Below are 72089 nucleotides of genomic sequence, written 5' to 3'. Positions count from 1 at the left end.
TAACAAGTTTGTTTCACATATTTAATACGGTGACCTATTTTTTGACAATCTTCACACATATTTGAAATTGGCTTTAGTAAAATAGTAAAATAAACAGTATGAAAAACGACGCATGGCGCTGGACAAAGGATTATCAGTCTGGCTTACACAGAGTACTTCGTGCTTACGTGACCGGACATATAATAGACACTCTAGCTTACACAGTGCACTTTATGCTCAATTGAGATAAATACCGATCAAATTAAGCTTTAATAACCCGTGCATTACTAACAATATCTATTGAAACATGTTTATTATTTTAAGACTAATAAAACTTACACATATCTATATCAACAATTATAGCAAAAAAATGTCAATAGTGTATACCTTTCTGTAAAATAAAACAATAACATATTTTTCAAGATGTGTACAAAAATAATCGTTTAATGGTTTCTGATTTCTTGATGGGTATACAAACGTTTGTGAAATGGATATAAATATTAGAGTTATTTTCATAATTGTAGTAGCTACATATAACTGTTGATACTTATTTGAGCTGAAAACATTTCTTAACAATAAACATTGAGCAGAATATGCATAGGACAGACATGTACCGGTATACAAAACAGCATCACAAAACGTACAACACAGTTCCTCCTGTGAGACAAAAAGTTCAGTACAACTTAACCACCATGTTTATATTTCAAAATATACATACGCATTGCGTTTCTTCATATTGTATAACATTAAATACACGATACATAGCAAACTATCTGATCACAAAGCCCGTATCCTTAAAAGGAGTGTAAAGTTCATTTTGTCGTCTTTGCATACAAAAAAGTTTTTCTGTAGTATATTAAGCTACTTAACAATCCCCGAGCACGCCGAACATGCGGTTTGCGGCATTGTTTATACGGCGACAAATTAACGATACACGTAGAAATTTAACGCTGCTTCATAGTCTCCTTCCATTTCACAGCAGTGCTTTAGCAGGTTCAGTGCAGTCTCAGGGTGATACAGGTTGATTTGATTTCTTCTATCAAATACAAAAGACTCCTAAACTACTAAAGCATGAAGCTGTTCGTCACGTTGACCGAGTCCTCCATACGTAAGATACTGTAGATAGTGTAGAAATGGACGAGCATCCACCTCAGCGCAGGTCTTCCATAGTTTTTCATCGAAATCTCTCTGTGCCACTTCCTCTTCAGTGATACTGCGAATCATTTCAAACAATAATATGAAAGGGGCGATACACGATTCTTGCTTAAAAAAGCTGACACCACATGCAAATGGCGATTCACTGAATCCGTCATTACTTGTACCTGTTGTCATATAAGAAAACACCCGAAGATCACTTCCTTCGTTAGGTCTACATCCACAAACAGCCTTGACTTTGCTATGATACCTCCTCTCCACATCCTCCAACACTATTACTGCCGCGTGAAGATGACCACTACAGTACAATGTAGAAGCCAACTTTAGGTGACTAGAAGCTACATCCGTATTTAATGAATATTGGCAACGACTTACAAGTTCGCTATTAAGAAGGTTTCGTTGCCATAAAGAGTTCGATGATTGCAATGAATTTTGTAACGTGTACACGTAATTTATAAAGTCTAATTCATCGGTTTGCATTCTATTATTTTTAAACTATTCAAAACAATTGCGCAATTCATATTGTAAATTTCGATCGAATTCTGAATAAGAACTGTCCAGTTGTATTAATCCTGTTAACATATTATTATTTTTTCAAGTACTCAAACTTTAGCTGTAAGCTGATGATGTTAAATAAGCATACATCTCTTCATTCTCGAGTCTGTGTGATAAGCCGTATATAACACGTTTGTAAGCGATATCCTATGTTATCTATACCAATACAAAATACGCCTTGTAAGTTGTTCATTATCATATTATCGACATATACTAAAAGGCATCTCTGCAGCAACTTCGATAGTTTCCCATCAAACAAGTTCACTCCTTTTATGATATAATGCGGGAGTATTCCAAATCGCAGCAATGTCCTTAATACGTGTAAACAAAGCCGAATTAGAAACATAAGGTTGTGTTCGGACCAAAGCGAAGGGTGTGTTCTTTCAATGTGGTAAAATATGACAGTTTTACAATGAAAGCTTGTCACAGAATCTCCCACAATTTTAGAAAATATGGATTTTTTAATTAGTTTTAAAACAATATAACATTTTATTTGTGTCATATTTAAGCTAAACATCAACATTCGTTCTATCAGGTTCGGAGACAGACGCCATTCTTCGCGTTTGTCTTGTGCAGCCTCAAGTAGCTGAACAGGTAGCCAGGGTTTACCTCTACATCTGTCTATCCAGTGCTTTATTTCAGGAAGAGGTTTGCGGACGTGAACTGCCTGTACTACATCCCAATAAGGAATCGAGCTCACATATGGGCCATTTTTTGGTTACCTTTCCCAGACAATGTGAAGTGTCGTTCTCAATAACCTGGTTCGATCGTTCAGCACTGAACAGTACTTGCCCAGAGTCTTTTAAAACGAACCTGTCATCACACAGACTGGTCTCCGGTTCTGGTGTGGTTGTTACTGATGACTTGTAGCAGGTACTGTTGAGGTGGAGTGGAGTCGTCGTGGAGAATCAGAAGGTTCCTCATCCCTGACTTCCAGTCTTCCCAGACACTCATGATAGTCCTATCGCTTCTGCTAAATAGGAGATCAATATCAGACTGGAGACCGGGAGTGGTAGTCCCTTCCGATTGGCTCCCGAAATGAAAACATTCAGCATCGAATCCTCTTAGTTGCGATTGTATCGTCCACATTCGCTCCCTCCGCAAATATGTTCTTCTCCGCTCCAAAACAGTATCCTTCCCAGCACCAATGCCATCGAGTGCTTTAGACATCCGTATAGACAAATCTGCGAAGTGCTCTGCAATCTATTTATACATATGCTATTTCACTTTTTATCAGAGGTTAAAATGTTTGATATATCATTTTATTTTATGCTTTCCGATAGTTAATAGAAACATTTCGGTGAATTTAAACTGATATTTCACTGTTTCAAACAGAGCAAAATAACAGTGAAAATTAAGGATAATTTGCATTTTTTCACCGGAACTATTTTTTAGATAACTCAATCAGTGATATGTGTGCTGATTACTCTTTAATAGTAAATCTAATCTGCATCAAGCATGCTGGGGTTAAATATATTAAACAAAATGTATTCAAAGTGAAGCTTTTGAAATATTTGAAAGTCTTGTGTGAAAATATGTAAGGTCGTTAAATACTGATAAATACAAAAGGCGCAGGTACATAGATATCAGATATGATACAAATACAATCGGTTGAAGACTTTATATATATATATATATATATATATATATATATATATATATATATATATATATATATATATATATATATATATATATATATATATATATATATATATATATATATATTCTCTGTTTTAAGAAAACTCAAATTGTGTGTCAGATGTAGGTCATGTTTTGATTTTTGTTGATTTAACATAACTTGTGTCATTATGTAAATTTGATAGTCCGTCTTACTGTTTGTGATTTTGCACGCCTGCCTGTCGGTTTGTCCATTAGCCAGTCTGTCAGTCAGTTATTGTGTCTAATGTGTGTGTGTGTGTGCATATGTCAGTCTGTCTAGCTGTTCGATCGTCCTGATTATCCTTTCATATGTCTGACTTGTCAGTCATGTGAGTCTGGTCAAGAATTTATGTTGTCGGTTCTTCGGTCTGTTCCTCCCCCCGTCCGACTGTTAGTCCGTTCATCTGTCTGTATGCCTATCTTGTCTCTCTGCCAATCGACCAATATGTCTGAGAACTTTTTTGTATTTATTATGTTCATTATAAAATATCAAATATAAAACAAAGACATGTAAATGACTTACCTCCATGACTGTTTCAAGTCTTTGATATCGCTTCTTGTTCGACAGCTTTGATGTAGTGAACTCCGTGCACGCTCTTCTAACACAAATACATATACTGCGATCCTAATCGAAAACATGTATCATTATAGCACGCCAATCGCTTTCCCTGAATCAAGATAAAACCCATGTTGAATTATCAAAAGCATTTTACTATTGTATTGTAGTGACATTATTTTCCATTTAAATGCTCGAATGTCTTTTCTTAGAGGCGAGTGATATTTATATATTATGATAGCATATGCCATTAATAGAAATATCCAAGTCAACTACAATTACTCTGCTCAACATCTGTATTGAACAACTTAATTAACTGTCCTCTGCGGTCTTCAGCGACTAATTACTTATACGTAGTGGTATTTTAAAGAGACCGTTACAAGATTTTCATATAAAGTTTTTTGTTTTTTTATATTTAATAATGCTCAGGTCTAAAATTCCTACTGATGATCCAAATGATTATATGGGTGACGAAGATGATGACGATGATAACGGTGAAATGATGATTTGGATGATGATGATGATGATGATTTAGATGATGATTTGGATGATGATGATGATGATTTGGATGATGATGATGATGATTTGGATGATGATGATAATTTTGATGATGATGATTTGGATGATGATCATGATGATTTGGATGATGATGACGATGATTTGGATAATGGTTATGATGATTTGGATGATGATGATGATTTGGATGATGATGATTCGGATGATTTGGATAATGATGATGATTTAAATTATTTGGATGATTATGACTTGGATGATGATTATTTGGATGATACTCATTTGGAGGAGGAGGATTTGGATGATGATTATGATGTTGATCACGATGATGAGAATGATGATGATAATAATGAGAATGCTTAGGATGTAAACGATCATTTTGTAAACAATTATATAGAAAACGATGATGCTAAGGATGGTGATGACAAAGATGATGATAGCGATGAGTATTGTAGCGATGATGATGATTATAAATATGATAATAATAATGATGTTAATGTAAAAATAAGCAGCACTAAGCAATTACTACTCAAAGAAAATTATTTAAATAAAAAACATATTTTAAAGTTACTTTGATGTAATATTGCTTACAATATGAACCTCGTTCTCTGAAATCTGGGCGTAATACATGTGCATTGTTTCATCCCAGATTAGCCTGTGCAGTCCACACTGTATGACAGGTTGAAAGGATCGACACTTACAACCTAAACTGGATTTGTACTAAGAAAATACTTCCTTTAAACATAGAAAAACGCACATGCATTAAGTTCAGACTTAGGCTCATATGAAGTCAAGTGTTCCGAAATGGCAAGACTCTATTTAAGGTGTGTTTATAGCTGCTATTCTGACAACATTTATGAAATGTCAAGTATTCCGAAATGGCAAGACTCTATTTAAGTTGTGTTTATAGCTGCTATTCTGACAACATTTAGGAAATGTCAAGTATTCCGAAATGGCAAGACTCTATTTAAGTTGTGTTTATAGCTGCTATTCTGACAACATTTAGGAAATGTCAAGTGTTCCGAAATGGCAAGACTCTATTTAAGTTGTGTTTAAAGCTGCTATTCTGACAACATTTAGGAAATGTCAAGTATTCCGAAATGGCAAGACTCTATTTAAGTTGTGTTTATAGCTGCTATTCTGACAACATTTAGGAAATGTCAAGTGTTCCGAAATGGCAAGACTCTATTTAAGTTGTGTTTATAGCTGCTTTTCTGACAACATTTAGGAAATGTCAAGTATTCCGAAATGGCAAGACTCTATTTAAGTTGTGTTTATAGCTGCTATTCTGACAACATTTAGGAAATGAACAAAGCAAGATTTTAATGATTTATTTAGCAAATAAACAGAGACAGATCACTACAAAATATATCCGTTCTGGGACTTGGTTAATTAAACATCGGACGATTGTGCTCTTGTGATGAACATTTTTAAAAGAAAAAAATCAATAAATCAAACATACACGTTTACGAAGGTATTAGAGTAGTAATTGTAGCCGTTATTGTGATTTTGCAAGCGACAAGTCGTCTTAATTTGTTGATAATTTGTGTCAATTGTATTCTAAATCTTATAATGCACGACATATTATAGACACATACTTTAAAGTGAGATATATAAGAATATGTGAAAACTCCAAGTTTTCACTATTCACTTGATCTTCAAGTGACCGACAAGGTTGTTTCATGAGACACCTCATATTGCTTCTTTAATTGTAAGGGTCAATTTAACTTGAAATCACATGATGAACGACAAAGCAAAATAGCAAAGTCCCCTCTGACATTGACCCCAAATCAAGCGACATCGTTTCTGAATGCCGCACATCCTCTTGGTTTGACGATAATGTGCGATAGTATCGACCGTGACTTAGAGGCGAGCGACATAATTCTTGCACGTGACACGTTGTCTTGATATGCTGCTCTTTTGTGCCAAATTGTTTCGAAATCCCAAAATGCACAACACAAATGTTAGCCGGGCACGAAATGTCAACCCCCCACCTACACATACCAACATACACGTACACAGACACACATGGGCTAATGATATATGCCCTTCCGCAATTATCATGACGGGGTCACGGGGTGATAAAAGCATTATTTAGCGTTACAGTAAAAAAAAACGTCTTGCTAGGCAATGTTTTGTTTTACAATATATATTGATACCCGCTCTCCAATAACTCCTTGCAGGCAAAATGAACAGGCATGACATCAGATCTTAACTTCTACCATATTCGCAACAAAATTGACAACTATTTGCAGGATGATGTGGATTATGATTTTGATGATGATGGCGATGATGATGGTTGTGGTGATGATAGTGATGATGATGCTTAGGATGGTGATGATGATGATGATAGCGATGACTATTGTAGCGATGATGGGGATAATAATTATGATTTTAATAATGATGTTAATGTTATAATAAGTAATACTAAGCAATAAATACTCAAAGCAAATGATGAAAAACATTCATTTTTCAAAGTAACTCTGACGTTTTTATGCTTATAATAAGAGCATCGTTCTCGGAAATCCGGGCGTAATGCATGTGTATTGTGTCGTCCCAGGTTAACCTGTGCAGTCCACACTGTATGATAGGTGTATGATAGGGTGATAGGATCGACACTTTCGGCCTAAACTGGATTTGTACCAGAAACAATACTTGCTTTAATCCATTTATGCCTAGCGTCTACAAAAAGGCCTTGGCAAACAGCGTAGACCCAGATGAGACGCCGCATGGTGCGGCGTCTCATCTGGGTCTGCGCTGTTTGCTTAAAGGAATTTCAAGTGTTCCAAAAAGGCAAGACTCTATTTAAGTTGTGTGTACTGCTGCCATTCTGAATACATTTAGGAAATGAACAAAGCTATATTTTAATGATTTATTTAGCAAACAAACGGAGACAGATCATTTCAAAATATATCCGTATATGGACTTGGTTCATAAGACATCGGAAGATTGTGGTCTTGTGCTGAACATTATTAAAACAAAAAAAAAATCAATCAATCCAACATATACACGTTAACGTAGGTATTAGAGAGATAACTGTTGTCATTATTATGTTTTTTGCGACAAGTCGTCTTTTGATGATACTTTGTTCGAATTATATCATAAATCTTATAATGCACGATACAGTATGTAGACTGGAAGGGAACACATAATTTTAAGTTTAACATATTAGGAATATGGGAACACTCCAAGTGTTCATTGTGAACTTGATCTTGAAGTGACAGACTTGGTTGTTTCGCGAGACAACTATTATTGCTACTTTAGTTATACGTGCCAATTTAGCTTGAAATCCCATAATGCACGGAAAAGCAGCACAAAGTGGCTAACAATATATGCCCCTCCTCAATTATCATGTCGGTGTCATGGGGTGATAAAAACATTATTCATCACTGCAGCTCAAAATAAAACGTCTTATAAGGAAATGTTTTGTTGTACAGTTTCCATTTATACCCGCGATCCAATAACTCCCTCACATATACAACGTACAGTCATGATATCAGATCTTAACGTCTATCATATACGCAGCAAAATTGACAGCTATGTGTGCACATAACTATTTTCACAACCAATTGTATAAGATATATACATGTACAAATGGGAAAGTATGAACTCGCCCTAGCGCACGTGAATAACAAGAACTTCGATCTTGATACCATTAATTGTTCAGACTGATTATGACGACAAATGGTTAATGATACAATCGATGGCACAAAATCCGGTCATGGCTATTTCGATGAATGTGTACTAAGTTCAACATATTAAATGTGTTTCTATATTAGATCAAATAAATTATTTCAACGAAAACTTTATGTTCAGAAAGTTCTCTTTAAAGTTTCCTCACTACCTGGTTTTCATTGTAAGGTTATTATTACAGCAGCGGTCTGGGAAAAAAGGTCTTACGGGTCTTATACATCAGCGTAAAGTGTCATCCCAGGTTAGCTTGTGCAGTCCGCACAAACCAATCAGGGAGGACCCTTTCCGCCTGTAGTGGGTTTTCGTTTAGAAAATGTCAAGATACTTCCTTTAAAATAAAATACGATACAAGCGGAAAATGACGTCCTTGATTAGCCATTGCGGTCTGCACATGCTTATCTGGGACGACACCTACGCATATGCATTAAGCCCCGTTTTCCCAGAGCGAGGCTAATTAAATGGTATACGTTTTGAAAATTAACGTCTTTAAACACCTCCATTTCCTAATGGAATCTCTGTTCCGTTGAAAGTTCCGCGGATTAAGGTCCATAACAATTTCGTTGCACGTGCATCGTAAAATGTTTCACGCGCGTAAAGTACATGTGATATTAGTAAAGTTTGCTGTCCCTTTTCAAGCCGCGAATAACTGTCCCTCACAAACTAATGGCACCCGCAGGCCTTCACTTTCATGTTTTTGTACTTCTTCAACACGACGTTCGATTTTTCATCAAAGTAAAGAACTTGGATCGATGACAATTTCGTCGGTGCGCAGCATGGCTTGGGAATCTATGATAGAGAATAAGATACGTTTGTTTATTAACATAATTACGTATCTACAAATACGACAGACATTTCCCTGAATACAATTTCTTTAAATTAACAGGACTATACTTTTAATCTGTGGGATACTTATTCTAAACAGTATTTAAAATTACACATTTATATCAAACTTTGCTTTTGCGAACCACAGTTTCTATTGAGGGTGACTTTGGACATGTACTTGTAGTGACAATGTCATTGCTTAATGCCTCACAGTGTAAGGCGGCTAAGGGGGGAACGAAATCTTGACACCACAAAAAATAAACATTTTTACAGTATAGTACCTGGTAGGGCCGTGTGAGATGTACAAGCGTCTGGACGATGGCGTGATTAGTCGCGTTCATCTGGGAGCCTAGCGGAAAGGTGCACTCACCGCCACAGTAAAACGCCGCGTAACCATCAGGGGCAATAATCCAGTCCTACAATGAAATAATTTAATAACGTTAAATTATCGGTCAATAAAGTAAAATCATTGATCAATGACGCAAGATCATTGGCCAATATCGTATAATGATTTATCAATAACATATAATAACTGGTCGATAACGTATAATCATTGGCAAATAACATATAATCATTGGCCATTAACGTATAATCATTTGTCAATAATGTAAAATAATTGGTCATTTACGTACATTAATTGGTCAATAATGACAGATCATCGACCAATTACGTTTGATCGTGTGTCAATAACAAAAGATCATTGGTCAATAACGTAAGATCATTGGTCATTGACGTAAATTAATTGGTCAATAACGAAAGATCATTGGCCAATAACGTAAAATCATTGGTCAATAACTAGTTTGAACCATCAACTCACCTGCCATCCGAGGCTCCGGAAGCTCACGTACAGAGTGTGGCGCTGACAGGCGCTCTTCCGGTAGTTGTCCATCGCTGAAACGTAACAACAGATTAGTCAAAGTGACCCTTTTGCTTTTTGTAATGAATATAGTCAATATCTTCTATGACAATCTCAAGATCATGCTGCTATTTACATGCGTTCTATGGTATGCATTTGTATGACCCTCGCTCTGGGAAAACGGGGCTCGATGCATGTCCGTTAATTGTCGTCGCTGATTAGTCCGCACAGGTTTATCAGAGGCGATACTTTTCGCTTTCCAGGATTTTTTTTTCGTTAAAAGAAAGTTTCTTCGTAACGAAAATGCAGTGTAGAAAGAATGCAGTGTAGAAAGAATGCAGTGTAGAAGGAATGCAGTGTAGAAGGAATGCAGTGTAGAAGGAAAGTGTCATCCCTGATAAGCCTGTGCAGACTTCAAAGCTTTATCTGTGACGACACTTCACCCAAATGCATTAGGTCCAGTTTTCCCAGATCGAGGCTCATAATAATAGATTATCACCCCTTATGATACTGCGATATCATAGTGAAACCAGATGCACAATTGGCACCATTAGCAATTAGACAGGCGCGTGTTTACATTTCGAAATTCCGAGGCAATACAACATCCGAATATTTGCATGAGACGAAGTGTACCTACATCAATACACCCACGTAACTTGGATGTACAGCGGTTACTGCGTGCTTAAGTGATTGAAGTGCGAAAACATACAACAATACATTTTACCATCTTCAACCATCATAATTCTTCCTAATTCAATCTAAACAAAATTAAATGTGTTCACATAACAATTTAATAAGAAGAAAGTTAAGAGAAGAAGATTAAATAGAGGAGAGTTTGAGGGAGCATATTGAAGTTAGAAAAAACAAATAGCAAGGTATTTTTCTATAATTTTTCTCCACCTAAATTTTTAATTATTCCATCTTTGGTGATACAAAGAGTTTGTGAATATAGACCGCCAGTCGCCGTGGGGTAGTGGATATAGTGTCCGCCTAGCGACCGAAAGGTCAATGGTTTGATCCCCGACAAGGGAGCGATATTTAGATATCCCCCAAAGACACCACGTGGTGGTTCTACCAAGGAAAAAGAATTAAAAGCGTTTCAATAAGCCTTAGTCTTTCGAAGCAATCAGCTTAATTAAGTATGGTTAAATCTAGCATGGACCCAAACAACTTAACGCTTACAGTAGCTGTCCCCGCCCCAGTAATAGTAGTTCTCGGACTCGTTAGGTGTTTCGTTGTCCTTAGTCTCTGCCGACCGCCGGACGCGAACTTTGACCTCACGCGCCATTTTGAAGAAACCAACGAGGAAAGCTTGTTGGTCTTCCGGCCCTCGGCGCCCGACGATTCCAAATTTCGCAGGTTCGATTTGGCGGGGTTCTGAATCAACAAAAATCATAATATGCTATGCCTGAATATGAATTCTTACATGATAGGACTATGTCAACTTTATCTTTAAAATTGTTAAATAAAATTCGCTAGTGTCTTGCGACCCAGTTAGCTAAGTGGGGAGAACACTCGTCCTGACATCGAGGAGTCAAGGTATCGAGTTCCGAACTGACTGCAAGCAAAATTCGTTCGTCTTCCAACAAACGATTGCGACGTATTAACAGTTCAGAGGCCAAAAAGAATGAAAATATGGGATAGTTATCAAGATCTCCTCTTAAGACGCGAAGTTCTGGTTCTGCCCACTTAACGGACTCGAGATGTCTTCCATTCGTCTTTTTATGCTATCGAGGTTTTAGGTACACTCAAACGAATTCTAACACATACTGACTTACCACCCCCAAGTGAAGTGACCTTTATGTAGAGCCCCAGGTTGGTAGAGGGGATGTAAGACCACAGCGAGAGGGCCCGAGTCACGTTCATGTTTACCCAACCCTCGAAGTCCCAGGGGATCGTCACGTTCGCTTCCGGTTCCAGAATCTTGTCTCTGGAACGTTAAACAAAAAAAAAAACGTTTATCAAGGCCGTAAAGCGAGACCAATTATCTTTGTATGAATCAATCGTGATACATACCTTACAGTCACTCATCTTGTACTTATCCCAGGAATTGACATATGAGCCTCGTTCTGGGAAAAATGGATTTAATGCATAAGCGTTAGTGTCATCTCAAAATAATTAGCCTGAGCACAGGCAAATCTGGGACGACACTATCCACCTATACTGGATTTACGTTACAATATACCTCCTTTAAAATAATTAATGATACATGCATAACAGCGGAAAGCGTCGCCCATGATAATCACGAGCAGTCCTGGAAGACAGTTAACTTACAAGCATTAAGCCCAGTTAAGCAAAACATGTTCACATCTACATACGAAGGCTCATTACAATAGCTGAATCAGTTCTCAGCTATTTAGCGTTAAATTGTTTCCCCTTTTTTGACTACTTAGCCCAATCAAAGCTATATGAGATCTTTATTAAGAAATTGACATAGGATATTCATATAAATGATGTTTCACTGCAGTATAGCGATAAGTTATCGAGTTATTGCGCGAAAACGCTAGCATTTTAACAATTTTTCAAGACACCTAACGAAAAACGCCAACAAAAAGTCCACATACTCAAGATCATGTCCCTGTGCTATACGAAAGATCTCGATCCTACAGTCGGCATCTCGGGACTTCCGGCCCTCCTTATACAACCGGAACTCGGCCCCCATGACGAGCTCCGACATGGCGACGTCAGTCGTGTCAAAGTAGAAAGTGATGTCCCGGTCGTGACGCAAGTGGGGTATCTTGCTTGCTGCAAATATTTGAACCTCGTTCTTAGAAAACGGGCCTTAATGCGTTTGAGTAAAGTGTTTAGTATATATCACTGTTTACACAGCTAAGTCTGTGCAGTCCACATAGGCTTATCTAAGAAGACACGTCCACCTTGAATGGATTTTCGATCAGAAGAGACTTTCTTTAACCCTTTGCATGCTGGGTAATTTGTCGTCTTTAAATGAAAAATACCATAAAAGCGGAAAGTGTCGCCCCTGATTAACCCTTGCGGAATGCACAGGCTTATCTAGGACTACACTTTACGCACATGCATTTAACCCCGTTTTCCCAGATGTCTGTTTTTGTTTATTTGTTTAGCCTTTGCATGCTGGGAAATTTGTCGTCTGCTAAAATGCCGTCTGCTGAATTTCTAAAATTAGCATTTTCTTCGATTTTTTTCAAAGAATATTATCAGAATAGCAAACAGTTTGGATCCTGATGAGACGCCACGTTTTGTGGCGTCTCATCTGGATCCAAACTGTTTGCAAAGGCCTTCAAAATTCGGTTCCCGCACTGAAAGGGTTAGTTTCAGTTATACCACGGCAGTCACTTAAACCAACGCACACTTTTCCTGAGAGAGCTCGGCTTCTTAAAAACAAGCAAATAAGAGTATCTCTTCGGTTCTATGCTGCTCGATTATCCAATAAACACTCATTTATACGCAATTTAAAAATAAAACACATTTCGTTCGTAAAACAATTATGATATTGGCCAAAGCTAGATAGAGTTGAATAGGTAATATGTTTCGCAACATTTCATGACACTTTACATGGCGCAGTGTTAGCGCATGCACTTGCGGATTCTGGCGATACGGGTTCGAATATTGGCGACGTCAGTTTTTTTTTCTTACTATAAAAAGCAGTTACATGTAAGTGTATTAAAACATTAAATATTAGCAAGCCATCATATCTTATAAAATTGATACATTTCCAAAATATGTTAAATATTCCCCATAAAACGTGGATGGAAACGAGCTATTGATTAAATTTACGTTGTTCCTTAACTCGTTTAATATATGTCATCATTCCAATATATACAATAAATATGTTCCAAACATTTTTACTATCTTTTTGCATTCTCAGTTATGTGTTTTTAATAAAGTGAATCTCGTCGTATTTGATTTTGAGATGACATATTTTTCAATGTTCATGTATTTATTAATGGGATACGGCACTTTAAATAGTTTTAACGGATAATAATTGTCTTGTCGAAGACTGTCGAGATTTTTTAGGGCTGTAATTTCTTTGTGACGGCAAACATTAATTTTCGATTCGGGGCGGCAAGAGAGGGGTCAGTAATATCAGTATTTTGTTATTAATCTGCAAATTATTTGAATAATTTGAATAAGGATTACAAACTTCAGAACGTGTGATCCAAAATACAGTGTGCTTATAATACTTTGCATAAGTAACGAAGTCGGTAAATATAACAACAACTACTACAATAGCAACGTATTGTTACGTTCTGCTTAAATGAAGCGATCGCAACACTATAACAAGAGGACCATGAGGGCCTGAATCGCTCTACTGCTATAAACACTGTGCAAGTTTGGTAAGAATAAGATAGAAACTGTGTACTTAATTGCACAAACAAGGAGAATTTTCTCAAATTCAAGTGGAGATTATTTTGTACTTATTTCTCCGATACTGCTCATATTCATTAGGGTTCAAGTCCTCATTGATATAAAGATACTGTGCAAATTTGGAAATAATTGGATGAAAACTGTGGAATTAATTGCGTAAACAAGCGGGATTTCAAAATTTTCTTATATTCAAGGGGAAGTCATTCTGGACTTATTGCTTCGATATTGCTCTTTTTAAAAAAGGGGTTTCAATCCTCATTGATACAACGACACTGTGCAAGTTTGCCAAGAATTGGATGACAATTATGGACTTTATCACATAAAAAAACAGAATTTTCATTTTTTTTCTCAAATTCAAGGGGAGATAATTCTAGACGTATAACTCCGATATTGCTCATTTTAAATAGGGTTTGACTCATAATTCAGATAAAGACACTGTGCAAGTTGGGAAATAATTGTATGAAAACTGTGGACTTTATTGCGTAAACAAGCCTTATTTCACAATTTTCTCAAATTCAAGGGGAGGTAATTCTGGACTTTTTACTCGGATGTAATCCATTTTCAATAGGGTTCGAGTCCTTATTAATATAAAGACACTGAACAAGTTTGAAAAGAATCGGATGAAAACTGTAGACTTTATCGCGTAAACAAGAAAAAGTCCAACGCACGCACGCACGGACGGACGGACGACGGAAACCACGCCATGACATAAGCTCTTCAGGCCTTCGGCCATTAGAGCTAATGAATAATAACAAACAAAACAATAACAATATGGCATGAAAGGCCCAAAGTCGCTTACCTGAGATACAAAGGAGCTAACCTGCTCAGAGTAGCCCCATGGAGATTAACATATTAATGTGAATTTAACAAGGTTTTACAGTAACCATATGAGGCAAAACGCCTTGCCCCCTGGCGGCTTACTTTTCAACAGACCGAACCCATTTTTGGATCCAAGATATCATTTCGAAAAAATTTAGACCAAGCTTAATAATTACTGGACAATAAATGCGACTTTTAGAGTGTTTACAATGTTTTACTATAGCCATATAAGGATAAATGCCCCGCCCCCTGGCGGCCATGCTTTTCAACCAACCGGAACCATTTTTGATCTCGTCCAAGATATACATGTAATTGGAACAAATCTTATGACCAAGTTTCATGAAGATCGGAAATAAATGTGGCCTCTAAGAGTGTTAACAAGGCTTTATTATAAACATATAAAGAAAAATGCCCCGTCCCCTCGCGGTCATGTTTCTCAATCATCCACAACCATTTTCTAACTCGTCCAAGATATTTTTGGAATAAATTTCTCACCAAGTGTCATGAATATCGGAAAATAAATGTGGCCTCTATAGTGTTAACAAGGCAAATGTTGACGCCGCACGACTCACAACGCACGACGGACAAAGGGCGATTACGAAAGCTCATCGTGAGCACATGAGCTAAACACAAAGATATAACTTTGACCTTAGCTTACGATTTAAAAAATCGTATGATAACGTTACTTAAACAATTGAAACAATAGCATTATAAACGTTTAGCCAATCAGAAATAAAATTTTCATCCGGGCTTCACTTTGCTCGCAAAATACCAAGCACCCTTGATACATATTAATGATTTTCCGATTAAGATATATGGTTTGCAATATTTCACCACTTCTTGTTTCATTTATGTGTTCTTATTCTTAAAAAAACTTTTCTTTTGATAGCTTTTCAAATGTTCATTCAGTCAACTGTTACATTTACTTCGGCAGATACTTCCCTGCACTTTGCAAATAGACTTTCAAAGCCGTCGGCGCTCTCGTTTCGCATTGGCGAATAAATATTATATCACCAACCATTAAAATTCCCGACGATCAAAAGTAATGACAGCGTCTGTGCACGTTGGCATGAACCTTGGAATATGCCGATAAGGAGAGTGGGAATCGGAAGCCTAATGGATAATTAATGGATAGATGGTTAAGCGATGCGTCTGGTGAAATCCGAAACATATAAATGCTATTCCCGACGGCTTGTACATCAGGTGGTTTATATTTTCAATAAAAAAGCTACGATATTGCCAAAAAATAAGAAATCACAAAAACGAAAATCCAGTTCAGTGTCGTCCTTATTAGCCTAAGCAGAGCCGCAGACTGCACATGCTAATCTTGGACGGCACATGAAGCACATGCATTAAGCCCAGCTTTCCCAGAACGGGGCTCATATAATATCACAGGCATAAACAAACATAAACGACGTGGTACCAGTTTTAAGATAAAAGATTTATTTCTACCCACACCGTTTTAAGAGTTTGAGAATACAATCAATTTTTAAGGCATTCCTTATTTAAAGCTAATGTGATACAATATCGGACGATAAATGATAAATTAAATAACAAGATAGAAGCTTTTCAATTATTTCAATTCGTTCAATTCTAAGATGCACTATCCACAGTGAAACAAATCTTAAAAGGGACCTTTCCCGTCCATCTTAACTACACAATTACAACATTAATTAGATGTTCGTCAGGAATGTTTTGTCATACGTTGCTTATAAATGTCACGGTGGCGAGTAGTGTTAAATGTCAAAGAGTCAGGTTTCTATTACAGTCAACAGGTATTGATTGTCTCCGTTCTCTTTACATGCTTTTTAATTTGTGCAATATATTGTTGTTATTGTATTTGTGTATGAAATAAAATGAAAATAGTTTATTTGTGTATTGAAGATGGTATATACAATTGCGTTAATAATGTAATAACGGGTTCCTTTTTTAAGATTCCGCATTAATAAATGACAAATGTGCAGGTATTAACTATTGAAAAGTGCAATCGATAAATAGAAATAAGTAATGAAGCACACTTGTTTTCCTTCGTTCATACTTCTCAATATCGCTTGAATCGCAACCTTAGAAACCATAGTAAATACTGATATAATTTGTGAATACTGATATAATTTGTGACGAGTATGTTCGATAATTAACTCTCATTAATAACTAAATACGAACGCACTCGTACTGGATATTTCTTTAAAAACAAAACAAATTAACGAATCAAAACGTCAGATATTCCTCTTGTAACTTCCTCATAATTACGATACGTTTAATTAATAACATCCCGAAATTACGAGTTAAGTTCTGACGATTGCCTCACATCACACATAATTTCGACTCGCTCTGATCATTTACGCACTCATAATTAAGACTTTTTATGTATAAATCGACTGTCGGACTAGCTTGCAAGACACTTTAGCGTCTAGAAAAAAGGCCTTGGTAAACAGCGTAGACACAGATGAGACGCCGCGTGATGCGGCGTCTCATATTGGTCTGCAATGTTTGCTTAAAGGAATTTCTGTAAGAAATATTCTAAATATAGAAATAAATATACTAGACATCCCCAATTTTGGAAATAAATTGATCCAATTAAGATGAATGGGAGAGTCCACTCGGCATAAATGGGTTACGGAGACCGTGAGTTCGGGCCGGGCCCTGCAACGAACTTTTTTTCTCGCGGGCGAACTTTCACGCACTGTTGTTAGCATGTGAATGGCTAAAGAAAACATTTAAATGGGATCATAATAGTTGCATGGCTCTTTGTTAGCATGTGAATGGCTAAAGAAAACATTTAAATGGGATCATAATAGTTGCATGGCTCTAGTGCAAATCGTGCCGGAAGATATAGTAGCAAGGAAGGACGGACGGACGGACGGAAAGACGGCGGAGATAACATAATCCCCCCGCTCCAATTCGGAGCGAGGCGATAAAATAGCTTTCATTTCACGTTAGACTTGATTATTTTATATGTTCTGTGATTGTATTAATCGATTTAGTTTCGTTTTTTTTCGGGCTTCATTCCGAACCCAAACAGCAGAAAAAAGCTAAAAAGAGCACTAAACGTTAAACGACATGAAAATAAACAAAATGACATCACTTAAGTTAATTGTTCGTTTGCTAGATGGGGTGTTATCTCGATAATTATTGCATGCTGATGGGAAACAAGTATTTCTTCCTAACACACAAAATATTGTATTATACTTATGGCATTGACTGAGCGTTATAATAATGCACCATGGTAAATACAAATTAGGACGTCGCCTAATATTGATACGATGGATAATGCAAATACTATGACGTTAGGTAACGGCATCATATTACAAAACTTTGAAAGTAAAAATACTATCACGTCATGGAACGTTCATCACTATTATTTATGTAATTACAGTGTGTGTTTTTCTCGCCAGTTTAGGAATGGGGTCGGGTCCTTTTGGATTGGGAAAATCTTGTCATTTCCGCTTAAATTGAAAAAAGAGAATTGTTGTTTCTTTGGCTAAGAAATGCTTTAAAATTCAGAGTAAAAGTGATTTCAATATGACATTTTATAAGATTCAACTCAGATGGCTTTTTTCAATAGAAAATGGGTTCTACTGTAAGCCCAAAATTTTAACGAAAAGAAACTATTAGGTATCAACGTTTACAAAAAATACTCCGATGTCACTGAACGCACGGACTCTAGATGAGTCAATATACGCTCCGTGCTGAAGGTTAATCTTTATTGTTTAGTGAAGTATTTATAAACAATGACGTCACGTAACGACTTAATGTTACTCGTTATTACGTGCAGTGGTTTTTAAAATTGTGACGTCACGTAAACGTGTTTTGGTTAAAAATAAAATACTATCATATGACGTCATTTACCCTTATAGCTTTTACTATACGTAACATTGATGGTGAAACACTATGACGTCGCGTTATTTAACAGTTATTTAAACGTACCGTGGTTAATAAAACTACGTATGACGTCAGTTCCATTTATGTGTTCTATGGCTTTTCCCAATGTAAGGTTGACTCTACTGTGGAACTCTATGTCGTCTGTTACTGTTTCTCCGTCTTCGTTAAGCAGCGAATTATACAGGGTAATCATGAACTTTGGTGCCGAATTTTCGTATTCGTGTTTCACGATGTTCGGACGTTGGTGTAGGCCGAGTAACGTCAAAATTTCGTGCTGCATTTCTGCCTGTTTGCGTTTGTTGTGGTGGTCAACAATCATCGTCTGCTGTAAACGATTGTCCGCGAAAAACTCGGAGCAGAAGACCAGTTGATATGTTTCGAGGAAAAGACCCAAACAACACAGGAATTTTGGTAGATCCATGTTAAACACTCAAAATGTCGCGACTTTATTTGGGGTCTAATGTCTTATATATGAATCATGCTCATATATAGCACACTGTTTATCTCTGATTAAATAATCCAAAAAACGTCTAAAACTCGAAATCGTCACATAATCTTTGATTGATCACTGGGCTATAACGAGATAAATATCCCTAAATTTCGTTCACTTGCAAATCAATAAAACACCTGCTAAATGTTTTCAGCGTTTAAACTTTTATAATGAACCGTCTGACAAAGCGTTCGCTGTATAGAAGGAATGTTAAACATACACAAAGAAAACCTGAGCACTTAACTTGTCCGTGGGCTAAATAACGTATTTACCTGTGTGATCTATTTTTAGACGACGCAATAACTTCGGATGATCTTTATCGTGATTGGTATATTGCGATCTGTAATCGTGTGATATCGACATTCTCCGGAAAACTCCGTGAGATGAACTCGCACTCTGGATCAGCAGACGATTTATTTCATAAATCAATCTCTGGGTTAATGGTCGCCATCTTTCGAACTACTTTCAAAAGAACAACAACAACAATAACAGTAGAAGACAAGTTTAATTGCGAAAAGTTGAAAAATTTAGTACATGTGTCACGGTTGTTGAGTGAAATAGTGTTATTTTCAACTGTGTATGAAGCATGTGAACTGGTAGTGGAATAACCGAATTGTTGGTGGAAATGGAATTTAGAAATATATATCTAATAATTCATCATCGTGTAGAATTATCATCAGCATCATTTCTGTGGAACATTGCACTATTCAAAATACAAGTGTTTCATAGATATGGTGCTTTTGACATAGTTCACTAACCATCAAGACTGAAATGATTCATGCATACAGGTAAAGTACATAATTGAATTTGTGCAGAATGTTTATTTTTTACAAATTATTATTTAATTTGACCAATTTATTTAAGATTGATGGCACTGAAACTCAAAGTCTAAAGCTTAGTAAGACACTTAAGCCAGTTTTCTGAGAAGAAACAATACTTGTTCAGAGTATAGCAGGCTCATGCGGCCTCTGGTTTATTTATTTTGCCTCGGCCTTTAACCTGGGTCGCTTTGATTTCAGGTGTTTAGCCCCCATATCAACAAGGCTCTTGACCCTATATGTAGTTATTCATATTGTTTAAAGATTTTGAGAACCCTCACTCGGTGCCAGTGGGGATAAAACAGGGACCTTCTTATAGCTAGATGAATGCATCAAATATGCCAGCAACACTTTATAATCAATAACTTTATAATTGATGATTCTGCTCATTTAACTACATTACTAATTTACCAAAACAATGTGAAACACATGTTTATGCCCCCAAAGGAGGGCATATAGTGATCGCACTGTCCGTATGCATGTGTATATGGACAAGGCCTTCCCATACACACACAAATTTTGACCCCTTTGACCTTGAACTTAGGGTCGGCGTTTAGGTTTTAAAAAATGCTCATAACTTCTATTAAAGCGTTTATCGGGGGCGTATGTCATCCTACGGAGACAGCTCTTGTTTTTGCTAGTGTCCTCTGCACAAACCATGATATATCTGCATATATGCATCCAACCAAATCAGTAAAACTATTTGTCACTTAATTACAGTAAACTTATTGCATGTTAACTTTTCAACAATATATATATACATGTATATATTATTATATATAACAGATCTTGAAAAAAACACACATCAAACTTCAAATTGATTTAGTAAATTATAGGCTTTACTTGGTATTGTGACATTGACACCACTCATGCATGCGACTATACAATTATACAACTATGGAACACATTATTTATGAGAAATTCCAATACATCAACATATCGTCTCAGATTTAAGGCAGATAATCTAGTGCTTTTTTGCTGCCATTTTTACTATTACACATATTTTCATTTTATGTTATGATGCATTGATCTTGTTTCTAAATTGACCAAGCAATCATGTTAAACTTTTGAAGAAAGATGTTGTCTGATAAATATAGAAAATATAATCACTACAAAGTGAACAAAATTCAGTTGACTACTGTGACCAACAAAGATTTGCCAAAGAGCAATTCAGATCATGATTTAAATTAAATACAAGTAATATGAAAGTCTGCCTATTGGATCCCAGTTAAGACTTATTTGTCAAATCTGAACATTAATTTTCCCTTAGCCATGTAGAATTGGGGACTAAATACCATTAAGTCATGTAAAAAGGAGCAGGGTATAGCACGCTGCTATTAATCTCTTGAGCTTTCACATGAATTTTACGGGCAATTTTCATACAACAAATGATATTATATAGTGTAATGATAAAGCATTATGAGCACAAATTATATCTCTTACTAGTGGTGCAAAAATCTATTAAGTGTCATATTTCAAAAGAAAATTTATATAAAAAGGTATTATTAATTGTTAAAACGTTATAAAAGGTTATTTCAATTCACTAAAGCATTTAATTACAAGAACAAGTGCATTTTATGTCCATTACAATACATGTAACAGTATTGGCATTGTATTTATCTGCATTTGATGTATTTAATACACTTAAAAATGCAGACAAGACACACTTCTAACAGAAACAAATGTATTTTTTTCTGCATTTTTCCAGCATTAATACTCTTCAAGTGTATTTTTTATCATCCCAAATACACTTTACCAGGAAAAAGGTATGTTAAAATGCATTTTTAGTTTGTTTTAAGTATATTTTCAAATGCATTAAGACACTCTTTTCTTTTGCAAAAAATGTTGAACAAAAACTTGAAAATATTTAATATACTAAAGTGTTGTAATAATTAAAGTTTTGTATGAGCATCAAAAACAGTGTCAAATTCATACCAGTGCCTATTTAGTAGCAGTAGGCCTTATATGGTCTACTTGTGGTAGAAATAATGCATTTTGTATAATACAACATACATAAATTAAAAAATATAGCTGCCCATACAGTTCAATACAATGTTCAATTAACTACACTATGCAAAGTTGAAATATGACATCAAGCTTTGAATAATCTTTTCAATAATGAATAATATGCTGTTTTAATTTATAAGTGAAATAGACACTTGCATATAAAAACTGATTTTACATCAAAACTAAATGTTTAATTTGATTTTTAGCTCCACTGGCCAAAGGTCATGTGTCCATCGTGCATCCATGCATAAACTTTTCCTTTAAACATCTTCTCCTAAACTACTGGTCCAATTCTGATGAAATTTCTTAGGAATGTTCCTGGGGTGAACCTCTTTCAAATTTGTTCAAATTATGCCCCTGGGGTCAAATTTGACTCTGCCCTGGGGGTCACAAAATTGAAAATTTGCTTAAATAAGGCCTATTTTGTGAAAACTTTCAAAATCTCCCGTCCATAACCATTGGGCCTAGGGCTATCAAATTTGGTATGTAGAGACATCTAATAGTCCTCTACCAAATTTGTTCAAATTATACCTCTGGGGTCAAATTTGACCCTGCCCCGGGGGTCTCAAAATTGAACATATGCTTATATAGGGTATATTTTGTGAAAACTTTACAAATCTTCTCGTCCATAACCATTGGGCCTAGGGCTACCAAATTTGGTATGTAGTGGCATCTTATAATCCTCTACCAAGTTTGTTCAAATTATTCCCCTGGGGTCAAGTTTGACCCTGCCCCGAGGGTCACAAAATTGAACATATGCTTATATAAGGCCAATTTTGTGAAAACTTCAAAAAAATTCTTGTCCATAACAATCCGGCCTAGGGCTATCAAATTTGGTATATAGTGACATCTAATAGTCCTCTACCAAATTTGTTCAAAATTAATCCCTAGGGTCAAATTTTACCCTGCCCCGGGGGTCACAAAATTGAACATATGCTTATATAATACCTATTTTGTGATAACTTAAAAAAAATCTTGTCCATAACCATTAGGCCTAGGGCTACACAATTTGGTATGTAGAGACATTGTATAGTCCTCTACTTAGTTTGTTCAAATTATGCCCCAGGGGTCAAATTTGACCCTGCCCCGGGGGCCACAAAATCAATTATATGCTTATATAGTGCCTATTTTGTGAACATTTTAAAACTCTTCTTGTCCTTAACCATAAGGCATAGGGCTACCAAATTTGGTATGTAGTGACATGTTATAGTTCTCTACCAAGTTTGTTCAAATTATGCCCCTTGGGTCAAATTTGACCCTGCCCGGGGTCACAAAACTGAACATACACTTATATGGGGCCTATTTTGTGAAAACTTTTTAAATCTTGTTGTCCATAACCATTGGGCCTAGGGCTACCAAATTTTGTATGTAGTTACATCTAATAAACCTCTACCAAATTTGTTCAAATAATGCCTCTGGGGTCAACTTTGACCCTGCCCCGGGGGGGGGGGGGTCACAAAATTGAATAAACGCTTTTAAAGTGCCTATTTTGTGAAATCTTTAAAATCTTCTTGTCGAAAACCATTTGGACTATGGCTACCAAATTTGGTATGCAGTAACATCTTATAGTCCTCTACCAAGTTTGTTCAAATTATGCCTTTTGGGTCAAATTTGATCCTGAACCGCATGTCACAAAATTGAACATTATATACGCTTATATCTTGCTTATTTTGTGAAAACTTAAAAAATATTCTTGTCCTTAACTCTTGGACCTAGGGCTACCACATTTTGTATGTAGTGAGATATAGTAGTCCTCTACAAAGTTTTCTCAAATTATGCCCCTGGGGTTAAATTTGACCCAGCCCAGAAGGTCACAAAAGTGTACATGTGCTTAAATAGGGCCTATATTTAAGTATTTGCACATGCAGAGAAATTTGTTTCAACCTTTTTTCAGCAGTGGAGCAATACAGGGCCATCATGGCCCTCTTGTTTAAATACTCAAAAAATGAAACCAGTTTCATGCTTGCATGAACACAGTTTATAAATGCTGTGAGAATTATAAAATATGTAAGTACTATAAATACAAATGCCAGGGAAAAGTGCTTTTTGTACTAAAAAATTTGAATGAATATTACAATAATACATTCTGAATACTTTAGTATGTAATAAACAGTTTTGTCTGAGAAAATCACTAAATTTTATATATTTATTCAAATTCACATAAATCATATTTCAAAAAAACATAATTACATTGTACTTCAAATCCTTTCACACAATACTGAAAAAAATGCACAGTTTCTGATTGTTATTGATTCTTTATTAATTTATACATGTACCATTTTTTAATCTTGATGCATCCTCAATTGTATAATGCTCTGGGTCACTGGTGTGATCCCCAGTGTGGGAGCATTCTTAAGAAATCTCCAAGAGACACCTAAGTACTGGTTCTAGGCCCAGGAAACGAACTCAAGAGCATTTTACATACATGTACGTAGTTAGTACTTTAAATTTAATCGAACTAAAAATGGGTTAAAACTAACAACTGAAACCCTTATTAATACATTTTATTTTGAATCAAGCAAATGTGCAAATTCATTAAAAATAATGAGTAAAATTTAAAAATTCTACTTTAAAGTAATCATGATAATTTAGATCTTAAGAATATTTAATGATAGTTTAAACCTATTTATTTTAGCTCGATTGCATAGAAAGTAATTCCGACTTATTTGAAATGCTCTCGATTCCGTTTCCTGGGCCTAGAACCAGTACTTGGTGTCTATATGGGAGATCGAAAGAACGCTTCCACAGCGGGGATCGAACCCGTGACCTCCCAGTCGCTAGGCGGACACCATATCCATTACACCACGGCGACCTTTAAATATTTAATGATGATAATGATACAATTATATATTCCCTAAATGATAAAAATAAAACATGTAATGTTAATTTATGAAAAAAACGTTTTAATTTTATCAATATCATGGTAATTACAACTAGATACAGGCAATTAGATCAGAAACGTGCATTAATTATATTAATGAACAACCCAGACATTTGTAGTGATTTATGGTCACTATTTGATTAACGTTCTATACATGACCTGTCATAAAAGGTATTTTTTAGCCAGTATTACAATCGGCAATGATAGTCTGTATTGCATACATATTCCAACGTCTATTATCGATTCGCTTCCTCAAACTGAACAAATATTTAATGTTTACATCGCGAAACGTAATGCATCCAGTTTCACTTTCGGTTTGGTTGGTTTTGTAAACACCGTAATTTCATCTTAAAAATTGGATGATAGGGTGATTAAATAATAATGGAAAAGTAAATCGCTTGGATAATAGGTCAAAATGCAACACAAATGAACGTTAATAGTGCTATTAATATCAAAGTTTCGGTAAAAAGTTTGGCGCTAGTTCAACGCGCATCGTATATAGCCTCATAACAATAGACTGACAACCTTTTGGGTAGTAAAGTAGTAATACAATGCAATATGGCGACCGTTAGCCACGAGGCCTATCTTACGGAGGAATCCGAGATAGCCGATGTATCACGATTGATGAACTCGAGGAGTTTTCTCCGTTCTAAAACAGGTTAAAAAGCACTTAATCTTACAAGCAAGAAATGAACGAACAGATGAACAAATAAAGGAAAGGTTTGGTAAAATTAACAGATATATTTATAAATAAACACATCAAATTGATTTAAAAAACAGATGTTTTTTAATGAAATAAATAAAACATACATGTACAATAATAAATTGTAAGTTATTTCAGGGGCGTAGATAATGGGGGGGGCAGGGGGAGCGGCCGCCCCCCCAATATTTCGGCTAGTCATCGTTATATAAATAAATGTAAAATCCCAAAAAAATCGCCGCCCCAAAACCAGTATTTTTGTAATCACGCGCCGTCAGTGCAGAAGCCATGTGTCCCCTAGGTAAAATAATGGGATGGTTGGAACCTCTTAATGTTGATGGCAACATTATTCAGACACTATAATGTTTATTTAACTTGCCTGGCAAAACAACCCTTCTTCGAAACTGCTTGAATCATAAACACACTGTCAGTGCTAATGTCTTCACTGTTTATCTCAGACTGCAGAACATTCCAGGAATTAGACAGTAATGACCATTAGTATCATGTCAACAGTCTCTGCAATCAAATACGCGTGAAAAACATTCATTAGTTTGAAAATATTTTTGTTCTCTAAGTACATCAGTTATTATTTGATTAGAAATCATTGAAACAATATCATATATGTAATTGTTTAATGTTCAAAATGAGTATTCCTAATCAGCCTCGAAATTTTCCTAAGCGTACATTCGGGAAGAAAAAGCCAGAACAGCGTTCATTCCAATCTTGTTGGTTTGATTCCTTCACATGGCTCCACTACGATGAGGTATGTATATTAGTATTAAATTTTAATTTGCGATCGTTCTTATCTTTTCTGAACCTAACGTTGATCTAAATACAAACGAAATTTAGAAAAAAAGGCACAACATACAAAAAATACTCGTATTGTAAAAAAAATGTTGCTTAATAATGTTTCTTATTATTATCATTAATATTTAACACAAAATTTATTACAATGTTATTCTTTTCAGAGCCGGGACCTTGCGTTCTGCCACCTCTGCATGGCGGCCAAGAAGTTGGGCAAGATCGGCAACACGAAGGTGGACGGCAGCTTCATCAGTGATGGCTTCTCCAAATGGAAAGCGGGTACCGAGAAGTTCCGGAAGCACGAAAAAAGCGAGTGCCACAAGGAGGCGGTCGAGCGACTGGTGACGCTTCCCGCCACGACGCGTGACGTGGGGGAGATGCTGTCAGCGGGGCACGCTAAGGAGAAGGCCGACAACCGGAAGCAGCTGCTGCAAATCCTACGCAGCATACGGTTCCTCGCACGCCAGGGCATCGCGCTACGTGGGCACGACGACGATGAGGGGAACTTCATGCAGCTGCTACAACACCACGGGGAGACGGACAGCTCTATTCTCGCGTGGCTGGAACGGAAGCGGGACAAGTTCGTCGCCCCTGATATCCAGAATGAAATACTCCAGCTCATGGCACTGCGCATCCCCCGTAAAGTGGCCAGCGACATCAAGACAAACGAGTTCTACACAATCATGGCTGACGAGACAACAGACAAGTCCAACCGAGAACAAGTGGTGGTAGTCACGTGGACGAGGACTTAAATGTGCACGAGGACTTTGTTGGGTTTCACCAAGTAAATTCCATTGACGCCACTACACTGACGTCGGTCATAGAAGACACTCTTCTAAGAATGAACCTATCCTTGAGCCAGTGCAGAGGGCAGTGTTATGACGGGGCCAGCAACATGACCGGAGCGAAGCGTGGTGTGGCGACCAACATCTTAGCAAAGGAGGAGCGAGCTGTGTTCACGCACTGCTACGGACATGCACTCAATCTGGCCGTTGGGGACTGTGTACGTCAGTGCAAGCTCTTGCGCGACACCATGGATACAGTGCATGAAGTCTCCAAACTGATTAAGTATTCACCAAAGAGGGACAGTACCTTACAGACCCTGAAGGAGGAGATGAGCCCCGATACCCCTGGTTTCCGTGTACTGTGCCCCACGAGATGGACAGTGCGTGCAGCAAGCCTGTGTAATGTCTTAGACAACTACACTGTGTTACAGACCTTGTGGGACACCTGCTACGAGCAGACCAAAGACTCGGAGATCCGTTCCAGGATAGTAGGCGTGCGGTCCCAGATGGAGAGCTTCGACCTCTTCTTTGGTGTCCATCTGGGTTACATCATCCTGCGACATACAGACAACTTGAGCCGCACCCTACAACAGAAGGACATGTCCGCATCAGAGGGTCAGGCAGTTGCTTCAATGACGGTGGAAACATTGACCAGCAAGCGCTCCGACGATGCCTTCGACAAGTTTTGGGTTGACGTCAACAGCCAGCTCGATGACGTCGACGTAGGAGAGCCAGTGGTTCCCAGGCGACGCAAGATGCCGAAACGCTATGACGTTGGAACCGGGGCCCACGAGTATCCAGCCACAGCACGTGATCGGTACCGCCAGGTCTACTTTGAAGCATTCGATTTGGTGATCGCGTGTATCAAGGACAGATTCGATCAGCCAGGCTACAAAACCTACAGATCCCTCCAAGACCTTCTGGTGTGCTGCGCCTGTGGTGGTGACTACGCCACTCATCTGCGGAGCGTGATGGACTTCTACAGGGACGACTTCAACGAGCAGGCGCTCACCACTCAGCTGGAGACGTACCAGGTCGCCGTACGGGACAAGAAGGTCAAGACCATCACGGACATTGTCACGTTCTTCCGCGACTTGTCTCCTGAGTCTCGCCTCTTTTTCTCGGAGGTGATGCGCGTCCTCCGCCACATCCTGGTAATGCCCGCCACCAACGCCACCAGCGAGAGGTCCTTCTCCGGCCTAAGACGCCTGAAGACGTACCTCCGGACGTCTATGACACAGGAGAGACTCACCCACCTCATGACGCTCCACGTGCACAGGTGTGCTACCGACGCAATGGACTTGTTAGATGTTGCCAATGAGTTCGTCAGTGTGAATGAATCACGGTTAGCTATCTTCGGGAAGTTTTCATAGAATGTGACACTTGGCATTAACATTACGCAAACAGTGCATGATAAATTGTGGCTTAAAAATGAATTATCCGTAATTTTTGTTTATTTAACTTAATTTAATAATATTTATTCATCCTGGTTCAGTATTTTAATAGTGCTCGAAATGTGGATACATTATTTACTAATCATGTCATATTGTATTGGTTGTTGTGTATTTTCATGTGGTTATTTATAACACTCTCCCATTTTCAGGTGTTAAATATGTCCATCAGTAATAAAATATATCCATTGTGAATGTAATGTTAATGTTTTTATTTCTCATATCACTTGTAAAACTCCGTCATAAAAATACATAAACATTTACTTAATTTTATGTTGTAATTAGAGTTTTTGGAAAGAAAACAATAACATTTATATCAACATGAAAGTTCCCCAAAAACGCACCATTTTAATTGTAATTGTAATTTTTTTCGGAACCACGGGAGAGGACAACCCTCTCAAACGAACCTCTTTATGTTCCCAGTACAGAAACTGGACCGCCCCCCCAATGTTGGGAGGTTATCTACGCCCCTGTATTTCAATGAGCAAACAAATAATACCCGTACGTGTTGTTTTAATCTCCGAAAGTGTGCACTATTTTCCGTATAATCTTATGTAACCATTATCATAATATCAGTATTAATATCTGAATTTCAGAAGAAGAAAAAAAGGTAATCCCCCAGTGAAATTTCAGAGAAATATTACATGTAACCGATCATTTTCACAACTACAACGTCAGAACATTCCGCTACCTGATCGCTATTAATGAGACATTGTTCAACCAGATATTTTTGGTTCGTGTAGAAAACATAGACTAAACACTATTTCCAAAGAAAAGATATTACTCCTTCCCAGTTAAAGGACTACTTTCTATTCATTGTTAGTCATAAACATCACAAGTGCTGTTTTTTAAATCACAAACAACACACATCTCTTTGAATACAATATTTAAACGGCTGAACACATTAGCTATCCACTAGCGATGGTTTGTTAATATTTTAATTTAACTTTAAACATGTTTGAAATCTGTGAAAGCGTCAGTTACGACGTCCTCGTGGTCGTAGTAGAAAATTGATAACATTTTCCGAATTGCAGCTGCACGATTTTTTTTTTCATGCGATGGTCATTAACATTGCTAGTGTGGAGATCTCTGTGCGTTGTTCCGTACATACAAACCTCAATCATTTTTACCTGGTGGCATATTCCCAACAATCCTAAGGGACGACTTAAGGCAATATTTTAAATAAATTTTATTTTTACTTCGTTTACGTAAAAACTGGGCTAGATTAAACTTTACCGGTACGCAGTTGTTTACCACTATCAACAAAGCGGGGGTTTGGGGGCGGTAGCCCCCGATACTAAGGAAATATATAGGATAAAAAGGATTATAAAGTGTTGCGTTAGTTGTTATGTGTTAGGTGTAAAGGGTTAGGGTTAGGGTTAGGGTACGCTGTTTGATGTTAAGTGTTGCGTACCGGTAAAGTTCAATCGTCCCAAAAACTGTTTAAAACAAGTACATATTGCTTATAAGATTAATATTATCTCCATTTGTGATCAATATACTATCAATAGAATTTGGCCTAGAAAAGGGTGATATGGCTATTAATCTAAATTATAAATTTAGTTTCAGAATTTCCTTTGAAACTTTATGAATACCGACCTTTTCATACCCAAACGACGAATCTCGTATAATGATGGCGTTCCCGCAAATGCATCTGAACCTTGCTCCGGGAAAACGGGGCTTAAGGCATGACCGTTTATTGTCGTCCCAGATAAGCCTGTGCAGTTCGTGCATGCTAATCATAAGAGACATTTTCCGCTTTTACGGTATTGTTCGTGTAATAGGAGCGAAAATCCAGTTTAGGTGGCAAGTGTTGTCCCTGATTAACCTGTGCGGACTACACAGGCTAATCCGGGACGATACTTTACGCACATGCACTAAGCCCCGTTTTCCCAGAGCGAGGCTAATAACTTTAATGGTAGGTATCGTGCTGAGGTATGTGTACTTGTACATCGAATACACAATGTGGCCTTGACATAGTGTAAACTGGCGTTGGTAATATTTTAAACTCAGTCACTCAATGAAGCTTTCGAGATAACATTTATACGTGAGTATTAAACTTACTAAATTGTTATACCTATATTCATAAACATGTAGCTACTAGACTGAGTTCAATTGAAATTTCTACGTTATTCAGACAGTTTTAGCTGCTAGTGACGCAATAAAACCTAATTCCAGATTAGTACGAAAGTTTAAGATCTTTTAAATGATATTAATATCGATTGATGATAACCAAATACCCGGATGTTACTCCTTTCAGAATCATGAGTGGATACGCTGACCACAGTGACGCTCTGGACCCCAAATATGGAGACCCATTTCCGGTCCCGATCGTCATGGCAACGGAAGAAACTCTGAAAGGGTATGGCACAATCGTGACCAACTTTGACGAGACAAAAGTTGAGATAACACCGTGGCCAGTTAAGGGTAAGCCGTTTAGTCGTATTTTTATATTGCAAAACCCACTGTGTTGAAGTGTATTAAAAAATTCCGAATGTTTTGGTATGCACCGTTATATACGCACAAGAAAAATGCGAGTCATTTATTGGCATATAAACAAAAATAATTACTACGAACATTATTTGGATAATAATTACTCCTATATATATAAGGTCGATTTACATCTATAGATTACATCTTATTATTTGGACTAGATAATTATATAATCTGACATCGATGAGAGCTAAATTTAAATAAAAAAATCGGACTTGTTTGCTAGAGTTTTTGCGATGTTTATATGATATGTTAGAAATTATAATTTTATAGCATAATTCAGCAGAGGTGGCAAGCATGATAAGACGGAGTGTTACGCACACGACCAAAATTCCATTGTTCAATGTCAAGGTTACTTTTCAATGTCGAATATCAAGTATAATCAAGTAGCCTGTAACACTTTATCGCGTGTGTAATTTTGTCCAACATGGGTTGACTTTAAATACATTGACAAAAGTGAAGGAAATGTTTGACGGCAAGTTGCACACAAGACACAGGGCCCCATGTCCACAATTCCACCATTCAAGGTCAAGGTCGAAAGTCAAAACTAATTTGAGTGCATATCAAGGATTGTCACATACTAGTTAAAGAATAATAATAAAAGTTGCAAGTATTCTGAGGCGCTGTGTTCGAACGCCAAGGTCATATTTAAAGGTCAAAGGTAACACAGTTTGCAATCGTTTACCTCTATACCTTATAGATGGGAACATCTACAAGGCAGTGATACCTAGGTTCAAACCGTTTTGATCGAAGTTCGCGTGGAAAATGTATATTCATTTCTGATTATGTTAAAAGTTAACAAAACAACTTTTTTGTAATTTTGTGAACTCTTTAACTTACTGTTCAACTCACTACCAATGGTTCTTTCTTTTCAGAAAAAAACGGAAATCTCTATAAAACTTCGTTCTTTTAAAACGGGTCGTGTTATGTTGCTTTCAGGTTGGCGACCACTTTTTCCCGGTACCGGAGACAGGGGCGGCGAAATCAGCGGCGAGTTTCTCTACAAATGGACGGGCGAATACTGCACGGCTTTGAACAAGGCCGTTGACGGCGATTACGTCACGGGGCGGTTACCCGGCAACGTATCACCTAATAACCGATCGCATGTGCTTGTGAGAGAGGCTAACTACCATCCTGACGGTGGCCAGGTGTTCTTTCCCACAAAGAAAGAACCGTTCGTGGCATTGCTAGCACTTCCGGGCGATGACATCAAACTCGAGGACTTCGTTGCATTCTATTTCGACGGGAGTTTTGGTTTTCAGATTCACGCAGATATCTGGCACCAGCCCCTGTATCCGGTCAGCGACGAGGCGGTGTTTCTCGGGAAACAGGGCGCCGTGCACGCATGCGTGGTGGTTGACACGGCAAAGGAGTTCGGGAAGTACCTGCTGGTTCCCTTGACCCCGCCAGAGAAATAGAGGTTGATGCCCGGCAACTTGGACGGACTGATTAGACTAATGCAGTCGTTTTTGTCGGACATTCAATTCATATTAATTATATTACTAAAATAGAATCCGAGGACTTTCACTCCCACTTTGGACATCGTCCTCTGAACGGAAGTAGACTGATGCAGTCTGTCACCTTTTAATGCATTATAATTGTATGATCCTCGTTCTTAGAAAATTGTGTTTGATGCTTGTGTGTAAAGTTCGTTCCTGCGCGTTTGACTTAGTCTCGAACTGGGAAAACAGAGTTTAATGCATTTGCGTCAAGTGTCGTCCCAGATTAGCATGTGAAGCCCGTAGAGGCTAATCAGGGAGGGCACTTGCCACATTTACGGAATTTTTCATTTAAAATACGTCTCTTCTCAGCGAAAATCCTGTTTACGCCTTTAGTGTCGTCTTTGATTAGCCTGTGTGGACTGCACAGGCCAATATTGGAAGACACTTATCGCTCATGCATAAAGCAAAGTTTTCCCAGAACGAGGTTCGTTTAGCCATGTGTAAATTGGTTCATTTTTATGTAATGTAAACAGCGCTTGCCATTCTTAGCTTCCTCAAGAAAGTTAACCGAAAATTGTCGCAAAAAAAGTTAAATATAACTTTGCGAAATATAAAACACAATATATTAGTCTACATTTCTTTGATTGGTTCTGTTTTGATGCAGTAGAACGTTTCTCCGTACATATATTGAATGTTGTCAATTTTCATTCTTCTTAGACTGTAAGCAGTGTATATATATATTTGTAATGTTGATGAAGCATATTTTCGATCTTTCTTATTCCTAGTTTGTTTGACAATTTTCTGCTGAATGTCTTTTACAGATGGACCATGTTTCTTTGTATTCTTATCCCTTTCCAACATATCCACTAATCGTTTTACTAGATTTTCGATACTTACGACATCAAAATACTAATCTTATCCGTGTAGTATTCAATCCACGCGCCATGGTTTGGCATTCATGTTTTTATTTTCTGTCTGCATATGTATATGGGCCGTGCTCTGTGAAAATGGGGTTTAATGCATGTGCGTTAAGTGCCGTCCCAGATAAGCCTGTGCAGTCTGCACATGCTTATCAGGGGTGACACTTTCCGCCCAAATTGGATTTTTGCTAAGAAGATACTTTAAAATATCATAAAAGCAGAAAGGGTCGGCCCTGATTAGCCTTTGCGGCACTTTACGCACATGCATTAAACTTCCTTTTCACAGAACACGGCCCATATGGATTAGACGCGAGTTTGTTTTGTGATGAATTCTGGGTTGTGATGTTTGGCTAGCCCTCAAACTGGTCCAAAACCCCAAATGCTTTGCACTGACCGCTCAAAGGCGGTGATCCCAGCGTTAATTGATTTATTCTTATGTTTGGTGTTCTGATTAAAAAAATATAGAAAAAGAACAATAATTTCCCACCTGACAAAAACTTTCTTGAGTTTCATCGTTTGCTATTTCACAGTTAAGGTGTTTGTTTTCAGAGACGAAACTATGCAAGTTAACGAAATTCTTGCAAAGAATTTTTTACACAAGTGCTTGACTAGTAATTAGATAAAACTTTATAAGCCTCATTCTGTGATGCACATGCGTCACGTGTCATTCCGTATTTGGATGTACAGTATGCACAGGCTAATCAAGGATGACAATGACCGCTCACAGGTGGAAGTAACGTACCCTGGATAGTATTTTTTTTTTTTTTTTTTTGGAGCCCAATATATTCAAATAAATATATAAAATCATGTTTAATGAGAAAAAAATGACAAAGAGCCATGAAAAAAAATTCCCCACCCTCTGATATTGGAATCATAACGTTCCAATATCAGAGGGTGGGGATTTTTTTTCATGGCTCTTTGTCAATTTTTTCTCATTAAACATGATTTTATATATTAATTTGAATATATTGGGCTCCTAAAAAATATATATATGAAAAATACTATCCTGGGTACGTTACTTCCACCTGTGTGACCGCTTTATGGAAAGAGGGAAGTCTGAAGGTAGTCTAGTCTTTTTTAAACTAAACTCCAAATAAGGCAGAAAGTGTCGTTCCAGATAAGCAGGCTTAGTTGGGATGAAACTTTACGCTCAAGCATTAAGCCCCGTTTTTCCAGAACGAGGCTAATATACATGGTGTATTAAGTTGTCCTATCCTTGGGCGAAAACAGTTGGGGAAACAAAGATTTGTGTCCGTTTAACTTGTTTAATTTTGTGCATAATTATGTTTCGTTTGCAGGTTTTAAGGGGGTTTATTATATAAATGATAAGAAAGGTGCACGCAAATGTTTCCACTGTCTAAATGGCAAATTCAACCTTACAATTTCAAGGGAGAATACTGAGATATCACAGCACTTTCGAATTCAACACATGTTTACCTTCCTTGTATATACGCAGTCAGCTGATCAGGGGAGGTCACTTACAAGGAGACCCCACATGACGATCATGTGACACATTTGAGACGCACATGTGACTTAGTGAAAGTTTGTCATGTGACAAACAGAAAGAGAGGCGTAATTCTGCTTACATATAAATTCAAGACAACGTGCGATTGACTTTAGTTTGGTGGAAATAACCGAGGTAAGAGGTTGTTAAATTACCCCTTCTGTTTACCTTTCTGTTTTTCTAATAATTAGATCTATACATTTGATCGAAATGATTACACAACATGTTGTTTACAGTTCCGCTTCAATTGATTCATCTTCAATTTTGATTTAGCATACACAATTGTTTTGGAGGAATATTACATTGGGCAGAATATAATATTGGCTGTTAACAGTAGCCATATCGATCAAGCTCAAATCAATTAAGGGAAAATATTGTGTATATAATTTGTAAATCAGTTTTCAAGAGGCTTAAATTTGGTTGATTTCAACTTATTAAACAAATAAGCGTATAAAATCTTCATTATTTGTTGTTATTTTTCATTGCTTTCAGATTATGACGGTACTTTTTTTACCTGTTCAGGTGTGTTAACTTTAACAAAACCAGTAATGTTCTGTATAGTTTTACTTCCTTGTAAATTGAAAGCAATTTAATATTAAATCAAATTTATATTTTGTATCAAATATATGTTTTACATACAAAATTACAAACATTGGTTGAAAACCTCATTTAACAGCTGAGATCCCAAATCTGACCTGTAAACGAGTCCTATATGTTTTGCCAATGCCAGGAAAACCTGTACCGGTATTTCAACAGAGGTAATGTGTCCCCTGCAGTCCCGGATCACCCATGAGGCAACTGCCAAAGGGCCCCACAACTTTAAGGGCCTCCTTAGACCATTAATATACAGACTGCATTGATTGTTTTCTTAACTTCCTAATCTGAATATTATATAATTTTGTATTGGTGTTGCAGTATTACAATGTCATTCTTTACTTATTAAAGGACATTTTCATGTGTTATTTCTTGCCAGCTATGGCCCTGGTAGGCTAATTAAAACTACTGGGCACTGGCGTTCTTGTTGACACCAGGTTGACAAGGGATCTGGAGGAGGGTGGGCCTCAAACATTTCAATACCTGTGGGCCTTCAAGATGCTAATCCGGCACTGTGTGTCCTCATTTTCTCATTCTTGAGTGTTGTTTTCATGGGCCATTTTACTTTGCAGAAGCATAGTTAAATAGCACACAAGCAATTAATCAAGGCATCATCGAAGCACGGTTTCAAGAAGTCTTATGGCTAGCGACTGTCCATTTCAGTTTTAAACTTTGCACAAGTTACCTATTAATGGGTCTACTTATGGCAGAGATGATTTTATCCAGCCATTCGCCACATATGATTTAATGAGTAAAATTTTTAAAAGGAGAATAGGTCACTTCTTCATGTAATTAAATGGTCAAAGTTTATGTGTCTCCAGCGAAGTAATGGCCTTCACAGCTGATCCCTGTCTTCCTTGTTCTGTTCCAATAGTGCATCAATTCAGGGACCTTTACAATGTTTATGTAGGTCCCTGGTTAGTTGAACTTAAATCAGTCAATATAATACTGAACACTCTTTTATTCACAATTTAAAGTATTTCTTGGCAAAAAACAAGAACACCAATATCCCAAATTTTGCCCAAACAGCGTGATTTTAACCAATATAAAGTTCTCTGGCCCCATTCTTGAAATGGTCTATAAACACTTGTTTATTCCCCATTTCATTTGTTTCATTTCCTGATATTTTTAGGGAAATTATCATGCAAAAGTGAGACTCATTGAACTTTGTTATTGATAGGATTACTGATTGGATTATTTAGGCAATTAAGGATTTCAGGCAATAATTCATCAGCTATTGAAGTACCGGTATAATATGCACATTTATTGACCCTCATTCTGGGAAAACTGGGTTTAATGCATGCACGTAAAGTGTTGTACCAGATCACCTGTGCAGTCTGCATAGGATAATCAGGGACATCACTTTCCACCTAAACTAAATTTTTGTCTTGAAGAAACTTTCTTTAAAGGAAAAATTCCTTAAAAGCGGAAAGTGTTGTCCCTGATTAGCCTGTGCACATGCATTAAGCCCCGGTTTTCCAGAACAAGGCTGAATTATTTAGCCATATTAATTTTATTATAGACCTAGCATCTGTCAATAAAATTTACTAAAATCTAATTAATTAGTACAATCTGATAAAATGTTATCAAAAGTCTCATATGACATTACAAGCCATGTTCTAGATCTACTAAAATATTATACATTAACAGATTGTTAAAATGACAATGTTCATGTATTACTTAAAAGGAACTTGTTCACAGATAGTCGAAATGACAATTTTCAAACTTTTTGTCACAGATTCGAAAAATTAAAGTAACTTATCATCACAGAGAGAAGCGCTTATAAAATAGACTTATGTAAAAAATACACCTACCTGTTATCAATTTATTAAACATTTGAAAATTGAAACGCGTTACTAATGCAAAACAATTGAATAATTTGGAGTGTTTCAGTTGTAGTTGTTTTACTTTGTGATACCTAAATCCCTAATATATACATAAATATCTAATATAAAGTACAAAACTCCCTTTTTTATTTAACAGTGTGGTTAGTCAAATGGTTTTATAGCGATTGCCTTTTTATTCCAAAGGTTACTGGTTTGAGCCTTGGTTTGGAAAGCTTTTTTCCTTTTTTTTCTTAAATTTTATTTTTATTATAATGGCACTATTTTATTCCTCTGTATATTTAAAACAATTTAAAGCATTTAATAAAGCTCAATTACATTGAAAGCCTAAGGCTTATTGGAACTCTGTTTAGTCTGTTTCTTCTGTAGAACCAATACTTGGTATCTTTGGGACATAGACTTTCACAATGGGGATCGAACCACAGCAACTTTCAAATGTTTGGTTTCCATTTTTTAGACACAATGAAAGCGTTCATAGTTCTGCTCGTGGTGGGGGCAGCTTGTGCCTACAAGTTTGACTTCACAGACGACTATTTCACAGAGGCCTTTGTGAACTACCACAATGCCCGAACAGACGTAACATGGAAGGTAATTTCAATTCTAATCAAATTACTGTTGATGGACTGTTGATGACATTTATTTATATCTCTTACATTTTGCTTTAATATTTAACTGCAGCTGACTACATTTTCATATACCGCAGTGATTTTTTTCGCTTTACACTTAACAACCTGTGTCTTTTTTATTGGGAATAAAAGCACAATAGACAATGAAATTGGGGGGGGGGGGGGGGAAAGATAATAAATAACAGTATACCATTATTGATAAGTGCATGTTTAACTGCTTTCTAAAATTTTTATTGTAAAGTGCAAGGGAATAAATTGCTGTATAATAAACTCAATAAACCAAATATTAAGTTTATTGGAAAAGTTCTGAATATTTTTGGGAAATTTTGTTCAGATATTTGGGGAAAATTGTATTTTTTTGCAATTGGGAAACAGCCTTTTTTTTAACTTTTTGCAATTGGGAAACAGCATGTAAGAGTCTGTAATTTGGGGCAAAGAAGATCACTATACTGTTAAATAATATATATTAAACAGCATGATATTTATTGTGTTTACAATAATTGACTTAAGCGTGGACATGTTAAATCGCTTACTTGATACTAGCATCAAATTATTTGAGATAAGGAACATACCTCATAGAATATATACTGCATGGATACTTGAATATAGGCACGAAGATAGAAACAGCACATTTAAGTCACGTACAATGTAAAAAGTTTACCATCTGTCTTTTTTTTTAAAGAAAATGGTCCCCCACCATTGTATTGTTGCTAAAAATCCCTTCCATCATCTACGTTATCATTATCATCACTACCACTACTACCATCACCAACACTATCAGAATGATACCACCATCATGAATAAAAGGCCCGTTTCAATCTGAATCGACACCACCAATATTGACATTTATCATCATCATCATCACCACCACCAAAACATTCACAATATACAGGGGTTTTTCTCACCATTTTGGGAAAAGGAGTCTGGTCATATTGAGAGTTTTTAAATTTATATGATGGGTAATTTTTTATTGATGAAATGGACCCAATTGGAATTTTTTATTCTTCCGAAGGAGGGCATATAGTGATTGGACCATCCGTCTGTCCGTCTTTCCGTCACACTTTGCGTTTAGGTATCGAAAAATGCTCATAACTGCTATGTCCCTTCACATAGCAACTTGATATTTGGCATGCATGTGTATCTCATGGGGCTACACATTTTGAGTGGTGAAAGGTCAAGGTCATCCTTCAAGGTCAAAGGTAAAAAGAACATGTATCAAAGCAGCGCAGTAAGGGTCATTGTGTTTCTGACAAACACATCTCTTGTTTTTAACAAATATTAACACATCATTTTCCTGGCCATTTTGGGAAATAATCATATTAAATATGGTTATATACTTTGTTAGATGTTTATGAAATAAAATTGAAAAATACTAATCATAAGACACTTCTTTCTTAAAAAAACAACAACAATTAATTTGTTATTTTTATTGAACTTTGGTAAAACAAAAATTGTGGTTTGGGGTCTGGTTCGTTTGCTTTGGGATTGGGTCCATGTTACGGCATATTTTACATAGTAGCAAAAATCTGAACACCATCAGCATATTAACTGGGACACCGTGGCCACCAGTACTACTTTCACAGGGATTTGTACCTTTGTTTACCATTTTGTAACTAATGTTTAAACTGTTCAATTTCATCAATAATTCTTATAAAAGCTTATTGAATAACTTAACAGTTTCACAGCTTGATTTTGGATCCATGTACAAAGACATTTTTAATAAGGACTAACCTGAACTAATAAAACTGTTTTAGTGCATCTTACATGTACATGATATCAGATTATTGGTTGTTTTTAGCAAGTTTGTCTTATATCTTTTGTTATTGTATTACATTCCTTGCCTGTGAATCAACAAACAGTTGGATTAGGAAATATTTATTACTGTAAGTCTATAACTTTACAAGAACATGAAGACATACACCAATAAACAAATGTACAAAAACACACCAATACACAAATATACTAAGTAAACACACCAATAAACAATTATACAAATTACATGTAAACACACCAATAAACAAATAACATGAAAATATCCCTATGAAACTACCATCACCACAATCTCCATACACACCACCACAAGCATCGGACCATCACCCCTACCGAGTTACTTTCAAATGAAACTACCATCACCACAATCTCCATACACACCAACACAAGCATCGGACCATCACCCCTACCGAGTTTCTTTCAAATGAAACTACCATCACCACAATCTCCATACACACCACCACAAGCATTGGACCATTACCCGTACCGAGTTACTTTCAAATGAAACTACCATCACCACAATCTCCATACACACCACCACAAGCATTGGACCATTACCCCTACCGAGTTACTTTCAAATGAAACTACCATCACCACAATCTCCATACACACCACCACAAGCATCGGACCATTACCCGTACCGAGTTACTTTCAAAGCAATAATACGGTGCCACGTTCTGGGAAATCATGACATTTAGAAAGTGTGTAAAGTGTCGCCCCAGATTAGCCTGTGAAGTGGGCACAAGCTAATCCGGGATGACTCCTATGGAATGTTTCGTTTGTAAGAAAATCCAGTTTAGGCAGAAAGTGTCTTCCCTTTTAAGACTGTGCGGACTGAATAGGCTAATCTGGCTTTAAGACTGTGCGGACTGAATAGGCTAATCTGGCTTTAAGACTGTGCGGACTGAATAGGCTAATCTGGCTTTAAGACTGTGCGGACTGAATAGGCTAATCTGGCTTAAAGACTGTGCAGACTGAATAGGCTAATCTGGCTTTAAGACTGTGCGGACTGAATAGGCTAATCTGGCTTTAAGACTGTGCGGACTGAATAGGCTAACCTGGCTTTAAGACTGTGCGGACTGAATAGGCTAATCTGGCTTTAAGACTGTGCGGACTGAATAGGCTAATCTGGCTTTAAGACTGTGCGGACTGAATAGGCTAATCTGGCTTTAAGACTGTGAAGACTGCACAGGCTAATCTGGCTTTAAGACTGTGCGGACTGAATAGGCTAATCTGGCTTTAAGACTGTGCGGACTGAATAGGCTAATCTGGCTTTAAGACTGTGCGGACTGAATAGGCTAATCTGGCTTTAAGACTGTGCGGACTGAATAGGCTAATCTGGCTTTAAGACTGTGCGGACTGAATAGGCTAATCTGGCTTTAAGACTGTGCGGACTGAATAGGCTAATCTGGCTTTAAGACTGTGCGGACTGAATAGGCTAATCTGGCTTTAAGACTGTGCGGACTGAATAGGCTAATCTGGCTTTAAGACTGTGCGGACTGAATAGGCTAATCTGGCTTTAAGACTGTGCGGACTGAATAGGCTAATCTGGCTTTAAGACTGTGCGGACTGAATAGGCTAATCTGGCTTTAAGACTGTGCGGACTGAATAGGCTAATCTGGCTTTAAGACTGTGCGGGCTGAATAGGCTAATCTGGCTTTAAGACTGTGCGGACTGAATAGGCTAATCTGGCTTTAAGACTGTGCGGACTGAATAGGCTAATCTGGCTTTAAGACTGTGCGGACTGAATAGGCTAATCTGGCTTTAAGACTGTGCGGACTGAATAGGCTAATCTGGCTTTAAGACTGTGCGGACTGAATAGGCTAATCTGGCTTTAAGACTGTGCGGACTGAATAGGCTAATCTGGCTTTAAGACTGTGCAGACTGCACAGGCTAATCTGGGATGACACATGAGGCACATGCATTTATCCCAGTTTTCCCATAACGCGGCTCATTATATTATCATCCTCAGGCAACCACGGAGAACTTCAAGAATGTTCCCCTACAGGGCCGCATGAACTACATCAAGGACCTCTGTGGGACCCTGCCTAGCCCCGCCCACAAACGCTTCCCTGCCAAGGACATTCAGGTACAGGGCCCATCGTTATCATTGCTTGTTCAAATAACCCTTAACCACTTAGAAGCAAAGTGAAAATGTGCATACAGCATAAAACCAGAACAGCCTGCGAGTAATTTGCAGTCTGTTCATGTTAAGCAGTTTTATGCTGTTTGCTGCTCATCAGTACGTAAGTGTTGGGAATAAAGCCTTAAAAACTTGAATCTAGTAAGAAAGGTGTTTAATAAATATAACTTTATAAGGGACAACAAATGTGTACAAATACGTACCTAGGTGGTAACGGTTTGAATCCTGTTTTTTGATGCAAGCATTTTGCACTTTAATATTATTGGCTGCAAGTTATCTGCTTAGCATCATTTTTAAGTCAAACATAATGGGAAAGCAAAGTCAATTATATATTTTACCTAATAGAAAATGTGTTAAATTGCATAGTATTTGACTAAATGTATTCCTAGAAACATAGTGCAGAGAATGAAACTAGTATGCACAAACAAAATAACTTTGTTCTTAAGTATTTTGACCCTGAACATTTAATCTGACTCCTGAACTTTTTAAGTAAGGGGTCATTTAACCCCTGGTTTTCAAAATCTTTTAATCTTCAAAAATCAAATGCTCAAATTTCAGAATTTAATTTCTGAATAATTTCATTAGTGTATTTTTTGGCAATGAATCTTTAAACAATTAAAATGTAAATACTTACTGGCAGATTTTTAATTTGAGATAATTAATACACATTTTCTGTTACCTTATACATACTCTTCAACTCAGTTAAAACAATTTGTGTAGTCTTAGTTAAAGCAAAGTTTCTTGACTAAGTTTAAAAAGTATGTTTTGGTTCATTTAAAACAGTATTTCTCGAACTTGTTATCGCATTGTTTCTATGCAAATAAAACAAACATTTCCTGGATAAGTATAAACATCATGTGTTAGCTATTAAAGTATAAACAACATGTCTTGGCTAAGTACAAACAATAGGTCTTGGCTCAGGCCTAACAATATGTTTGGCCTAGTACTTACAATATGTCTTGGCTAAATACTAGCCTTATGTCTTGGCTAAGTACAAACAATATATCTTGGCTTAGTACAAACAATATTTCTTGGCTAAGTACAAACAATATATCTTGGCTAAGTACAAACAATTTATCTTGGCTAAGTACAAATACTATTTCTTGCCTAATAAAAAACATCAGTAATGACACTCTCGTGAAATACAAAGCAGCAAACATGTTTTCCAGCAACATCACAGGAAAATATACACGTGGGACAGAATTTACTTCTAATTTACTACTTTAGTGGAGAATCAATGAGTATATCTTGGCTAAGTACAAACAATATACATGTATCTTGGTTAAGTAGAAACAATTTGTCAATGCTAATTACAATCAATATGTTATTACAAATGTAAAACCAATATTTCTTGGCTAACTTTTAAAAGTACTTGTTTGATCAATACTTGGGAGCTCTCATTTCTAACAATATTTCCTGGTTCCTGTATTTGCAGGTGACCAGTGTCCCTGACACGTTTGATGCTCGCACCCAGTGGCCAAACTGCCCATCAATCAAGGAGGTCAGGGACCAGGGTGCCTGTGGATCTTGCTGGGTACGTTTAACATGTGTGAACATGACTATCATATCAAGACATCCTGTTGTGTGTAAATCCGGTCGCTCACTTAGAGGTCAATGTCACAGCCGACATTTGGAGTTTCGCTATATTCCATATGCTTTACGATGGTTTATAAAGAAAAATCAGTTCATTAAAACTGATATTTTCAATGAGTAAAAGATAACAGTGAAAATTATAGATAATTTTCATTGTTTGACCAGAACTATTTTTAGATATCTTTGGTTTCCCCATTGTTAGCCCCCCACCAAGGGAAACTACTCTGCATATAATGTTTATAAAAACATACAGATACCCTTCCCTTGAACATACATGTAATAACATTTTGGGGTGCCCAACGGGGAATTATATTATCAGGAATTTTAAAAATACAAAAATAATCATTTGTAAGCATAGAATAAAAAGAAATTTGTCGGATTTGGTGGAATACTGATTTTAATTTACTGGTGATCATAACAAAAATATCATTTTCTGTGCTCACTAGTGAATAAAAGTCTATATTCCACTAAATCCAAAAAATATCCTCTATATCTCTACAGGATATTAAACTGAGTATTGACACATTTCTAGTTAAAGCAATGCCTGTGTATTTTACCTGGCAGGCTTTTGGTTGTGTTGAGGCTGCCACAGACCGAATCTGTATCCAGTCTAATGGCAAAGTGAACGCCGAGTTGGCTGCTGAGGATCTCACAGCTTGTTGCCACACCTGCGGTAATGGGTAAGTGAAAACTAGAACATTTAAGCGAGGCTGTTTTCGGAGAAAATCCGAGCTATTGTCATAGCCAGCTCGTCCGCCGCCCCCCGTCCGCCGTATGCGTTGTGCTAAAACCTTAACATTGGCTCTAAAATCAAAGTGCTTCCACCTACAACTTTGAAACTTCATATGTGAATGCAGCTTGATGAGTTCTACACGCCACACCCATTTTTGGGTCACTAGGTCAAAGGTCAAGGTCTTTGTGACCTCTAATATCAAACTTTAACATAGGCTCTAAAATCTAAGTGCTTCCACCTACAACTTTGAAACTTCATATGTAATTGCACCTTGATGAGTTCTACATGCCACACCCATTTTTGGGTCACTCGTTCAAAGGTCAAGGTCACTGTGACCTCTAATATAAAACTTAAACAAAAACCTTAACATTGCCTCTTAAATCAAAGTTCTTCCACCTACAATTTTGAAACTTCATATGTAGATGCACCTTGATGAGTTCTACACGCCACATTCATTTTGGGTCACTAGGTCAAAGGTCAAGGTCGCTGTGACCTCTACAAAATAATTAAAAAAAATAATGCTGACAAGCTTTTGCAGCCGAGCGTGACACCCGTTATGCGGTGCTCTTGTTTTGGTTTACTGTCAAAATCATTATTATACCCCCATTACCACTGGTAATGGGGGCTTTATAGGAGTCACTTTATCAGTCGGTCAGTAGGTCGGTCTGTCTGTCCCGAAAATTTCATCCGATCTTCACCGAACTTGGTCAGAAGTTGTACCTAGATGATGTCTAGGTCAAGTTTGAATATGGGTCATGCCGAGTCAAAAACTAGGTCAGGGGGTCTTTTAGTGTGATTTAAACCGAAAGTTTGGCCGGACCATAACTATGTCATTTATCGTTAGATTTTTTTAAAGACTTGGTACATTTATTCACCATAATGGGAAGGTGTGTCATGCGAAAGAAGTACGTCAATATCACCATCATTAGGCTGTGTTTCATGTGAAGAAAAACGTCAATATCTCCAAGGTCAAGGTCATACTTTGAGTTCAAAACTAAAAAATGGCCATTAATGAGCTTGTCCGTGCCATAACTATGTCGTTCATTGTGAGATTTTAAAATCATGTGACACATTTGTCCACCATCATTGGATGATGTGTCATGCAAAATAATAACGTCGATATCTCCAAGGTCAAGGTCACACTTTCAGTTCAAGGGTAAAAAATGGCCATAAATGAGCTTGTATGGGCCATAACTAAGTCGTTCATTGTGAGATTTTAAAATCATGTGGCACATTTGTTCACCAGCATTGGACAGTGTGTCATGCAAAATAATTATATCAATATCTCCAATCTAAAGGTCACACTTTCAGTTCAAAGGTAAAAAAATGGCCATATATGATCTTGTCAGGGCCATAGTTATGCCATTCATTGTGAGATTTAAAATTACCTGGTACATTTGTTCACAATCATTGGACGGTGTGTCATGCAAAAGAATTACGTTGATATCTCCAAGGTCACACTTGGAGTTCAAAAGTTAAAAATGGCCATAAATGAGCTTGTCTGGGCCATAACTATGTCATTCATTGTGAGATTTTAAAATGACTCTGTACATTAATTTTGTTCACAGTCACTGGATGGCTTGTCATGCGAAAGAATTCAAGAGTTCAAAGGTCAAAATGGCCATAAATGATAATGGCATAATAATTTTTAAAAATCGCCATAAATTAGCTTGTTTTGTTTTGTAAGACAGCATGCGAAATATCATGTGTCGATGCGGCATGTAGTGTATACGTCACGTCTGTAACAAAGCTCTAGTTAAATTAGGAATCTGGCAATAATTTGTGTGTACATGCTGTTTGGTTTCAACTTGGGTAATTTTCACCGTCGAAATGAGCCTTGCTTTCAGTTTGGGTAAACTGGGCTTAGTGCATTTGCAAAAAGTGTTGTCGCAGAAAAGCCTGAGCAGTCTGCACAGGCTTAATACGGACAAAACTTTCCGTTGTTTTTGGATTTTTTTTATGGGAATGTCAACTCATCTAAACAAACCAGTCTCGACCCTCAAGTTGTCCCTGATTAGCCTGTGAAGTCCGCATCTGGTTTTCCCAGAGTGCAACTACACTCTATAAACCTACAATATTTGTGGAGTTTTATGTTATATCTCCTTTGAGATCAACCAACTACAACACTTCTTATATCGTCAGATGCAATGGTGGTTTCCTGGAGGGTGCCTGGGACTACCTGAAAACTAGCGGTATTGTCACCGGTGGACCATGGGACAGCAAGCAGGTAAGACTGACATATCAATGGTATTTGAGGAATAATTCAGTATTTATCAATATTCATCAGTTGATAAAATTAATGTTGGATACCATTGCCCTTAGACCCATACCAGGGCCAGAATTGGTGACAAGGGCCTCTACCAGGGCCCATATTGGTTACCAGGGCCTATACCAGGACCCATATTGGTTACCAGGGCCTATATGGTTATATTATAGCCTCACTATGGAAAAACGGGGCCTAATGCACGTGTGTAAATTATTGTTCCATTTTAGCCTGTGCAGTCTGTGGGACATACTTTTTAACCATTTACAATGTGAGTAAATTGTCAACAAATTTGTTTGCTCAAATTATTTGAAAAATATTCGCTAATAATATTGCTTTATAAATTATTTTTTGGGGGCTGATTAACCATTGCACAGAACCGCTAATATTGGCAAGATTGAAAAATGCCCTATATTTTTTTGTCTCCCAGGGTTGCCTGCCATATGAGATCAAGGCCTGTGACCACCACGTTGTTGGAAAGCTCGCGCCCTGCCAAGGCGATGGTCCCACCCCCAAATGCAAGAAGGAATGCGAAGCTGGCTATAATGTCACCTTCACCAAGGACAAGCACTACGGTAAGTGGATTTAGAATTGGGTGCATAAGGACCCGCTCTGGGAAAATGGGACTTAATGTATGTTCGTAAAGTGTCATGCTCGATTAGCCTGTTCAGAATGAACAGGCGTATCAGGGATGACAGTTTCTGCCTAAACTGAATTTTTACTAAGAAGAGACTTCCTTTTGCTTTTTAGGATTTTTTTTCAGGCATTATATAACTTTTATTCAACATTGCTTAAGTTTGAAAATAATTATTATTAGTAGTAATTTTGACCTTATTTTCCTGTTGATGTTACTATTATGTTCAGTTTTGCTGTATTTGTGTCTGTTTTAGCCAAGAGCGCCTACGCAGTGAATGGAGTGGCGAAAATCCAGACTGAGATTATGACTAATGGACCTGTAGAGGCTGCCTTCACCGTCTATGCTGACTTCCCCACATATAAATCTGGTAAGAGCTAAAACTTTTTATATTGGGATATATTATACTTAAAATCATTATTAAAATAATAAAAAAGCATTAAAAAAAAGCATTATTGTATGACTTCATGTGTCTGCACACATCACACAAGTGTTCATGTATGACTTCAGGTGTCTACACACATAACACAAAGTATTCTTGTATGACTTAGAGGGGTCTACGCAGATCACTCAAAGTATGCTCTCATGACTTAATTTGTCTACATACATCACACAAGTGTTCTTGTATGACTTCATGTGTCTACACACATCACACAAGTTTTTCTGTTTGACTGCAGGTGTGTACACACATCACATAAAGTATTCTTGCATGACTTAGTGTGTCTCAATACATTATATAAAGTATGCTTGTTTGACTTCATGTTTCTACACACATCACTCAAAGTAGTTTTGTAAGGCTTAAGGTGTCTACCTACATTACACAAAGTATTGTTTAGGACTCCAGGTGTCTCTTCAAACAAATAATTATTTTATGACGTCAGGTGTCTACACACATCAGACGAAGTATACTTGTCAATTTGTGTGACTTACGGTGTCTTTACACAGCACGCAATGTGATCTTGTATGACTTACGGTGTCTTTACACAGCACGCAATGTGATCTTGTATGACTTAATGTGTCTTTACTTATCACGCAGTGTTTTTGTATGACTTAAGGTGTATACTCTCATCATACTAAACTGTTATTTTTTGACTTCAGGTGTGTACCAGCACAAGTCCGGTCAGATGCTCGGTGGCCATGCCATCAAGATCCTAGGATGGGGCACAGAAGACTCCACTCCTTATTGGCTGGTTGCCAACTCCTGGAACGAGGACTGGGGAGACCAAGGCTTCTTCAAGATCCTCCGAGGATCCGACGAGTGCGGTATTGAGTCCAACATCGTTGCTGGCATGATGAAATTCGATTAGACGTAATTTGATTGCACAAAGTTAAATAAGACACTTTCTGCGTCAAACTGATTTTATAAACATTTAACAAATATGAGATTATCTTTTGTTTCCACACATTCAAAGAAATTCGCTAAGACACATTCTGCGTTTAAGAGATTTTAGAGATTATCTTCTTTTTTCTTGCACATTCAATGATAATGAAAAAGATTTTTGTCTCTATACATTTATCAGGCTTTATTTATTAAGTAGTCTAAACCTGTTGTGTTAACAGTAATAAGCTTCAAAAGCCAAGTGTGAAACTGTGGTTGCATTACGAAATCCAGCCAGAAAATATGCTATAGTTTATTAAGTTATTTTTGTATTTAAAAACTGAAAATAACTTTCTACATGTCAATGATCTATGCAATATTGTTAATAAAAAATACAATGTTAAACATTGTCTTTTTGGCTCTATTAAACGCCCCTAAAGTTGTCCAGTTGTATAACTCATGTCAGACAATACGCTTAATGGCACATCCAAGTATATATCATAAGCATTGTAAGCTGATGCAATTAAATAATCAAATAATGACAACAAAGCAAATCGAAGATTAACGAATAACATTCTTGAAAAGGTTTGAGAAATATGGAGCGGATACAACAACGATGGCTAAACTTGTTCTTCAAGTATGCCCATGACCTTGAGCCAGAATAACTTGCATGACTTCTGCACATCTCATCTTTCAAATGGTAAAGGAGATATGGAGCGGACACAGAAACTGAGGCTAAAACCTTTAATCTTGAAGTACTCGACTTTAATGACTCGTATGCCTTCAGCCAATTGTGTCAATGCCTTCAACACTTGAGGCTTGTTTCATGAAAATCTGTCAAAGCGTACAGTAGATATGGTAAGGAAACATTAGTATTGACATTATACACAGTTTTATGGAGAGACTGACGGACGAATGAAGGGCTTTGCTGCGGGCTATTTAAAAGTGAATTATCAGTGTTCTAATTTGATATAAGATAAACAGCAAAGGGAAACCGCAACATTGGTTAGCATAGAAATAACTGTCGCAATGATATCTTATTTAGAACATTTGTGTTATAATATAATCAGGACACAAACTTAGATAAGGTATGTGTACAAACAGATAGCTGTTAATTTGACACACTTTCCAGATTTTATCTCCATAATGTTGAATCACATGCACTATATACAATTGTTGGGATGAACAAAACAATTGTTTATCTTACTGATATGATGTATAACATTGACCGAAACATTACTCTGACTGGACTGTGACCCTAAGTCAGCTGTGTAGATGTAGGGTTCTGTTAGATTGGTAATGTTTTCCAGTTTTGCGATATTTGTCCAAATATTATTTATCAGTTTCAATGGTGGCTATATGCCAAAACATCTGATTTGAAAGATACGATTGATCTAAAATGGGACATTTCACAACCAATGAAGTACTAAATAAAGATTATCACCCAACGCCGCAAGTCGTAATATGCAGTACGATGTTATAGGAAGTTGAAAAGCGGCATACATTTTAGAAAACCTATGATGATAAGAAAGTGCACTGGTGTACGTTGAAAACTATAGTAGAACGCCATACCTGTAGCCAGGGGGGGTGCGTTGGGTGCGTTCGCACCCAATCTTTTTGGATGAGTAAAAAAATTGTACTCTAAGTTGCACCCAACTTTATTGGACGCAAAAACGGAAATTAATTTTTTCCAGGAACCCAGTGAGTCTTCGTATTTAAGCGTTAAAATAATGTATTCAATATGCAACCGACAGGATTCCATATAATTAATTTTTCGATTAAGTCATTTCCAAGATAGTGCGTGATTTTTATTTACAAGTTTTAACCGTAGAATTGTTGAAATCATTAGAAGTAGTGAAAGCAAAATTTTAGAAGATCTAAGAAGCCTGTCCCCGCAAAATGGAATTTGAATCTTTGTTACAAATAGATATTTGTTTTCTGTTTAATGCAAAATTATTAACCTGGCACTCTAATCCGAATACAATCGATACTTATTTATAGATATTTGAAACTAAATGATTGTTTTGTAACTTTTGTAATCGTTTTTAATGTCTGTTAAAGCTATAACTGCAAGAGATATCATAACAAAATGTTGAAGCCTACTTATTGTGGGTTGAAATCCCAGTCCAATAACCTTTTTCGAAAATTATCTAAATGGCTGGAAAAACTATTTGATTAACTTGAATAAATAAATAATCTAATAACAAGAAAATATATTTTAGGTAATAATTTTTTTTGAATGACAAGAAAACAAATCATTGTTACAAAGCAATGTAGCTTTTTTTCTATTTACCAACACTAAATGGCATCTGTTCTGCTCCACATACAGAACTTTCCTCAATGTTTTAATAATGTCAAACTTCACACTATGAATGTCCTACTCTTAAACAGTTGTTATAATGAATTCAAAACGTTATATGATCAGCTGGACGTTAACGTTTAATTTTCATCAACTGTGACGGATCTTGAGCATATAATAGGCAAATAAGTACATCTGTTTGCTTCAACGTCCTGGTATACATTGTTTAGGACTTTGAGACCATAGGGCCAGTAGTTTGTGGTTATAGGGTCTTAATGAAGCCTAGAGTGTTCGTATGTTTCCGAAATTCGTTTTGAAAAAGATAACTTATTTGTTAAAAATAGTTAAAAAAAATAAATAAGTAACCAATTATACCATTTTGATTTCTTTTTAGAATTGATGCACATAAGAGAAGACCCAGTTTTGATAATCAGTGTTTGCTGTACAATAGCACGTTTTGAGCAATGCAAGGCCTCTGGTACTATCCCAAGTAGCAGACAAATAATTGTTTTGTAAAAAAGTTATATATCTCCATTTAATTTGCTCGATTTATGAATGGAAGAATGTTAGAATGGTCAAACACACCAATTTTATCAAGATTCCAATAAATAATGATATTTTATACCGTTCTTATTGTTGATTTCACATGCTATAAATTTTTGTTGCATAGGTAAACAAAGTGTGTGCGCGCATAATAGTGTCGGGTTAAACACCGTATAAAATGATGTATTCCCGTGACTGATCGAAAAAGGTGGTTATTGAAAAACGTGGTGAGGAATACATGTATGTTGTATCATTTTCATGTAGATCAGTCACTGAGTATGGTAAATGAAAGTGAATTTTAATATAAAATGCTTTATAACTTCAGTCTCTGAATACATTTAAAAAAATGACCAGAATGCAGGAGTTTACGTTTCAACATCCCCTCCCGCACATACTCCCTTCTCCACTTCGTTGCTCAATAACAATTAGTGGTTGGAATCGGTTCCCCAAAACAGAGTCGATTAATCGGAGGCCATAATCAGCGATTAATTGATTAATCAGCATTTTTAACAAAACATGAAGTTTTTAATATTTTAACCAGTTGTTTTTATATTAACATTATATTGCTATATTTTATCAAAAAGAACTTTATCATGACTATTCCTTATGTGTTTTGTGATTTAATAATGAATAAATGCTAAAACATCTTGCTTCGTGTTCGAATAAGTGAAAAATCTTGTGGCTGCAATGTTACGTACTGTGTTGAAAACGGCGTTAAACCCCAATAACAACAAGTCAACAACACATCTTGTACAGAGTGAAGAATATTACAGATTGGTAAATAAAAACAGATCTTTAAAAAGTAATTTTATTTCAAAAGAACAACTTTTATGATCATTATCAGAAGAATATGAAAATATCTACTTAAATATGGACCTTTTGATAATAGTTTCTTGACCACTTAATACAAATTCTTTTCTGACCGACATCTTGAATGAATTGCCTATACACGTCCGTATTACGATCGCTGATTGGTTTAAAGGGGTTGTTTTATCCAATAAAAAAGCTTGTTTCAGTTGAGCGGTAAACAGAAATGGTGTAGTAAATAAATTATCGAATGATCGGTACGGTAAAAAATTGAATTCGTCAACTTTTCGTCGACTCGAAATTTTCATCGTCATCGTCACGTCAGCAGAAATTCGTTGACGACGCGTCGTCGATCTGATAAATCAACTCACCACTAATAACAATCGTCTATGACAAAAATTCGCACCCCCCTTTTCGAAACCCTGGCTACGGGCCTGAACGCCTTAGTATAATTTTGATTGTATGGATAGACAAATAGTCGGACGGACACACAGATGGACAGTTAGACGTCAATGGCTATTCAAGTAAACACTTTACTTTGTTACGGGAAGTTATTAATAATAATCGGCTTATAGTGTATATAAATATTCATTACATTATACACATTCTATGTTTAAAAAGGCAAATAACTTTCAAAATTATGGAAGGGGAATAACTTTGGTAGTTGATAACGGACGATATGAATTGCCAATGCACGAGGCAAACAGCCTGCAATTTATAATGTAAATCTAAGTCTAAGTGACAAAAAGAAGAAAGCTGAGTCATGAGAAGTACACCAGCCTTGACAGTAGGACAAATTACCAGAGAGCAAACAGGGAGTAGAGGAAGAAGATGAAAAAGGCCAAGGCGGAATTTACCAACAGCAGTTAGAAGGCGTACAGCATCGTAAGTCCCTTACGTAGACCAGTCAGCCCAAGGCCATTGCTATAGCAGACGCTAACGGGGATATCTTGACTGGGAGGCGAGTGTATCGAAGTCCTAAACAGACCGAAGAGCGGACTGGATTAAGAGTTGGGCGGAGCATAGTCGAACAGATCTTCAACTGCAGAGTCCAAGGATGGCACCGATACCGCTGAGATACTAATTAGAATTACCATGGCGACCACAGCTATGGCCAGACTAAGCAGATTGTGGACAAGGAGTTCCATCAGCATCAAGTACAGGCTCTGAAAGTTTAAGTGTACGGCTGCGAAACCTGGACGCTTCACGCGGACACCGAACACAGGATACAGGCATTTGAACACAAATGTCTCCAAAGACTGCTCCGAATTACCTACATGGAGCACAAGATCAACGAGTACGTACGGAACATGATTGCAACACATGTTTGCAAACAAGAGCCCCTACTGGCTACCGTCAAACGACGAACGCTGGATTGGTTCGGACACGTCACTAGACAAGACTCTTTGTGCAAGACTGTTCTCCAGTGCACGCTAGAGGAAGGTCGACGTCGTGGCCGTCAGAAGAGAAGCGCGATGGACAATTTGAAAGAGAGGACATCTCTTCACATAGATGAATAACTCTCAGCGGTACACAACATACCTGATTGAAGGGGGATAACTGTATCGTAGTCTCGTAATGGCAAGCCCGGTCGAGGGAATGATGATGATCATCATTAGAATGTAGGAAGGACACCTGCTGGCAAGTTAGTGTCTAGGGACAGACGGACGGAAAGACGTCCACGGTGATCCGAGTATAGCCCTTTACTTTGTAACAGTTTGGGTTAATGGTTTAATACAAAAACATACGAGAAAAACAAATTGGTTTTTACAACTCAGCAAGTCCAATGATCATTATAAAAGGTAGCCGTGATATTTTATGACAAACAGTTTCACGAAGTTTTGTTTACATCATATTATAACATTGTTGATTAAGCAGATAAGAAATAAGTGGTTTACTGACCGACCAATAAACGGACAAAAACATATCAATTTATATTTCATCCTCATGGATTGTTAGTGACAGCAGATTTTTCAAATTTAAAATCCATTTCTTACAAAATTAAAACAATGATGATAGTGAGGGAGAAACGACAGAGGAATATTAACACATCATTTTTTTCATTAATATTATCTTTAACAAACGTTATCAAAGTACACCAGTCACGTTGCGTTAACAATAACATTATCATTCACGGTCAGCACAATAACCAGAACTCTATTATCTCCACACATATATGTACCAAACATAATAACTTATCAGAGAAAACACACTTTCACAAAATACGCCCTTTTTGAAGTCTGAGTTAAATTTGTCTGCCAACAATTCATTAATTTGTTGTTCAAATGATGGCACACAAAATAGTTGAAAAAACAAGAAAAGTGGCATTGTCATGAAACCCCATATTCATTATGTATTATCCGGGGATTGATACCAAACAAACTATACTGTTATTTGCATCCATCCGGTGTCTGACGAAATCATAATTTCCATGAATTCTACACGCATGTCTGTAATTTGCTTGCTATACAACTAAATTCAGATACTCAGCAGAAATAAGTTTTATATATTATTTTAAAACATGTATATTTTAAATAATACATATGTAATCTCACGTTAGGTCTGCAAGTAAGCTATCAACACACACGATCTCGTCACATTATCTGCATCTGGCCCGAAATTAAACCTCAGCATGGTCCACATGACAGCAACCTACACATCCAATTTCAATGCAATGCCTCCATCAAAACTTGTTAATGAGAAAGAAATGGTTTTCTATTTTACGAAACAGTCCCCTTAACCTGACTGGCCCTAAAAGCAATCTCAAACTGGGTCTGCAGATAGTCCATATACACACACAATTTCATTGTAACACATCATTTCACTGTTATGTTATTGAAAGAGAACCATTGTTATATTTTTAATAACAGTTACCTCTACGTAGACCAAATACAGTCCCAAGCTAGGTCTGCTTGACAGCAACTCACCTACAACATGTGAAGACCTCCATCCAAACTCAAGTCGATAATTACGTTGTGAACACGATACGCCACGTTAATTGTCGATATACTGACCGAGTTCAAAACTTGTTCAAGCGTCGTAAAAAACAAGGTCTCTATGTCAAATTAAATAAAAACTCAAGAAGTTATATTTATAGCCCAATCGTCATGAACTTGATAAGAACATTTGTTCCACTGATATCTCGTCTAAATTAAACAATGGTTCTGTTTCATTTCAAGTAGAGGCGCACCTGATCAGGGCAAATGTCCTTATGTGGCGATAGTGAAACCTTTGTTATCACTTTAATGGGCACATGTATTGTCCAACCTTCATACAAAATGTCCAATTGAAATTTCGGCCAAGTTGAAAGCTTGAAAACATAAGATAAAAAACAAGGTCATTAGGCCAAGTTTTAAGAATGCTTGTTAACACTCTAGCAGTAATATTTTACAAAAAATCTTCCTAAAACTTTGTCATACTATTTGTTCTATCTATATTTCAGCCAAGTTCAAAATGGTTCCAGTCCGTTGAAACTTGAGAAGAACATTTATTCTATTGACAGCATAGTCGAGGCTAAAAACAAACCATTCGATGAAAAACATGGCCGCCAGGGGGGCGGGTTAGTGTTCTTTACATGGTAATCATAAAATCTTGAAGTCACACTTTTCCCAATTGTCAGTAATCACGGTCAGTACATTTCTTCTAATGAAACCTTATCGTTTCGGAACATTTGAAAACATTGCCTTCAGGGGATCGGGTAGTTGTCTTTATATGGCTAAAGTGAACCTTGTGAACCCTCTATAGGTCACATTATTTGCACAATAATCACGAAACTTGCTCAGCAAATGTGTACGAATGATATTTAGGCATAAATTGAGGTGGGTCAGATTTCCTGATATGGCTATTTTGAAAACCATATGAACATTTAAAGAAGTCACATTATTTTCCGTAACGTCATGCAAATTGCCAGAGCATTTTTCTAATGATATCCAAGTTTGACATTGGTTCAGGTCCGTTGAAATGCATGGCCACAAGGAGGCGTGGCAGCCTTTCTTATATAGCGAACAAAAAACCTTGAGAAAAGTCCCATTTAATTTAATTGTTCATGACACTTATTCAGGAACATTTGCTTGTATAACATTTATTCTGCGAATTAAAACGTGTATTGGTTCGTTTAATATAACTATTGGGAGTTTATAGATTGTTATAGTCTCATCCAATATTTACAACTTTCACAATGCATATATAAAACATAAAGCTAAAGATAAAACATTGGCCATTCATAAAATGAATTAAAAGAGACTTACCCAACGCTTATCAATGTACTTTTCATGACTATCATGATTACACATGGTAAAACAATATAAATCTCCAATGTAATATGAACTTAAAATTAGTTCTCATAACATATACAGTAAAATTGCTAGCCGTAAAAAGGAGTGAAGGGAAGCAACTCAAACCATATTGTCAACCATTTTTAAGACCTAGAGAGTTACTTTTTCTTCGATTTCATTCAAATGGTCTTGCAAGCAAGTTTACTGCATTGTTATAGTCCCAGTGTATACATGTATACAATGTATTGTAAAACTGTATTTTAAGATTTCAAACACATTTTTACATTGATAAAACATCAGTAAATTGATACAGTCTCACCTATGTACTTTTAAAATGGATTTAAAATAATACATGAATATAATTATGCAATAATAGAAGACTATACTACATGTATATACATGTATATATATAATAGTTTAAAAAAAAAGAAAAAACAAAAAAGTTGATAACCTGTACTATACTGTACATTATAAAGAAGTGAAACTCCAGCTGCTGGAGCAGTATTGAATTTTCATTAAAAACAATTAGTTGGTCCTTTATTTAAGGCAAGTGACCGATTGCCCAAACACTACAAAACAGCACAATACAGCACAATACAAACCAACATAAACACAAAATATGAATAAAGCTGGGGTCACCGCCTTGGAACGGTCAATGCAAAGCATTGGGGGTTTCAACCTGGTTATAGAGCGCTCAACCTCACACTTGGCCCAGCAATATTCATAATACATTTAAGTGTAAATAAAATGTAACGTCATAGCATTGTAACTCAAATTAAACAATAATAAAAGGGAATTAAAACGCATTCAATTTAATTACTATTTAATTACTCAATTGCATTGAAGATACAAGAGTAGCAGAATTACAACTTTTTGACGAACGATCAAATAAAACTATTAACAATTGTCAACTACATTCCTTCTTTATAGAAAAGATTTGAGAATATAGAATCATATAGTTAATATCTCAGATAATCATCGCGCATATACAGGAAGAAGCAGCAATAATTGGTGTAAAAATTCCATATTACATAGCTTGGTTGTTTATGTGACTGCTAAACAAATTAAAAATAATTAAATCAAACAAGAAACGCCTATCAGAGAGAAAATATAAATAAAATGGTATATAGGTGTTTTGACAACTGAAGACAGAAATGATTTGATGTACGATTTGAGTCCAAATGTAGTTTACATGCAGATTTGTTCATACGACACAATGACACAATTTTATTCAACAGTGAAAAATGCCTATAATGTAGTATTCATGCAGATTTGTTCATACGACACAATGACACAATTTTATTCAACAGTGAAAAATGCCTATAATATCACTAATGATTCCAAATTTTAAGGGAAGAAAGATATAGTGAATCGAAAACCATCAAACACGTGTTTTTAAGTACATACGCATCGTATCCTTTTGATAAAAACAAGTTAATTAAATTGAAAAGTTTAATATGAACATTTGGTTTAACATATTTTAATTTACGGTCACGTTTCAAAACATCTCCGTAAAATGATGGATGGGAGATCCCATTATTTAAATGCCATTTTAAAGAAACATTATATTTTGAAATTAAATAACCATACTTAGAGTAAAATCTAGCACATTTATTTCTTAGGTTATGATACAAAAAGCCTTGTTTTAGCAATTTTTTAGTTAATATTAGATTACGATCATTAAAATCTTTAATACACGAACATGCTCTGGCATAACGTACCAACTGCGAAATGTCTTATTCACAGAATAAATTTTGCTTAAGAAATTTTGAGAATGCTGCTACTCTTAACGCTATACAGCATTTAGAAATTCTAAAATATTAATTAATACGACACGGCATGCATGCGGACTCTCTATTGGTGGTTACAAATTTTAAAAGTGAAATAGTGGTGGGAATAGCATACATTCTCCAACTGAACATTCTTAAAAATTTAAGAAAAAAGTCGAGTTAAAATATAGCTGAAGATCTTAAAAGTTGTTAAAATCATCTATTGTACAAGGTATTGTTTCTGACTTGTAATATGTTACAACCGGGTTTTGCTATAGTTCTAATCATATATCTGGGTATGTAAACAAAATCTTGAGTTTATCAGTATCGTTTAGTGAATGAAAGCTACAATTTACAATATTAGCCTTTTCTATTAATAAGTCTCTATCATACAAATATGTAGAGCATTCTAAGAGCACATGGGATTCTGACTCCACAGCACTAAAACATAATGGACATACTATTTCATTTTCCGGTAGATTTTCATAGCGCCCAGTTTCCAGTCTTAATGGGGCAACATCGCACCTAAACTTGGCTAAAGCCGATCTATGCGGAAATGGAAGAGTAAGTCTACAATAATGTTCAACCTGATAATGATCTGTGAAGAGCCTGTATGTTCGTAATGTATTACGTCCATTACTATTTACACCATTAACTCTCTGGGTGTGGGTGGCATTTTTGAATTAATATAGTGAGACAATACCGACTCAGAATAGTTTAGTTCATCTGGGTCGCAGATGAGCGCCTTAGGAACTTTGATCCCTTTGTTATATTAGTGTAACATTTTGGGTCGCATACCCATATTGGTTCTCATATTAAGATTGCTATACACGATGTGCAAAACAGTTGTGTTTTTTAAATTTAATTTAAAGTTATTCACTGAAAACCATCAACTTATATTAGTTAGAAAACAACTTAAATTGGGGACATTTGAAATAAGCCAAAGGCAATTACTCAGAATTGCATCGGCAAGGTAGACGGTCATCAAACTTGGTGTATATTATATGCCCACACACGTTACCATTTAGTTTCCTTTTGATCCGTCGTAAACGATATGAAACAAAAACACAATAACACACGATAAAACGCGCTATGGTAGAGGCTACTTAGGCAATCCTATTCTCATGTTAATTATAAACATACAAAATATTTAACAGATGAATATGAGAAGTGTGTATCAATATGCATATGGCACATATTTATACGCATTATATTTTTATCCCATAATTGAACGTCCACTGTTTAAATAAACATCTGATGCTTAGCTTTATTTTAGCACTGCCAGGATATAGCTGCCATGCGCCGGATTTCGCCCTCATCGTGCCGTCATGTTTAATTGTTTTTTAATACAAATTCAAACTTGGTGACTAGAATTCCACGTAAGTTGTGAATACAGATAACATTAATGACTAGCACGAACACACGAAGGCTCGAGGTTCAGGTTATCTTAAGCTCGCTAATTAAACTAAATCTACATTAACATATAATTATCTTTATTTATATCGGGGCATACCAAATTACAATTCTAATACAATTAAAATAGTATAGCGTGAACGATGTTAATATGTTACAATTATCATGCTCTTATAATTTGCTTGGTAAATGTGCTGCTTAGTTGTACATATAATGAACATGTAAAACTGATAACACAATGTGTACCTTAAAAATACGAATATGTATTATTGTATGCATTACAAAATTGTAATGTTCATTCTAAGTTACTTATTAGGCGCTTCACACGCTGTACGTGCCAGTTAGCAGCATTGTTCTTATCACACAAAAGCAACGACATCTCGTAGTAATATAACGCCCTTTGATAGTCGCCTTCCATTTCATAGAAGTGACCAAGCAAATTGACCTCTATCTCAGGGTGATGCATGTTGATTTCATTTCTTGGACCATGTGTATAAGACTCGAGTATTGCAAACGCATGTAGCTGTTTGATGCGCTCCCCTAGTCCTCCATACGTGAGATACTGTAGATAGTAGAGGAAAGGACGAGCATCCACCTCAGCGCTGTCCATCAATAGTTTATCTCCGTAGTTTCTCTGTGCAAATTCCTCTTCAGTCATACCGCGATTCATTTCAAACCACAGTATATTTGGAGCGCAGTGCGCTTCTTGTCTTATAAACCTGACACATAATGCGAATGGTGGTTCACTTAGTAGGAAGTCACAGTTATCTGAGATCATGCTGGCAAACACATTGGGATCTCTTTGTCCATGTCTATCTCTAACTGCACACACAGACTTGACCTTGCTGTGATACCTCTTCTCCACGTCCTCCAACACTCTTACCGCCGCGAGAAGATTTACAAAGCAGTGTAGTAAAGATGCCAACTTTAAACGACTAGAGGCAATATCTGATAAGACGATGTCAGTTCCATAGATAAGGAGGCTGACATCTTGCCGGCTGAAAGCAGGAGTCCCGAGTGGGACGCCGCGGTGATGCGGGAGACGCCGCAGGAGAGGAAATGTTATAATAGTATATATATATATATATATATCGATTTATCCCAAGATTTTATACAAACATCATATATCCGTAACAATATCTCTTTGACCTCATACTAATAGTAACTTCAGGTTTAATTCCCATATATATTGCAAACCAAACATAAACATGTACGGAAAGGACTATTTTTACGATTTGTGCGTAATTCAATGATTTCCCTTGCAAAAGCAAGATAAAAGGAAAATCGCATTAAAATCAAAATTAAGGGTAAAACTAGATGCATACCTGCACTTAATCTATAAAATAAAGCGATACAGTAGGGCATACTAACTATCCAGAGTCTTCTTGCATAAACTTTCTTCCTTAGGCTTATCCGAAATAGCAAAAATATGCGTATAAACAAATCGCGTAACTTACAAAAGTGCGAATAAAGCGCGTTCCGGTGCCGGACTAAATACACATTTAGGTAACTACATAACATCTACCCTGTCTGCCGGACCCCGTCCGTGGACTATAGCCATAAAGGAACCCTCTGTGCGGGCACGGATGACGGTCACTTCCGTATGTCACTGGGGCTGCTCGCCCGGGCCCGCACAGAGTGAACCTACGGTATTATCACGGCCTGAGCATAACGCGGATATGACAACCGACCTATAGTTATTCGTCGCAGGGCATAGCCAACGGGTCACTCCTGTGTGTCAGTGGGGCCCCCTGGTCTGTGCCCTGTGACGACGCCACGGACGGGCAAGGGCTGACAAGCTACACATTATAACCCAGTAAAACATCAACAACACTCTCTTACTAAAACGACGAGAGGGATTACGGTACCGAATATAACTGTCAACCAAATCATGTAATGTATCGGCCGCCTGTCTCGTTAACAACCGCGACCGTACAACATAAACGCAATTTAACCCTAAGGGCACGCTATCAGAATCAATGAAGGATAGGTACGCTTGATAAAAATAAAAACGAACATCTGTAACCACTAGGTAACGATATGGACAAACCTAAAATTCCCCCCCTTTGTAAAACAAAAAAATCGGGCTAACAGTATCCGGGTTCCGCGAGACGCTCCCCCCTGTGCTGGTCCTCGTTATTTTAGATTTTTGCCGCTGCACCCAGCACGCAGCAGCCGACGACGACGGTAGTGGGGTAAGCACGCAGACACTACACTTCCGCACAGAGACGGAAGCCGCATCAAGTGCGCACTCAGGTAACTCAATAGAGAAACCTTCAGTACAACCCCTTTAGATGTAGATATCACAACCATTTTATATATGCATTATATTTAAAAAAAATGTTGGATGGAGCGTGTCGGCTGGGGTGGTGAGGCGCCCCCCCCCCCCCCCTCGCACTGTGGCTCTGTCGACACGACCCACCCAAGATTACCAAAAAAAGAAAAATGATGATAATTAGTATATTTGTTTCTCAGTGTATAGATAGAATAACTCATTGCAGTCCATTTATTTACTAACCATTGAAATAGCCACAATAACACATAGAACTGCTGCCTCGGATATCATACATAACCCGAACCAGTAAAGCGCTCACTCTCCTAATACCAAACTACCATAACCACAGCCCATCTCTTCTATCATCAAATAAATGATCTATCAAAAACAAAGTCTGGCCCTCACAACACCACAGTGCCACAGGCAATCACCTCAGAAAGAAGAAAGAAAATCTCGAAATTGTCAAAGCCCACAAAACAAAATAGTCATCTTGGTCCATTTACACACACTCAGTCCATCTCTTCTATCATCTAGTACATGATCTGTCAAAAATCTAGTCTGACCCTCACATCAACATACAACCATTACCCAAAATAGCAACAGAGAGTGCCCAAGCTACTATAAAATATGACACAAGGCAGCAGATCTGTATATGTACCAATACTAACACTATATACTAATATGTCCTCAGCGAGAGACGCTACATGCCGTCCCTCTTGAAAGATACTGAAAAGAATGACTGTTTGCAGCTCATTGGTACACTAACCTTTATATGTTCCTATGTCGATATGCCCTAAACCAGACCACGATACTAACCTGGCATATTACACAAACACATAGGAATGCTGTCTTTGCTTTTATAAACCAGAAACACTAACGTGTGCGCTCTCCCTAATACCAAATTTACTCAAACTCAGCCCCTCTCTTCTTTCATCAAATAAATGACCTATCAAAACTAGTCTGGCCCTTACAACACCACAGTCTCACAAGACACTTAACACATCAATAAGAAAGAATTTACAAAGAGATTGTCTGCCCCCCAACAAACATAGTCCCCTTCTTCTATCATCAAATACATGATCTTTCAAAAACTAGCCTTCCCTACGCAATAACATCCCAACTATATACCAAATAAGAACAGAGAGAGCCCACGTTAGCGCAAGTTATGACACAAAACAGCAGAACTACACATGTATATAAACACCAATACTAACACTATGTACTAATATGTCCTCCGCGAGGGACGTTAAACGGGGGTGCAGTGTATCGGTGCTATACACCGGGCACTAAAAAGAACCAGTGGCGCCTCTGGAATCGGGGCGTTTCCTGTATCCTGCTCGAACCCCCACTAACACCTCTCATGGGGCGGAGAGCACAACAACCACACTTGGGTAAATGAAAGCTAGAACACAGGACATAATCTATAATACTATGAGTTTTACAAATTAACATCAAACATAAAGAAATCATATGATATATCAACGGAGTTTTTAGATCATTTATTTACTTTACCTATCCAATTATAATAGCAAATACAACATAACAGCAAAATTAATACATCCCAGCTTGATCCATGGTCTGGATGTTTGGCAGGCGGGTGGGAAAGAACGATGGTGACTCTGGGTAGGGCTTTGGATGGCTCCATGGTTGGTTCTTGACTGATTTGTTGTCGCGCGCAGCGAGTGGGTGGATGAGGGTGCTTGTCTCGGGGGTCTCCAGCGGTTGGGTGCTCGGGCCGGGGCCGTATGCGGGCGCGGGGGGGGGGGGGGGGCTCGGGCTCGCTCGGCGTGGGTGCGCTTGTGCGGGGGCGGCGGGTTCTGCGATCTGGGAACTGCAACAATATACAACCCTTCACGACTGACCGACGACCGTAAATTACCGACAGACATCTCCTCTTCCGCTCCAGACAAATGCACAACAATCACAGACCACACACTATACACCACCATACACAGATTACCACCAAGGAACCCGGAACACCCGGGCGTGGCGCTCTCATACGCGCCACCCGTAATGAGTGGGGGTGTGAGAGCGATACGTGTGTGTGTTCCGGGTCCTACGTACCGGGTGGTGTTGGGATGTGGGTCGCGTTGAGTGTCTTGTACATTAGTAATGTGCGGGACACTCGGCGGGATCCGCACCTCATCACCACCTTTAGGTAGATAGCACATTAAGGTCTCATTGGCCAACGTGCAACGAACTCTTTTAAAAATTAAAGTATTTGGCGAATACCCGGGAAGCCGGGGTAAATTTGACCTACTTTGACTCTAAAATTAATCTTTTTCCCCTGAGAGGTCACAGGGGCAGGTCGGGCTACCGTAACCTCGTGAAGAGGCCAGTAGGACCTGTAAATAAACTCTGAAACACACACGCCGGTCACGTGACCCGCCGCCATTACGGTGCTCTCAGACTTCCATTGACCTTTTCGACATTATTTTAAGGGAGACAACTCTGAGTGGATTAAGTGAGGTCGGGGGGGGGGGGGGGTACTCGATCATCTACTGCAGTGCGTCTGCATAGAGTTCTGTGTTGATGCAATTATAATTTCCCAATAATTTGCAGATATAACTTATATGGTATGATTTTTTGTAATTTGTTATGAGCTTAGTATCTTTGATTTAATTGTAGTTCATGTTTATGCTTTATTTTGATTTTATTGTGTTTAAAGTAGGTAAAAACGAAACATGCCAAAAGCGGGTGGGGTATGGAAAAATATATAATTTGTTAAGTTTGGGCAAATTAGAAGTTTGATTAGATCTACCTTTGGTAAAATACTTTTCTTTGAAATGAACAATTATTTTAAAACAGATAACTATGCTGTCTTTAAATGTTATTGAATGGTTTATTGTTATAACTTATAGAAACCTTTTTTTCAGGAACATCACAGTGTCAACAGAAGTCAGAAACTGGAATACTGTATCTCATTCTGCATGAAGCTCAAGAATTCTACACCTGGAATTTTATTAACTCTTGCAATTAATATTATACATCACCACAGTTACATAACTATCTTCTTTGAAAAAAAATAAAATAAAGATACTTCAGATGTGTGTCTACTTCATACCCTTACATTAAAAAATATCCTACACATTCAGAAATATAATAAAATGGATGGTGGTTTAAGTTGCTACACATCCAATGTTGTCATGTAGTCATTTAACACAACATGTGATGTGTTGAAATGACTATTAACACTGCTAAGAAAACATTTACTTCGAATTAAATAAAGTGTCCCTGTTCAAATGTCCATTGGCTAAATATCCATATTGGTTAAACTTTCAGCAGTATCACAGTCATCCTTAACTGGTTGTTTGTTAAGCTATCCCCATTAACTACCCGTCATGGCAGATTTGTTCAAAACAAGACAAGTATCAATGTTTGAAGAATTGTTATTGCTTTTACAGTCTTGACGCTAACCCCTAGCCCAACAGCCCGGGGCTAGTGAAATGTATTAAATTTGGGCTATTAAAATTTCCTGATTCATATAGTCGGGCTAGTGGGTATTTTAATCTGTTCTATTAATGCATAAAGATTCAGGCATTCAGTTGTTCAAAAATGCTAAAGTGAAGACTGCTTGTATATCCTGGTTAGTCTGAGATATTCCAACAAGCAATAACTGTGACAGTCCAAATACTTGCTCATTAAAGTGTGTATAAAATTTACAGGAGATTGTGTGTGTGTGTTTGTGTGTGCTCATCTCAAAAACTGATTCACTATTTAGTTTTTAACCTAATAGAAGTAAAACCTGACTGTAAAATGAATACTATCATTATAAAGATGTTGTTGTTGGGATGAAATATTATGAATTGTAATCCCTATGATTAACACAGAAAACATAAACCCAACGCTAATTCCTGTTGATGTAGCAGAGCCAAAAGACCTGATAGTATAGATGGTTAATGGATGATGTTCCTTATGAAAGTACTAGTAGGTACTAGTTGGTTTGTCTGTTTGATACATCTAATAGTATATTTAATTTTTTTCATTAATAATATGGGGTTAACTTAGTTATCCTGCTCAGTGGTTGAATCTTCAGGAAATGTTAACATAAGCACATACATTGTATTTGATGCATGTATGTCGGTGACCCTCGACTGCAATTTGGGTTACAGACAGGGTAGCCTAAGGTGTAATTATTTCTAAGAGATGAACCCGAGTTGAGGCTTAAACTTACCAACCCATGAGCGAGTCAGAGATCAGCACTCTACCGGTTTAGCTGGCCGGGGTAAGCTGTCTGTCAAAAGCTATTCATAGCTTAAGTTATAATGTTTGTATACCATACCGACAATAAATAAATATTGATTTGATTTGGGGGACTTACTTTTGCTTAATAATGATCTTAAATAATATTATAGTTGTCAACAATATGACTTTTATGTATTTTAAAAACACAACAAGTTAGGCTTGCAACAGAACTAATAAAAATATATGGATTATTATACAATTTACAAATCAAACATATTTAACTTAAATTAGGCTTGCAACAGAACTAATAAAAATATATAGATTATTAATTTATTATACAATTTACAAATCAAACATATTTAACAATAAAGTAGTCTTAGGTTTACTGAAATGTGCAAATACAAATTGGTTTTTATTTCTGAAAATTTAGAAAAATGAGCTAATATAAAAAGGTTTAATTTTAATAAGTGGGTGTGTTTAAATTAACTTGCACTCAAAAATTATAAGAGTCTGGAGTTGTTTTAATTTCTTACAGGTTTCTGCACACCGTACAGTAAGGTATGATCATGTTATTTTTGTCAGTAGTTAATTACGGCGCCGTTAATTACAATGGTACTGAACTATTATCGAGCAGATGGTCGATGAACGTTATAATAAAAATAAAGATTGCTTTTATTAGTTACAAATCGGCAATTTATCGCTTTTATTTTATTTATAAAGTCAATATAACGGATAAGTAAGGTGTGTATACTGTAGAGCGAATACTGGCAGAACCCCCCCCCCCCGAACCCTTAATCTCGCGTTATCTCGGCAGTCTCGTTACGCGTGATTTAACAATGTCGAAATCGTGAATATATCAGTAGCAGCACCGGCAGCATCGATATAGCATTGTTTTATTTTTAATATACAAACGCCCGTTTACTATATTCACAATGGCATCGGACACAACTATCGGTAAGTAGATGGTTTATTTAAGCTTTTTATGCACTTTCCAATAATCAATGCGACCTATTAAGTGCATTACAATGTTGTAATAGCTTTTGTTTTGACATTTGCACTATAATGATTAAAATTGTTTACAGACGCTCGCTTGAGTCTAATTTTATTCACTCAATGGCAGTTATGTCAGCCCGGTATAATTATCAGCCAATCGAAACGATAGTTAAATTTAATTGTCACGCGAACGCGTAAACATTAACAAATATGGGACAATGTAACCATGAACATTTTTTTGACACTGATCAAATTGCCGAGCAAACAGATCTATCCGAAATGTATTCATATTGACAAGTTAACATCTTTAATTATCTACAAGCCAGCACATGGACAAATACAGACATCTTGAAATAATCAAACACACATGTGTATGCAGAGACGTAGATGTTATCTACGTCTCTGGTGAATGTAATCAATTTTGCATTTTGAAAGAAATTCATGGAATCACTATTATAAGATAGATCTATCAGTGCATGTCGTAGGTTCAACGGTTATCCGTAAAAATGACATTTTAATTTCGGTTTGACGTTGGCCAAACGTTTAATCAATGTTGCAATATGAATTTAACTTAATTGTTTGCACGAAAGAGGTATGGCTGAACCTTGTGTCACCCCCCCCCCTTTCCCAAAAGAAGCACAACAACAGTGAGAATTCATCAAACAATAGTGAAATTAAGCCTTTTTTTTGTTTCAGGCCTTCCCTCAGATGACGTCAAGTGGACAGTGAATGATCCAACCTTTTGGCCAAATGTGACCTATGAGGATTTGGTTGACTACCTTGTGATGGCCAAAGCGTATGATGGAAAAGCGATGAAATTATTCCGATCACTGTATGCATACAACTATGTTCAAAATGGCTGGTTAGGGGACATAATGTGGAGCTCACACAACAACATCCAGTTTCTAAAAGCTAAAGTGTCTCCATCTCAACCAGGAGTTGGCCGTGCTGATTACATGGCTTGGGTGGCAATAGCAGATGATTCTACAATCCTCACAGGCTATTGTACATGTCCAGCAGGCACAGGCAGGAGCTGCAGCCATATCTCGGCCATTATTTATGCTGTGGCATTAGCATGGAGCCATGGACTCGCAGGAAAAACCTGTACAGACAAGGATAGGCTGTGGGGTAGAGGTGCAGGGACAGCTGTGCTGCATGAGGAGTTTGAGAACATTAACTTTGAAAGACCCAAGCCAGACGATGCACCAATACTTAAAAAAACACAAAAAAGGCGATAGGAACCCAACTGCCAAAAATAAGATCATTCTTTGATCACTCTGATCTTCAAGATCATGCCAGTGAGTCGTGCACCAACAAGCTGTGGACATGTAAAGGTACACTGCTCCAAAAAATCTTGAGTGCGAAGGAAAAATCAGTGAATGAGATGAAGTCAGTGGAACACAGTGACCACACCATAGACCCATCAAGGCCAGTTAACGAAGTTACTTGTCAGCCGTGTGATGCATTTTATAAGAAATACATAAATCTTTCTGCTGAGGCAAAGACCAACATCAGCCAAGCTACCTCCTTGCAATGCTCCACGCTATGGAGTGATGCTCGAAAGCTGAGGATTTCATCGAATAAGGTCCATGCTCTTCTTAAAACAAGCCGTGCAGACCCAAACACGTTCGTGACAAACCAGATCTACCCACGGTTTAAAGGGAACAGTGCCACTCAGCATGGGCAAAAGTATGAAGCTGAAGCCAGAGCTTGGTTTGAGCAGAACACTGGCCTAAAAGTGGTTCAAACTGGCGTTGTCATCGACCAGACAGAACCATATCTTGCTGCAAGTCCAGATTGACTTGTTGGCGAGGACACCATTCTTGAAATTAAGTGCCCAACAAAGCCCTTGAGGGAACTTATTCAAAGCGGAACATATGATGTTGTGCACACCAAATCAGGGGACCACTGCCTTAACCCAAAAGGACAAAATGGGTACTACACACAAGTGCAGATAGCTATGCACTGCACTGCACGACACCACTGCAAGTTTGTTGTGTGGACAAAAGCCTAGGAATTTAATAGTGGATGTTCCCTATGCACCAACTTTGTTAAAACCACTCTGGTTAGAATTCGAGAGTTCTACTTCAAACACCTGTTAGTCTGTCTGGTAGATGAGCATAATTTCAAGAGATTAATGATATCTGATCAATACAAACACTACTGTTGATAGCAGTTTGAGGCAAATAACAATAGTGTTTGTATTGATCAGATATCATTAATCTCTACAACAACAGATAGCAGTTTAAGGCAAATAACTATAATACAACAACAGAGTCGACTCTAACAACTTCTACAGGAGCTTTCCCATCAGGGTATACTCTGTTTGGAAGTTATGCGTGAATGCAATGACATACTTGTGGGTTCATATAAAAAACAAAGATCTATTTAGGTTAATATATATATGTGATTATTTATTATACATTTCTATTATATTTCCTGAATAATAAAATAATGATAACCATAACCATACGAGTACTAATGAGTCGCATTCTGAGAAAACAGGGCATAATGCATTGGCGTCAAGTATCATCCCAAATTAGCCTGTGCAGTACGCACAGGCTTATCAGGGACGACACTTTCTGCCTAAATTGGATTTTTGCTAAGAAGAGACTTCATTTAAACGAAAAATGTAAAAAAAGCGGAAAGTGTTTTCCATGAATAGCCTGTGAGGATTGCACAGGCTAATCTGGGACGACAATTTACACACATGTATTATGCCCAGTTTTCTCAGAAAATGACTATCATTATAATTATTAATTGTAGAATAAATAATAAATATGAATTTAAATCACTAAAGCTACATTCTAATACTTGGTGAAACTAAACGTTAAACTTGCCCATAGAATAGTAGAGAAATGCATGTGCTATTATGAATATTTTATTATTTATTAGCTAAATTGGTTAAAATAAAACATGTACTAAAACATATATTGTGTTCATTTTCATTCTTCTGTATCTGACTCATTCATTAGTTGCTCCTATTGACAATATGCATTCTTGGATGTACTAATTAAGACTCTCTTTAAAACAATGAAAAACATTTCTTCAATCCTCAGAAGTATTCTCTCTAATTAAGGAGCCCTGCAAATTACAAAGGGCGGCAATCACTGGCATTTTCTTATCAAGTTTTGTGGTTGATTTAATATTCAAAGTTGTACTTAATATTCTGAACCATTTCAGTCTATTTATGGCTCTTTCAACATGTATTCATACAGATGCGATAAGCCTTGATGCAATGGTTTCTTGTGCAGATAGCTGTGTTCTTCCTTTCATAAATGCTGGAATGTTCAATTTAACTTGTCTAGCACACAGTTCTTCGTCTATAGTAAACCCGCGATCAGCCATAACTTTATCGCCAGGTAATAAGTATTCCAAGAAACCTGAAGATTTAGTGATAAAATTATCACTAGCTCTCCCGCCATATGCTTTTGACACAAACATTATGTACCCATTTGGAGCAATAGCTACAAGAAATTTGGCAGTAGTATGTCTTTTATAATTGCTGTAAGTCTGATTCCTAGCTTTCAAAGTGAACGGTCGCTGAATAAAAACTTCAGTACAGTCAATAATGCATGTTGTCTTTAGATAAGTGTCTACAAATGATGAAGGCAATGTTCTTCTTATAGATGTTCTAGGTAGCCAAACTACACAGTCACTTAACTTTACAGCCAAAATGTCAATCCATGTGTGAAATATGTTGGCGACTAATGGTCTTGAAATGTTGAAGCGCCTGCTAATATCAAAAAATGTCAAACCTAGCCGCAGTCTCATCAAGACAGATAAAATTTGATCTGAAATGTTTAATTTATAACTTAAAGCTTTACCAAATGGAATCATCATAGCTATTAGGGCCATCATTACACTATAATCAAGTCCTGTATAAAAGCGTGCATCAATGTCTGAAGAAATGCTGAATTCTGGTGTGGTTTGTTGAGTAGATGCACATTTAGTGGTTTTATGATACGCATATGGATGGTCAAGTCTTATTTAATCATCAGTCTGGGTGCTAGCCTCTACCATAATAGGCACATTGTTTCAAAAACCTGGATATTTTAGACAGCATGTTGTTTCGCACTCAATCTGTTCATAACTAATGTCATTTACATAATCCGGTGGTAACATAGTGGCAGAAAACATGGGCTCGGAGGGCTCCAGCTTCATGTTGTCACTCACAGGCATCAGCGCTCTTCTGACCAGCTGACGTCTTGGCTTTGGCGTCTTGGTCACTTCATAGCCCATGTTGACGGTAGGCAGAGGGTTTTTCTTCGTTGACAGCCCATCTACAAAATGCAAAACCTGAAAATAGAAAATACATTAATCTGTCAGTATCTGAACTGATGCATGCAATAAAAAATAATTGTAATTCCCACCCCTGAACCCAACTTTGGGGGGGGGGGGCTGGGGCTCAAAAGGTAAAATATTAAATTTTGTTACTTTGGTAAAACCGACCTCAAGCAACCAATGAACTAATTCATTATAAAGTTCACCAAACAGCACTCGTTCCTAGATCGGAACAGTCTTAACAAAGCTGAATAACAATTTTGTCCGAATTGCCATTCGTCCGAATACACATAAAGTGTTTATTAAAGACTGACCACTCAGGCTCAATTTCAGATTGATACTAGTGAAAGTATGTAGATCTTTACATAACAAAGTTAACTTATGTTTTTACATGGTTCTTACCACGGCTTTGCTTGCTGGATTGAAATCTTTCCTGTTGATAACACCCAACCACTCTCGTCTTCGCTAGGCGATCAGAGGTAAACAATGGAACTTGAACGGAGCAAGGAATATACAATTCTCATTTTTTTCGCCATGTTCAGCACATATTGTATTTTTCCAACGATACAGGTCTCTCTGGTTATTGCTGCACCCA

The 72089-nt window shown here is 37.1% G+C and overlaps 6 protein-coding genes and 1 long non-coding RNA gene across 9 annotated transcripts; 6 read left to right on the top strand and 1 right to left on the bottom strand.

Annotated features, from left to right (window-relative positions):
- Nucleotides 1-7278: 7278 nt before the first annotated feature.
- On the bottom strand, nt 7279-19595 carry LOC127864507 (bone morphogenetic protein 7-like). Of its 2 annotated transcripts, none has more exons than XM_052404162.1 (7): nt 18885-19595; nt 12356-12536; nt 11570-11727; nt 10974-11168; nt 9753-9826; nt 9217-9351; nt 7279-8899 (listed from the first exon to the last, which is right to left on the bottom strand). In XM_052404162.1, the coding sequence occupies exons 1-7, from the start codon at nt 19258-19260 to the stop codon at nt 8774-8776; spliced, it is 1245 nt and encodes a 414-aa protein (XP_052260122.1). In that variant the 5' UTR covers nt 19261-19595; the 3' UTR covers nt 7279-8773. The 2 variants fall into 2 exon arrangements, with proteins under 2 accessions (XP_052260122.1, XP_052260123.1); XM_052404163.1 differs by having other exon boundaries at nt 11570-11721.
- A 6821-nt stretch (nt 19596-26416) lies between these two features.
- LOC127865706 (zinc finger MYM-type protein 1-like) lies at nt 26417-27291 on the top strand. The gene is made up of 2 exons (XM_052405659.1): nt 26417-26498; nt 26704-27291. The coding sequence occupies exon 2, from the start codon at nt 26734-26736 to the stop codon at nt 27289-27291; it is 558 nt and encodes a 185-aa protein (XP_052261619.1). The 5' UTR covers nt 26417-26498; nt 26704-26733.
- Nucleotides 27292-27380: 89 nt separating this feature from the next.
- LOC127865698 (zinc finger MYM-type protein 1-like) lies at nt 27381-28697 on the top strand. The gene has a single exon (XM_052405647.1). The coding sequence runs from the start codon at nt 27381-27383 to the stop codon at nt 28695-28697; it is 1317 nt and encodes a 438-aa protein (XP_052261607.1).
- A 2001-nt stretch (nt 28698-30698) lies between these two features.
- Nucleotides 30699-33472, top strand: LOC127864510 (uncharacterized). 2 transcript variants are annotated; one of them, XM_052404167.1, is made up of 3 exons: nt 30699-30822; nt 31036-31202; nt 32208-33472. In XM_052404167.1, exons 2-3 carry the CDS (start codon nt 31040-31042, stop codon nt 32684-32686), a joined length of 642 nt encoding a protein of 213 aa, XP_052260127.1. In that variant the 5' UTR covers nt 30699-30822; nt 31036-31039; the 3' UTR covers nt 32687-33472. The 2 variants fall into 2 exon arrangements, with proteins under 2 accessions (XP_052260127.1, XP_052260126.1); XM_052404166.1 differs by lacking the exon at nt 30699-30822 and having other exon boundaries at nt 30852-31202.
- Nucleotides 33473-35103: 1631 nt separating this feature from the next.
- LOC127864508 (cathepsin B-like) lies at nt 35104-49057 on the top strand. The gene is made up of 9 exons (XM_052404164.1): nt 35104-35269; nt 38030-38160; nt 41941-42057; nt 43547-43645; nt 44269-44384; nt 46580-46664; nt 47131-47275; nt 47591-47704; nt 48433-49057. Exons 2-9 carry the CDS (start codon nt 38035-38037, stop codon nt 48639-48641), a joined length of 1011 nt encoding a protein of 336 aa, XP_052260124.1. The 5' UTR covers nt 35104-35269; nt 38030-38034; the 3' UTR covers nt 48642-49057.
- A 15447-nt stretch (nt 49058-64504) lies between these two features.
- LOC127864516 (uncharacterized) lies at nt 64505-65076 on the top strand. The gene is made up of 2 exons (XR_008042065.1): nt 64505-64608; nt 64909-65076. It is a non-coding gene; the product is annotated as an uncharacterized LOC127864516 (long non-coding RNA).
- Nucleotides 65077-67072: 1996 nt separating this feature from the next.
- LOC127864512 (uncharacterized) lies at nt 67073-70141 on the top strand. The gene is made up of 2 exons (XM_052404168.1): nt 67073-67171; nt 67907-70141. Exons 1-2 carry the CDS (start codon nt 67150-67152, stop codon nt 68446-68448), a joined length of 564 nt encoding a protein of 187 aa, XP_052260128.1. The 5' UTR covers nt 67073-67149; the 3' UTR covers nt 68449-70141.
- The last annotated feature ends 1948 nt before the right edge of the window (nt 70142-72089 follow it).

Source organism: Dreissena polymorpha, chromosome 1 (genome assembly GCF_020536995.1).
Source record: "Dreissena polymorpha isolate Duluth1 chromosome 1, UMN_Dpol_1.0, whole genome shotgun sequence".
Lineage (NCBI taxonomy): Eukaryota > Metazoa > Mollusca > Bivalvia > Myida > Dreissenidae > Dreissena > Dreissena polymorpha.
The sequence above is the reverse complement of the archived record's forward strand: the minus strand, read 5'-3'. Positions and strand labels throughout refer to the sequence as shown.

Bases quoted from the DNA above. Each gene is read 5' to 3' on its own strand.
- LOC127864507 (XM_052404162.1), bottom strand. From the start codon at position 19,260: ATGGATCTACCAAAATTCCTGTGTTGTTTGGGTCTTTTCCTCGAAACA. The intron at 11,728-12,355 runs GTATGTGGACTT...TTTTGTTTAACG, and splicing joins GCACAGGGACATGATCTTGA to TTCCAGAGACAAGATTCTGG. The intron at 8,900-9,216 runs GTACTATACTGT...TCTCTATCATAG, and splicing joins ATCTCACACGGCCCTACCAG to ATTCCCAAGCCATGCTGCGC.
- LOC127865706 (XM_052405659.1), top strand. From the start codon at position 26,734: ATGGCGGCCAAGAAGTTGGGCAAGATCGGCAACACGAAGGTGGACGGC.
- LOC127865698 (XM_052405647.1), top strand. From the start codon at position 27,381: ATGAACCTATCCTTGAGCCAGTGCAGAGGGCAGTGTTATGACGGGGCC.
- LOC127864510 (XM_052404166.1), top strand. From the start codon at position 31,001: ATGATAACCAAATACCCGGATGTTACTCCTTTCAGAATCATGAGTGGA. The intron at 31,203-32,207 runs GTAAGCCGTTTA...TGTTGCTTTCAG, and splicing joins AACACCGTGGCCAGTTAAGG to GTTGGCGACCACTTTTTCCC.
- LOC127864508 (XM_052404164.1), top strand. From the start codon at position 38,035: ATGAAAGCGTTCATAGTTCTGCTCGTGGTGGGGGCAGCTTGTGCCTAC. The intron at 38,161-41,940 runs GTAATTTCAATT...TATCATCCTCAG, and splicing joins GAACAGACGTAACATGGAAG to GCAACCACGGAGAACTTCAA. The intron at 44,385-46,579 runs GTAAGTGAAAAC...TTATATCGTCAG, and splicing joins TGCCACACCTGCGGTAATGG to ATGCAATGGTGGTTTCCTGG.
- LOC127864512 (XM_052404168.1), top strand. From the start codon at position 67,150: ATGGCATCGGACACAACTATCG. The intron at 67,172-67,906 runs GTAAGTAGATGG...TTTTTGTTTCAG, and splicing joins GGCATCGGACACAACTATCG to GCCTTCCCTCAGATGACGTC.